Source organism: Gymnodraco acuticeps, unplaced genomic scaffold (assembly GCF_902827175.1).
Source record: "Gymnodraco acuticeps unplaced genomic scaffold, fGymAcu1.1, whole genome shotgun sequence".
Classification (NCBI taxonomy): domain Eukaryota; kingdom Metazoa; phylum Chordata; class Actinopteri; order Perciformes; family Bathydraconidae; genus Gymnodraco; species Gymnodraco acuticeps.
This window is the reverse complement of record NW_022989982.1, coordinates 1,554,423-1,626,511: the sequence shown is the minus strand read 5'-3', so window position 1 is coordinate 1,626,511 and position 72,089 is coordinate 1,554,423. Positions and strand designations below refer to the sequence as shown.

General features: G+C 41.0%; 1 protein-coding gene across 2 annotated transcripts; it reads right to left on the bottom strand.

The window, feature by feature from the left end:
• Positions 1-14,370: 14,370 nt before the first annotated feature.
• Positions 14,371-70,095, bottom strand: LOC117543653 (matrix metalloproteinase-16-like). 2 transcript variants are annotated; one of them, XM_034212064.1, is made up of 11 exons: positions 69,603-69,728; positions 57,188-57,336; positions 56,134-56,148; positions 55,653-55,775; positions 50,143-50,447; positions 35,512-35,673; positions 32,260-32,477; positions 24,265-24,403; positions 20,452-20,602; positions 19,670-19,785; positions 14,371-16,451 (listed from the first exon to the last, which is right to left on the bottom strand). In XM_034212064.1, exons 1-11 carry the CDS (start codon positions 69,726-69,728, stop codon positions 16,117-16,119), a joined length of 1,839 nt encoding a protein of 612 aa, XP_034067955.1. In that variant the 3' UTR covers positions 14,371-16,116. The 2 variants fall into 2 exon arrangements, with proteins under 2 accessions (XP_034067955.1, XP_034067956.1); XM_034212065.1 differs by lacking the exon at positions 56,134-56,148 and having other exon boundaries at positions 16,117-16,451; positions 69,603-70,095.
• Positions 70,096-72,089: the final 1,994 nt, after the last annotated feature.

Sequence of the window (72,089 nt, the reverse complement as noted above, 5' to 3'; positions counted from 1 at the left end):
TAGTTACTAGTCACTATCTTCACTTTGGCTGTGAATATGTACATTTTCACTCTGTGGGGGAATACAATTTTTCTGATTCTGACTTTACAGATCACGTTTACTTGTATACAATATACTTATAAATGGTAATATATAAGATAAATTCCCAGTGGGAAATTCTCAAGCGACCCAGTAGTTTAACCCTTGTGTTATGTTCACATTTCGCACCCTTTGGTAATGTTCGGGTCAAATTGACCCGGGACATATTTCAGGGTTTTAAAAAAAATACAGAACTAAATTCAACATGCACAATTCCTTATATATATTGTCTTTAACTCATTCCCCAACAATATAAATGAAATATATGATTAGTTTTTGAAAATACTCTTTGCTAGATCAAATTTAACAATGGAAGTGTCCATCGTTTTTTGTGATAAAAATGTAATTTATGTTAAAAAAAATATACTGTAATAAAAACTAGGTTTACATTTTGCTCATGCTTTTCTAGGACAAATGTAAATGAACATTTTTTTCATTAATGTTTATTATTTTTAATCTGTCATATAATAATCAAAGCCCTGAAGGAAATAAAGCAATTTATCAGCAATTGGAACACAAGAACCACACAGCCAAAAGTATTTGGCTGTGAATAGAGAGAATGAAACATCCATATAAATGACATAGAACAGATATAAACACAAAGCAAATAAAAACAATTAACAGTCACTATTCATAAAATACAGTATATCCGAAAAATATATTGAGGAAGTGACGCTGCAGAACATCATGTGAGTCAATGGGCAGGTCCGTTTAGGAAACACATGATGTACAGAACTTCTTCGTGTGTATAGCACAGATGTACTTGTTGCAGTTGCTGCATGTAGTCTGTGTCTTTGAGTCCTTTGAGGGTCCACAGACCTCACAGCTGGCTGTGGGGGTCTTCCAGCAGCTGGCTCTGAGTCAAGTTCATCTTCCAATTTGCTGTCAAATTCTGAGTTTACCTCCACATTATCCTCATCTTCAGAAATGTCTTCCTGTCCCACTTCACCGTGTTCCTCTAATGCAGGGGTTCTCAAAGTGCGGCCCGCGGGCCAATGGCGGCTCTCGGAAATGTTTCTGGCGGCCCGCGATAGTTAATGTGACACGCTGAAATGCATGCGTTATATTTGAATCCTCCATGGTTGTATCTAGTAAGAATTAGAATGAGTAGCTTTCCAGCGGTATCTCCTGTGAGACTGTAACCAGGGCACAGCAGCCAATATGGCCGCTCAAAGCAGCTTGACTTTACACTATGTGGGATTGGTGGATTTGTGTGTCCGTCAAGGAAATCTCGGCCGGCAGCCATCATGGTCTGAAATGACCAATGGACATCGAGAAATCACTAAGGGCCACCCACCAAGTAAACAAAACATAAACCACGTGTCTCCCATCAGTTTACGTCTTTGGCTGCTTCTCAGGTCGACTATTTTCATTTCCTCACTCCTCGGTCCTCGGTCTCACCGGAAGTTGATTTGCCTGCGCCATCTTGAGTACCGTCCCATGGCTCTTATTTCTGCCGGAGGACCGAGGATCGAGGAGCGAGGAGCGATAATGGAGGAGCGATAATCGAGGAACCACCAGACCATCCTCCGATGAAATCCTCAGATACTCGCCCCGCCCCCTTACTGTGTATCGCTCACTGATTGGACGATGCAGTGCATGCACTGATCTCATGCTTCTTGACATGAGAGCAGAGTGAAGAAAATACATGAACCTCACGGGAGTCACTCCTCAGTTTATACCGTGTTTTGTTTCAATTCATGTATCATTTAGTTACAAATATGTGATATATCTGAACAACAAAGTGGTCAAAAATCATTTTATTCATTTGTTGGAAACATTTTCATGATCGCTTTTTTCGTTTTACATTTTTATTTATTGTCATTTCCATTCAGTCAGTCATTAAGTGCTATTAAAATGTTAATGTGCTACATATCCAAACAAACAAACAAACAAACAAACAAACAAACAAAGTGTCTAATGAATGTTAATCTAACTGGGTTTTGATAGATAACATATCTCTTTTTCTTCTCTCAATTATTTTATTTCTTTTGTGCACTCTAATCAATATTAATCAAACTATTGTTCGTTTATACATTTTAAGAATAGCGTTTATCTTTTTTGAGAATGAGTTCTTATTTTATTTTATTTATTGGAATCTACAACAGATGATACAAATGTTTGTGTCAGTAAATGTGTACTAACAGAGGCGGGGGGGGGGTGTGTGGAAATAACGGGGACAGAGCTGGCTGCTGTCAGACGATCAGCTGTGCAGCGTCATCACAAACGGACGTCGCTTCACGTGACGCTCCGGAGGAAAGGACGTCCCATGGCTCTTAAAACTCATTTCCCTGCTTCTCGTGGTTTCCTTGCGTCCCTCCATGCTTCCCTGGTGGGAGGGACTAAACGCAGGGAAACGACGCAAGTGAGGGAAGCAAGGATTTCATTTAATCGACCTGAGAAGCAGCCTTTGAGGGGGAGAGAGAGAGAGAGACAGATAAAATGGCTAAAACAAACTTTACAGTTGCCGACTTTGCTAGAGATTTTTTTCGCTAGCAGCAGTGAAGATAGAGCCTCAGAACCTGAATTCTTCGACTCTTCTGAAGAAGAAGAACACAAAGACAACAACAAGGATCCATTTGGACATGGGTAAGTGTAAATATTACAGTAATAGTGTACTGGCAAAAGGGCCGCCCCTCCCTACAGGCCAATCACGCAGGCTGCATGGGGCCCCGCCTTGCGCAGGGGGCCCCGCCCAGAGGGCCTCAGCTGCTGTGCGCAGTTCTCCGCTCAGTTCCCCGCTCAGATCTCCGCTCAGTTCTCCGCTCAGTTCTCCGCGCACCCCCCGCGAGAGTGAGAGTGAGAGTGAGAGATGACAAGGGGAGCATGTCTGTAACCCGACACCGTTGTAATGTATCGACATCTGACCAATCACGGCTTTGATACGGCCACTAGTGCAGGTAAAGAGATGTCGGTGAAAAGATAGTTTCAGTCCGGCGCAAAAAACAAAACATGAAGAAACTAGAGCATCACTCGAAGGTGGGTTATTGTATGAGTCAAATGTACAACTTGCGAATGTTGTATAAGTCAAATTGCCATATTAAAACATCAGCTGCAATTCACGACATGAAGAAGGCAGTCTCTGCATAGCATATATTATAGGCTAATGGAGATGCAGTTATTTCCAGCATTCTTTATTTACCATTCATTCAAGTATGTTATGCCTTTTATCTGCTAATTTACAGGAGGAAGAGTGATACACTGTCTGTCTAATTGGCTTACATAACAGTTCAAGTTTACAGCCTAAAAAACATGGAGCATTGTTTCCCTTTGATTTATTTTTATGTCAATTTGCACATTTCATGGTGACGCTCAGCCTCTCCCCTTAACTCCTAACAGTCATCATCATGTCAACCACAACACAGAGAAACACTGATAGAAATGTGTGTGTAGTTGTTGATGCATTGCTGACAGAGGGAACTAGAATACAGATTTAAGAAATATCAGTTTTTGAGCATGTCATAAACATGTTTTGTCTTGACTATATTATAATAAAACAATATAGTATTTTTATTATTGAATTGATTATGATTATCATTATTAGTAGAAGTAGTTTATTTGCATTAATTGTATTTTAATCTTTTTGAGGCTAGTATTTGGCAGAAAATGCAGACGTGTTCACCTGTAAACGCATACTGAACGACATACATGCACATTTACCATTTACCTCACTGTATAAAAAAGTAACTGTTGATAATAATAATAAACAGGAATTATATTTGCAAACATTTTTTCACTCCTGTCGGTTGGGGGGGGGGCCTCATCTCACAATGTTGCTTGGGGCCCCAAGTTGGCAAGGGGCGGCCCTGACTGGCAATGTGTGGGGAATACCGCGAAAATGAACAATAGGTTTATTGATATATATTTTGTATCGATAGTCATGAACTTTTTATTGGACAAAATAGACTCTCCATTAGCAAACGTTTACTCTGTGTTAACGTTATTTTGGTGTGTAAAAGTGAGATTACATGTGTAGAGGGTTAAATTAATCATGTATTCGTCCCACAACGGAGACATTTACAGTGACATGTTTTTGCCATCGATTATTTTATCATACTGTTCTGTACAGATGAGACTTTGTCATAGATTTATTTATATGTGTGCCTGTTATTATTTTACCGTCCTGTACAGATGAAACTTTGTAATCAGATGTAGCCTATGTATATGTGTTTCTGTGATTTTATACTGAATGTAAAGTAACTGGAAATACGTGTGTGTGTGTCGTCCCAAACTTTATTTTTATGTGTGCATTGTTATTTGTGCTTGAGCAACATTTTACTTGAACTTTATTTCAATGAAATGAGTTGTAATTATTGTCCTACACAGGCGGCGTTTATCCAGCAGCCACAACATCCATCTGTGCAGGCGCCCAGGTCAAGATCTACTGTGGCTCAAGCAGGACCAGCAGACCAGCATCACTACAGCTGCCTCCATCTGCGGCTGCCACCAGGTCAAGATACACCTCAGCACAAAGGCTCCACCACAGCCATCACCTTCAACCCAGCCAGAAAAGAGGTCTCGTATAGCACTTGTACACCCCACAGCAGCCCATGCACCATCACCCCCATCTTCACAGCAGCCAGACCCACTGTCTTGGAAGACAGACAAAGACCTTGACACTGTCTTGACATTTATAATGAATAGTTGGTTGAAAGTTCTGATGTTCAATATTGTAAATAGTGAGATTTTCCAGTTTCTTATATTTATATAAATAGTTGGTTGAAAAAAACATATTTATAATAAATTGTTGGTTGAAAAAAAAAAGGTTGAATGCTCAATTTGTATTTGTACACATCACATGAACCTTGGTATGTAATATGAAGTCATTATTCAGTCCTGATGTATCTCAGTCCCTGCTGTGGTGAAAGTAGAGTGATAAACACCTGTTTTACTCAAAATTTGAATTGAATGTTTTTCATTTTAGACATGAATAACACATTTATATACAGTGTAATTCAAATATTTCACTGCTTTTGTGATCCTAGGACTTTGGTAACCAAATCTAAAACACCAAAACAATTCGATCACATCATTTGTGTTTTCACAAGAGTTTTGAAGATTTTCCAAAAATCGGATTTCACATTTTAAGCTTTTGAGCTACTTATCTCATCAAACAGTGCTCTCAGGTGAGCAATATGCATATATAACAAGACCAGAGATTGTCCTGAACATTTTGATATTTAACACATGGGGTGCCATGTTAGAAGAAATACATTTAAAAGGTGATTTAAGAAAACATCTAAAAATCGAGAAAATACCCTTAGACTCCAGAGGGTTCAGAATGGTAAAACTGCGCCCCCTGGGTTGTCATTCCTAAATTATGAATGACAGCTTGTGGAAAGTTTGCTAGACTACTGGTTGCATGGCAACTAGGCATCTCGCGAGTTGCGGTAATTGGTACAATAAAGAAAGGATTTGTTTTGGAATTATTTTGTGTTCCGTTTTTTCTTGGGCGGCCCTCAATCCAATATTGGGTACCTAAATTGGCCCTCACTCATCAAAACTTTGAGAACCCCTGCTCTAATGCATTCCACTTACTCTCATCCATTATTAGCTCCAAGGCTCTGAGCAGAATATATTTTGGCCATTTTGTGGTAGATAATTGTAGTTCTGCACTACTACACTGTAATGTGAGGTTATGTCTCTGTTTAGTCCCTCCTCCGGCATGCAGGTGCGAGGGGGGACAGTGCGAGAAAATTTAAAATGTTTATACATTTCTGGAAGATCTAAAATGTTTATAATGTTCTAGGATAGTTTTGTGTACACACTACAAAGGGTAAAGATCAAGGGAAAACAGGATCAAACAGCTTCTCTATGCATACGATTGTGTGTGAGTGTGAGTGTGTGAGTGTGTGTGTGTGTGTGTGTGTGTGTGTGTGTGTGTGTGTGTGTGTGTGTGTGTGTGTGTGTGTGTGTGTGTGTGTGTGTGTGTCTTTAGTTTGTGTGTTTCTGTGTGTGTGTGTGTCTTTAGTTTGTGTGTTTATGTGTGTTGTTCTCTGTCTCTCTGTCCTGGTATTGTATCCGGGTCAGATTGACCCGAACCTCTTATGAAGGACATAAATGCGGGTGGGCATTTTTTCATAAGTGGAAAAAAATAAAAACAATTCCACATGTCCTTCACAATAAATAAGCCCCGGCCATTGAGTTTCAGGTTGAACGAAAATATCCTTATATATTTTTTTATTCATTGAAAATGGAAATCGGGTCAATTTGACCCGAACACCACACAAGGGAGTATTTCAAATGTCCGCCACCTTTTATAACTGGAACAATAAAGTAGCCTATACATAAAGTGACACAAAGTAAAGTGTCAATACATATAATCAAATACAAATATATAAATTTGGATGCTCATACATTTACTCAAGAAACATTTTTGTTTTTTTGCAACAAAATATTTATCATATTGTTATTTCTTCTTAAAGGTAGGGTAGGTAAGAATGGAGAAACCAGCTTGTGTAAGCTAGAATTTGAAAGTACAAATTATCTGCCCCTTCCTTCAGACTTCCTTACAGAGCCCCTCCTCCAACACACACGAACGTGCACATGACCAATGAGGGCACGAGATAAGTTTGTGCACGAGATGGAAGGCTGAAAGGCAGGTAGGCCATCCAGTTATCTGCTGCAGGCTGAGGCAGATCATTGGACTTGCTTTTTGCAGCGCCACGGCTTCCACAGATGAAATATTTGTATATATTTATTGTCAAAGCATTTAATTGATTCATTACCTTCGGGATGTTAAGAGCATTCCAGGGAATATAACAAAAAGTGTTTCTGAAGTGAATTAACTACCCTACCTTTAAGGTTTCTTGCACCAGTACATTTTCTTTACTCCCCAAGAGACTAAAAATGGCACACACATCCATCATAAATCTTCTTTCCCCATATTTCACACACCATGTAACCTTCCAAGGGTTTGTTGACGAAACATGTGATCTGCCGTCTGTAAATTGACCTGATGGAGATGATGGGCCATATATCTTATGAACAGCCTGAAGGCCTTTAGTAAGCTGAGTGTGACCCAGCTGAACAAAACATAGACTCTCACACACACACACACACCATGATGCCCATGAGTCATACTGAAAGCACATCCATGCACACGGATTCATACCCACATGGCCTACAGAAACATACTTCAGGCTATGCGGGCCACTGACCATACATCCTGTAAGTAGAACACCATGCGGCTATACCCTTCAGTGACCTTAGTCTTTTCTTTTGTGATCACAAAGAAAAGCATACATAACATGCACTTTACGTTACAAGGCCAAATCCATTTACATCACATCCTCTGCTTTACGCACCCCGCTCTTTCCCACAGTCATTTGTCTCACACGGCCTGCTGTCATCCTACTTTAACCCCCATTTCCTTGCTTCACATATTCCTCAGAGACCTAATCCATGTTGAAGCCTTCTTATAGGAGTAAAATGTTTGATTTTATAGTGAAGATGTAGATGTGTTAGAGGCTAATAACGTCCCATAGATGTTATCCTAATTGCCTAAAATTAGAAATTCTGCTGAGCACAGACAGAAACAGGGGTCCGTCATGGCTACAGTACCAAAATAGTCAGACCTGTCATATTATCTTCACATCGAGGTTTGAGACACAGTAAAAGGAAAGCAAATAAGATGGAGTGCCAGCGGGGTAGCCGTGTAGCCGGCCTCTCTGGACTGTTTGAAATGCATAACACTTCCTGAGCCTGAGTTTCCACTCACTGAAAATAATCACCAACGAGGAAAGAAATGTCTGGGGTGTGTTGATTTAGCAGATTTTGCTGAGGTCCTCAGAAATGGTACAGTTCAACATGAAGCGATTGTATCCCATGTCTCCTGCTGATAAAACGTTATCACTGTCGCAGGAAGTGATATTTATGCTCTTCTGATGTTCTCACGCTCATGTAACCACTCCTAAAGAGATCGGGGAAAAAATTAAATGGGCAATGCACCAACTTCAGTTCAGTCTACTCAATATGACTTTGGTTTAAGTATTACCATTTAAATGGGAAGCTTGTGTTACAAACTGGGGCAGGTTTTTTGAAAGACACAGGCATTAACCAGGCAAAACACAAGCTATTTTTCTGATGTTGGTTCAAAGAATTCAGCCTTTGAAAAACTGACATACCACATGGCTTTCTTCTCTTTGTTTCCACCAAACCTCAATATTAGGTTTGTCTGTCTGATTTACACAAATGTTGCTTCAAAGACCCGTACAGGCGGAGGAATAGTGTGTGTGGAGAAGATCTGTTTTTAGCTGTTTTATTTCTAGCTGTGGGTGAGAAGGAAATAAACTCAACAATGAACAGTAGAACTGTGGGTGCACTTGTTTCATGGCTCCGTGTTTAGCCTAGCGGGGGCATGTCAGCCGGGTGTGCAGCATTTTAATACAGGCCTTCCAGGTTCTGGACTATAAATTACCAATGAAAATGTGCAGAAACCCAAAAGAAACTCTGCAGTTTAAAAGTAAAATATGCAGATAAAGAGGTCTTTATTTGAAGGCTTTTCTGATTGAAGGTATTCTTGGCATTGCATAAGCGGCTGAAAAAATAACATATAGAAGTTGGAGAAAGAAAAAGGTAAAGAAAGAAAATTGCACTGTAAAATGAGACGGACCTACATTTCTCCAATTGTATTTATACAGTGAAGCGGTAGAAATCTAGGTCTGGAAAATAACAACAGGGTTCCTTTGACATTTCCAGGTATTTGGCGGTTGATGCATAGTAATGGCCTCTCCATTTTGAAATCTCATACATCTTTCTGAAAGGCTGATATCAATCAAAGAGAAAGCCTTCTCGCTCCCGCTCTGGAATATGGCCACTATCAAATGAAAACAGTTCATAATGTGTGGGTCAGGAAGCCGAGAGAAAATCTATCGGAGGCAGGAAGGAGGAAGGACAAAGGTAGTGATGCAGAAAGTGAGATTTAAAAAGTTTTCCGGCAAATCGCTGTTAAGTCTCTCTGAATGAGCCTAAGATGGAGGAAGTTTTTCAGCCCAATTCTTCTTAATCTGCAAGGTGACAGGTATTGATTGTTACTCCAAAGACTGGAAAACACAAACAGCACGAGAAAAGAGCCTCGGGATAAATAAAGACGTTTCAGCAAAGACTATTCCCCCACAATCAAAACATATTATTAAAAGTGAACCATGGAGCTATGCCCATTTTTGCTTTTTGTGAAAAGGACAGTGAAGGGGCCTTGCATTCTGCAGCTGACCGATCAATGGTGTGATTAATGGAGCTAATTTTACCTGGACACTACGGATCATTACTTCCTGCTCTCCATCCCCTCCTTCCTGTTGTCTATATGGAAGTCAGTGTGGATAATGTGTTTGCTTCACTAATGAGAGTCCTGCTGAGAGACAGAGGACAGCGGAGGGTAGAGCCACGGACGACAGGTCTTCAGGGACTGCAGCCTGCCGCCTCTGAATGCACCGCGGCAGCTCACAGTCGTGACCTTCTCCGTAGTGTCCACCCCTGACAGTGTGTTGACTTGAAATGTTACCCAGCATACCTGTTTCATAACAACATTGTTGTTTCAGGGAATTTTCCATCATTACAAGAACACAATTGTAAGAGAAAAACGACATCAACACCTGTACTTCCAACCCAGTCTCACGGCATTTCGTGTTATAGTCACGTTACTAATTCCAAATTAATCTGTTGATTCGTGTTCACCAACACAATTTCCCCATTTTTTTCGTGTCACACAGAACGATTTTAAAAGCAATGTAAATAATAACAAATTAGCAAATATTTAATAAAATACAGATTTCAGTATTCTGACACAGAACGATTTTAGAAGCAATGTATTTCTATTGGTAGTATGTTTCGTGCCTGCACCAAATAATAACAAATTAGAAGGAAAAAAAGATAACAAAAAATACAGATTTCAGTATTCTGAGGCTCTGAGCCCCATTTATTTTCCTCGCGGACGGCAAAAAAACTCCGATATTATAGAATTTAAAAATAAAAGGGATAGGGTTAGGCTCAGGGTAAGGTATTGAGTAAGAAAATGTTTTTATGAACCACACAGCTTCTGGTCTTCCAAGACCCGACTGGACAAAAAGACGTGGTGCAGGCACGAAACATACTATCAATAGAAATACCTTACTTTTAAAATCGTTCTGTGTAACATGACATTTTTTTGAAAATCGTGTTGGTGAACACGAATCAATAGATTAAATTAATTTTGTGACTATAACACAAAATGCCGTGAGTCTGGGTTGGTACTTCAGACAAATTGGTCTCGTCCTTAGTCGAAGTAATACTTAATCAAACAATGTATCTTTTAAAAGAACTAGACAAAAGCAAGTTTCTCATTTGTACCCAGCTACCATCTGTTTTTGTAGCTAGCTGATTGTAGTAGCTGTAGCTAGCAAGCAAGCTAACATTAGCCCCATACATTTGGCCTCTTATAAACACATCCTGTAACCCCAGAAAAACAGCTTTAAATATATTATATGCCTTGGCCGATACATTAACACTGGGTTATGCTATTATTATTGTAGGTGGTAAACTAATGCTAGAACAGACAAGCACATAATCCATTTTCCAAGCCATAACCGGTCAGGCTGTTTAAGCTAAGCTAGTCTGGACATCAACCGTTTGGGTTCGAGTTTACAGTCAATGTGAGTGTAAGATTCCACCTCAGTTTTGTGTAAAAAGCTTGACAGTTGGTGTTTTTTACTCTTCTTTTTATGACTGTGAAGCCCTTTCCAAATGGAAAATGCTTTGTGGTGAAGATAAGGTCAGCATAAGGTCAAGGCGGGTTAGTTGACATTTTAATCCCACAGCAACAATAGGCAAAGCATCTCTCGTTGACATTAACCTTGAGCTCAGTTTCAGGGTCGCATGTGTGATGCCCTTCTCTGTGAATGTAGCTGCAAAGGCCACCTGAGACCACTGTTTGAGATACGACTGAAAACAAGGAGCCTCCTGGGGCCGGTATCTCAGGACGACCCCTACAAAATATGAACTTGTGACCCGTGCAGGGGAGAGGGAGAAAATAGGCCCACAGGGGCTTGTACAAGGCTGACAACATGAGTCAGCTCTGTGACTCCATTACTCACTGGATTGTGTAACCTCATGAAGCGTTTACTGTAGTACTATATTGTTTATCTTAATAACTTTAAAAAAGGGTTAGTTTGCTGAAAAAACATCAATATTTTACATTTAAAAATAATACATATTTATGGGATACTGTGAAAATGAGGGCCCCCACATTATTAAAATGAACATTTATTTTAAAAAAATGAAGTTGATTTAGAAGTGTAAAGCAGGTAGCCAATGTAAATGTCATCTTCCTTTACTGAAATGTATCATTATTATAGTAGTGTATGAAGTAAGCAAGTTTATTTTGTATAACTGGAAACCTCAGAGGCAGAAGTGTATATTACCTAATCTACATAGTAAAATGATCCCCAGTTCTGCCATACACTACCCTCAGTAGGCTACCCTAATGTAGGAAAAGAAAATGTATGCTACAGGGAGCAAATGAGAGTACAGGAAAGAAGTATTTACTTACTTCATTTAGGTGTGTTCAGCATTAAACCTCTTTCCTTTGAGTCTCATTCCATCAGCCCCATACCGCTGAAGCTAATGATGTGAACACACACTAACAGCGAGCCAGGGACAGATGGAGAATCACAAACTAAGAAAATTCTCAGTCAAAACATGGTGGGAAATCTAAACAAAATGTCTGCAAATGGGGAAAAAAAGGAATCTAATATTGTTACAACAGTGCAGTTATACTTTCAACAAAAGCATAATGTGCCTCATTTTGAGTGTCTGGAATGTACAATGTGCCCTGGCTATGTTTTCATATGCATGTAGGTGTTATTCCAACAGATTTCAGAGCGAAGGTGCAGGGAGGAAAAACCATTTGGAACCAATGATGGGAATGATAGACATTGGAAACAGATTACGAGCCCATCTGGTCCGTGCAGCTTGTTCAAAGCCAGCAGACACAGCAATGGGTGTTTCTTCGGAGGTGTATTGCAGCAGAGAGATGTCATTGATTTGTATTTCCAATATAATGCTACATGTTGCTGCGTTACAAACGTTATCCTCCATCTGAACTACAGAGTGGGTTTATCGATGCAGAAATATGAAGACGTTTTGTGCTATAAGGGAAAAAGGCTCTCTGCCTCTGAATAGACCTGAGGGAGATTGGAAGATGGCTGTCATCTGTAACAGTCCACATAATGACTATTCTATTCGTCTGCAATAAAGAGAAACAAATTATGCCACGGCTCCATTCCTCTCTTTGAAGGAATGACAGAGGATCCCTGAATGGGTGAGGGAGGAATGACATGAGAGGCGGACATTTGACCAAGCTGTGGATATAAAAAATTGGGGAGTAAAGTAAAAAAAAAAAGATTTTAGATGCATGGCTCTTTCATATGCAAATAGACTTATTTAAGAAAAATGCATCAAAAAAACCTGCCGCGTGTAGATCATTGTACATTTTTACATGTCAAAGCATCGCGTCACAAAAATGCAACCTTATGAATAGTCATTTTTGAATCAGCTGGTATTTGATTAAATACAGAAGTAAGAAAACATTAATCTGTGTGTGTCTCCTTTATATCCTTTAACCTTTTTCTTGTGGGCCAAAGCAACAGCTTGACCCTGCTGACCTTCAACAAGCTCCTTTAAGCTGCTTCGCTGTGCTGCGCTAACCAGCACTGGGATATATGGTTCTTAAACGAGTAGGGCCATTAAGCTGGGCGAAGTAACGACCTGGGTAAATTAAAATGAATTACTTCGGTTGCTGTTGTAATCACTCAAGCTTTGAGCAAATATGACGGGAGGAGAAGGAGGAGGAGGAGGAGGGCTGCCAAAAATAGCGCCCTAAAAAATAACCCTGGCCAGTGCAGGTCAGTTTAGCACCAATATTTTAGCCTGGCAGTTGTATAACAGGCTGCTGGGCACATATGGATTGTAATGTCTCTGAATCTGAGGTTGCAAAAACACTCAAATAAAAGACCAAGAAGCAGGAAGAGATTGACTTATTGTAAGCCAGACAGAGACTCAAATACACCGAGGCGGGCAACATGGGGTTTGTGGGCCAACTTATTACTTCTCTAACACCCACACTGCATTCTGCTCAGAGCACGCACACGCACACGCGCACACACACCCACACACCCAAGTAGAGGTAAGTCAAATACTGCTGACTGACTTTTAAACAACTGCTTGTGTTACTGCTATCAGGTGCGTACAGAAAACACATCAGGGAGAACAGAAATAGGCACATGGACACACTCAGCCTCTACTTTACAGGGACGGAGGGAGAATAGACAATAAAGAGCCTCAGGAAAAAGCAGCGATCTAAACATAGCTGAGCATATAATGCTTTTGTTCAAAAGCAGAGGCAATTTCACCAGCGAACAGGCCTGTGATGAGACCCGATGAAGTGTTATCCCTGAGTGTAATTTACACACACACACACACACACACACACACACACACACACACACACACACACACACACACACACACACACACACACACACACACACACACACACACACACACACACACACACACACACACACACACACACACACACACACACAACACACACACACACACACACACACACACACACACACACACACACAGACCGCAGTCAGTAAACTGGCTTGACCTCAGCTTCTTTGTTGTAAGAACATAAACTGTAAGTTAAATGTGTTCAGGCAAAGATAGAATAAACAGTAAACTGCTCCTGTTTCACTTTTGCAATAAATGCCCACGCTGCACTGCTGGGATCCTACATCTAAAGCACTGATTTGTATCACACCGCCCGAAAATACAGAAGCATAAAATAGGACTGCTGGACTCTCAGGCCTGGATCAGAACACATACAGTTTTTGTTTCTTTTATCATATTCTTATTTTTCTTTCCTGCTAATGGCTAGTTTATCTCTGGAATTCAGGGTTCACCGAAGTTCTTTCTGCAATGTTTGCATAAAGCTGGTTCCAGCCAAGTTGCTTAAAGACCAACTGAAATCCCATGTTTTGTAGTAAAACAGGGAGAGAAACTCCCTCTGGAGGGAACACAGGGATTTTAGCCTTTGCAGACCATTTACATGCACAGAAACCTATAGAACACACTACAGGAAAGGGAAACCCCTAAAGGCATAATGTGGCCCCTTTAACCGTAGGGTTAACATAATCTAAGGGTTTCAGAAACACTCAGTAGAATCAGTTGTGGGGAACACATACAGAGACAGCATGGACCCGCATTGAACACATGTGCACATTAAAAGATGAGCAAAGAGTCCAAAGGCAGCTCTTAATCATATATTGATCAATTTATTCATTCTGTCAGGACACGTTTCTCCGGTGTCCCAAAGTCTTACACAAAGAAGTCATTGTGAGATGTCCAATTTGTTTTATACCAGAAAACAGGAAAATAAAGAAAAACTAGTATGTGATCATGAAAACAGACACACATTCAAAGACTGCGCCATGACAGCGAGGACACTTAAAGTTTGCTGAAGCCAATTTGATTAGCCAATTCCCCAGATGTACCACTTTCATCTTTTAAAGGTTTTTCTCTGATTTAATTGTACCTGGAAGTAAGGGGAGGGGATGTTGGGGTACACTTAAAATGTACAAAAATAAATTCAAACAATATTTTCAAGACAAACCTCCTCCTCGGGTTTTGAGGGGTTCTGAAGCCACGTTGAGCAGAACTGGTTGGATGTACAGTAAATGCTTGCATGCACGTTGACACAGGCACTGATCATGACTTGGTGTCTCACTTTGTGGGTCCTCAGTCAGGAGACAAAGAGCATTCTGGGAACTGTAAGCTCTCTCAACAAGGCAGTCAACAGGATTACAAAAAAAATGGTCTGTCCATTCACAAATAACCATTCAGAGTGACCATTTTGGATGCACACTTCTTTAAACTGAGGGGAATATGGGCCGAGGACAAAAGAAAATCCAGTAACAAGCTCTCAGGCTCATGATGCGCCTGATTTCTGTTGTATGGAAATGATTAACAAATATTTTAACACATAAAAAATAGTGGCTTTACTCCAGAACCTTCCGACATCTTTTTTTACGATACAATACATTACTCTCAATACAGGCTGAGCTACTGTATATCTGTCCAGAATGGCTCAGCAAGCCAGTGCTGAGAACTCTGGGTAATGTAATAAAAAACATAAAATACCAATCACAAGAAGCGCTCAATTAAGTTCTTTTACAAACAAACAAAAGCGGTATACAAAATAAAAAAAATAAAACAGCAAAACCGATCACAAGTATTATGATGTATAATTAAGGCGAGTTAAAATATTGCAGAATAATTTGGCCCCTGTGTCTCAAACAAACTGCCACAACAGTCAGAGCTCCCCGACTCTTAATCGCTGCAAAGATCCAGAGAACGGAAGGGAGGATGAGCTGAAATGGAAAAAAGAAAGTGATCCTCTTTGGAGAGAATTTGATTATTTGGTTTCGTTTGGTCTCTTTCTCAGGAGCGTGTTAAAGGGAACAGTGAGGACCTCATTTTGCAAATGAATTGAACAAAGTAAAAGATGTAAGATTGGTAACGTGATTAACTCGTGTGTATCCGAGACAGTTTATCTTTTGAGTACAGTATGAAGCGAAGGGGGCACCGAGATCAGAAAATATAAAACTGCTGTTTCATCAACAGCCTGATATGACAGATGACAATGCAGTGCCCTGTGGGAAGAGTGCGTCCTCGTTCTGGTTAAGAGCAGTCAGGCAAAGAAATACAGAGTTATGGGATAGGAAGTCAAGTTTCTGAGATACAAAGTGATACCGCCCCTCTTTTTTTACTGCCATTCCAAGCAAAGAAGATCCCCACAAGCTGTCCCCTCTGTTTGTTAAAAAGGCGGAGGTGAGCGGAGTCAGCTTTCAGTCCTGGGGTCACCTTATGCACGAGGGGCCGCCTGTTTCTGAACAAAAGTATCAGATCAGCCGAAAGGAGGAGGCGTGGCTGTCACTAAAGAAGTCCAAAGTCCACTGTCCTCCTTAGTGAAAGGTGGGGCTGTCCTCCCTCGGCCTACACCCACTCCTGCATGGAGCGCTTGCAGTACAGTATGTGGCGCGGCGTGCCCTTCCTCTTGAACTGCACCACGGTGTAGACCAGCACCAGCAGGCAGAGGGCCAGCACGCAGGGGATGACGATGGCGATGGCCTTCACCGTGTTGGCCTCGTTGTCCAGCTCGATCACCACGTCCGAGGTGCCGTCGTCAGCCGGCGGCCGGGCGGGGTCGACGGGCATCAGGTCGCAGCCCATGAAGTCTTTGAGGATGGAGCGCGGGTAGCCCGGCTCCACCCGCAGGAAGTGGTTGTTGAACTTCCAGTACTCCTTACCCTTGTAGAAGTAGGTGTAACCTGGAGGAAGCAAAGAGAGGACATGTGAGAACATTGTTATCTAGAGTTAGCTAACACACTGGCTTCCATTGTTTAATGTCAGTTTCTCCTTAAGCGTCAAAGTGTACTGGAACAACTTGGTGAACACTTTTAAAATCAGCAACAAGCTTTACAGGGTGTGTTTATTGCTGCTCTTTAAACACATATTTAAATATATTAAATTCAAGCGATAACTGGACAACAAGCCATCCCATCTCTTTGAAATAAACTGGATAAAGTGATGGAAAGATTAACAGTTGAATTTGTCTTATTGGCGGAAGATAAATATCTATGCAAGTTGGATTTGTTCTCCGTAAAAGTACATATATCCATGTTTTAAAACTTCATTTCAAAAGTACATACTACACTTTACTAAAGTAAAAGGGCATCATTTGTGTTAGCAAAATGTACTTGCTACAGAATTGACATTTAAAAGGCTTATACCTTATATGATTTGAGCCCGATTACGGCTACAGTAACATTAAAGCAACATTTCAATGATGTGGCAAATGATTGTATCTAAAATAGCTATTCTTTATATATATATTATAATATAGTTCAGTAGTTTCACCTGTGACAAAGCATCCTATAAGATAATGTGTACAAATAAACTAGTGCCAAGTATATCCCACCAGTGTTGACAAAAACACAATGAAATTATTCCTAGAATCTTTTTATATAATGTGTTTCTGTGTAGAAGGTTGTTTGTACACTATGTGTGCCATGCAGGACAAAGTTCAGCTCACTTTCGATCCAAGAGGAGCATCTTCTTTGTAATGACAATACCGAACAGAAAAAATAGAGATGGAACTGAAACCTAAGTGACAATAACCTGCCTGTGCTGTGAGAGAGAGCACCTCAGACAATTGTTTTTTGTAGTGTTCCATTTCAGCTCCATTATTCAGCTGAGGTGTCTCTGCCTGTCCCTCGGGACTCATTATATCTGGTCATAAAGGAGGAGACACACCCAGCCAGGAGCCAGAGCCCACAGCTCATATCACACAACAACAACAAGTCATCCAGAGCCATGACTGGTGCTTTCTCCAAAGAGCGAGCATTTTTTTGGGGCGGCAATTGTCCCGATGTCACACAAGTTCATTAGTTCACTTACACAGTGAGTCAGTGTTTATTTTGCATGCTCTCCCCTAGAGGAGAAAATACTTTGTTTGTGTCGAGAGAAATTCAAATGACGACAAATATTATTCACAAACCCATTCCGGCAGACATTGTGACACAAAATAAATTGTGATACAACAAAATCAAGAATAGCATTATATTTAAACACCTTGACATGACGACTCCTACTTTGCCAAATGTTAAATGTGTCCCTGGTTGTGAGAATATATTCGGTGTAAAATTGAGCATGACAGCCTGGCAGGTTTTCAAGCTCTCCTCCTCCTGGCTGGCCCCTTTAACACCGTGTTCTCACTATTTATTATTAATGCACAGGCTTCTTCTCTGGGAAAAATAGGCTAGGTATTGTCTTCTTTAAATCACTTGTGAGGGGATGAGGCGAGGGAGCCCAGAACGAAGCTGTAAAAGATTCATCTGGAAGGGGAGGACATGATCAAACAGCATGAAGGAAGAGGAAGAGGATGTGCTCAAATACGTCCTCATACGATCAAACAGCATGAAGGAAGAGGAAGAGGATGTGCTCAAATACGTCCTCTTGTCTGAGTTTGTGAGAACGACTGAATGCCTATACAACAGACATCTTTCAGCTGATTATGAGCAGTAGGAAACCTCTCATATCATTTTGGGAAAAACACATACTAGCTTTCCTGCCAAAAGTAGTTTGAGCCAGGAATCGATCAGCTACGCCAATAGCAAAATTAGCGTAGCTTAAAGACTGGAAGCATGGGGAAACTCTTATACACCGTGGCATTGTCTATAGAAAACTCACAAATGTAAGTATTTTATCTTTTAAATTGTGTCTTGTGGTGACTTTTGAGTAACACGCGTTAACTGTTAGTTTCTCCTAAAAGTAAGCAATAAGTATTTCCTGGAGTCCTGTTCTTCAAATAGTTACTCATTGCTTTTACATTTCTGTTTTTGTACAAATGTGGCTTCATGACATGCTAAGCTATATACTTAGCATTCAGACATAAAGTGGTACAACTCTTGTACACAACCCACTTCAAAACCTCATTTGAAGTTCAGATGAGTATTGTGATTTGTATTTGTTCTCCAATCTGGCCTCAGCTACTGCAACACTTTTCTCCTACATTGAACTCAAATGAAGTGCAGTTATTGAGAGACTGAGAGATCCAGATGAAGCAACCACCACATGTTGAGCATGAATATTAGGAGAGGGAGAGAGAAGGGAGGGGGGGTGAGAGGTGAGGCAGCCTGAGCTCTGTGGGTCAGAGACAGGTCTTCATTGCCTCGGGGGCCGCTGCTCGGCAACATGTTCACACACCATCGTCATCAAACTCAATTACGCCTGTTATCTGGGTCAAAGTCATGAGCGTGCCACTTGACACACTGTCTGCAAACAGATAGCCCGCCAAACAACACCAGGCAGAACCATTCTTATATATATGAGATGCACACATCCTCCCCACCCTTCATGCTTCGCTTGATGCCCGCTCCACCTGGACACGCCCGGCCACTGATCTGGCATCAGATCCACAGCACAGATGGCCGAGCCTCAGCACCACCTGCCCTGCTTTTTCCAACCCAGGCGATGCCAAGACCAGGCCCGAGCCCACCTGGCATTAGCATCCAATGGAAAAGGCTTTTCACGTCTTCACACTGTCAGGCTGGCCTATGGGAGAGGTGTTTGAGATTTTTAAATCCCGCCTCCCCCACCCTTGGCGAGGACCAACTGGCTGAAACCGGAATGAGGGCCCAGCGGTGGTCTTGTCCTTTCTGCTTTCCACAATCCTGCTCCAACTGGGTCTCATGGAGCAGGATGGACTGATTTTGGAACATTGTGCTCGTGAAACAATAAAAACGGACCTCTTTTCATCTTTCATTTGCTGTACACAAGCACTATCGGTCTGTTTGCTCCTGATATGGCGTGTATGGAAGCGTGCCACCCACTAAACCTCAGTATAATAACTGGGGCAAATTTCAATCAATGCTACCCTGGATTACGTCCCATGCAGCGTGTGCCAGTGACCGTCTGAAATCAATGCTGCTGGCACACGTAGCGCGCTGTTATGCCAAAGCAGAGTATCAGGCAGGACAACTCGTACCATTGGCTTTGTCCACGAAGGCCCCCTGTGGCGAATCAGGCACACCTCTCCACACTGTCACAGACTTTGGGTAGCCGGGGTCCATGGTTCTCATTTCCTCATTGTAACGCCAGTACCTAAAGGGGAACAAATGATGAGCAGCGGGAAGACAAAGCAGGCAGTATCTCTATGCAGGCAGAGGGGAATAGCTGACAACAGATGGTCCTTTATTTCATGTGTTGTATCGTAACACCATATGTCAAACTGTTCTTTTTTTCCGCCTTCCAACTTCATAATGCAATGCTAATTATCAATCACATGCAGCGACCTTTACTAACACTACATGTAAGATCTCCACTCCCATTATCAAATCTCCAAATTATCCATTTATTTTCTGAAAAAAGTGAATCCGCTTCGATAGAAAGTGTTTTTTTCTAACTTAAAGAGGCCCTATTATGCTTTTTGTGGTTTTTCCTTTCCTGTAGTGTGCTATATAGGTTTGTGCAAAGGCTACAATCTAAAATTCCGAGTTTCTCTTGGAATGGAAATTGCAATAAGCGCAATATTTGCTAAAGATAAAATATGTAAAAAAATGTATATTAATTCATTAGGCATCGCAGAGAAGTCCCGGCCTACAAACACTATTCTACAGATTCAATACAAATGTGTAAAGATCAGAAAAAACCCGCCATGATAACTTTGATATACTTATCTCGTAAATAATGTTTAAAAAAAGATCATTCCCTCTAATGTCCAGAATCATCTCGCAGTATTACATTAAAGCACTTCCTCGTTGCACCCACCTGTCCCCTTTGAAGAAGTAGGTCTTGGCCACGTCCTCCCACCACACGGCCGTCTCGATGCTCTGGGCCGGCATGCCGTGTCCGAACTGGGCGATGTCCTTGGGGTATCCAGCCTGCAACACTGTGTCCTTAAACACCCAGAACTGCTTCCCTGCACACCGAGGAAGAGGAAGGGGGAAAGAAATGAGATGAAGAAGGACAAGAAAACAGCTGTGATTACCCTCCAGGAGCAAAACACGGAGAAGGGTAGATTTACAAGGACAGATACAAGCCTTGTAACAAATGGCAGGCAATAACCTGTTGCCTTGTATTACTCTTTTTGAAGTTGATGTTCTGCTAATTTAAAATAGGACACACGTCGTGACAAGCTCTCCTTGCCCTTGCCTCAAGGAACTCTGGGAACTTTTGAGCATTAGCGAACTGAGCTGTTAACACCCAGCTGAGAATGGCAACGACCCTCATGGGAAAATGTGCGACCAGAGACAGATTAAAATATTTAAAAGAATGTTTCCGAGCCCCAAGCATCAAAACAAATGCATGAACTTAAAGAAGATTGTGGAGGATTTTCTGCTAAAAAATCCGAAAAACATGTCACGCGTTTCTATTTTTCAGATCACATTATGCAATTTTTAGTTTGACCCTCTTTCTCTTCCGGAAAGTGTTTAGGGTTAAACAGACCAATTCTGACACAGTGTGACCCCAGGAAGTGCTTTTTTGCGTCACTAGTGGAGGCGTAGGGTGTTCCGACAGGAAGTGGGTGGGGGGTTATGGGAAGAGAAGTGTGTCGCAAGAGAGGAGGAAGTTGAAGAGGTGGAATGACGAAGTTAGAGCAGATCAACTAAGAATGTCGTATAAAGAGTCGAATCGTGTCACAAAGACTCGACTTTAAATCATTATCCTTTCAGACTATTCCATTTAATTAATCAATGAAATGAGGCTTCAGCCTGTCAGCATTCATTATTCCATAGAGTGGAAACAATATTCATCACAAAGACTATGGATTTGATCAAATCTGTAAAAACGTTCTCAGCTATGACAAAATATAAATCTGGCCCTTTCTCTTTTATGTAAACTTTGTTGAAGTAAAGATGAGCAGAGAAAACATAAAACGTCTGAAAAATATGTGTATGTTTTCAATTACCAACTATTTAATAAATCAGGTTTTACATTACATTTTCCTCTACATGAATGGCAGATAGATTATGATATACTTTTGCAAAGTCAGCTGTAAAATGACCGGCACAATTGCAGGAAAAGAGTGTGAAATAAAGCCCCCTTAATCCCGGCACTCATGCTTTAGCCTCATAAAGACCACAAATCTGACATTTAGCCTTCAGAAAGTATTTACTCTATAAGGCTAAGTGGAAGAAGGGAGATTTATAGATGGAGAGATACTGTAGGACGGCTAAATGTAAGTGGAGAGGAGAGACCTGCAGTGGCCTCTTGTTGGAGAGGAAATTCCTGTCATTTCACCTCTCTCCTTCACAGTACTCATTCTGGGTCACACTTCCTCTGACACACACACACACACACACACACACACACACACACACACACACACACACACACACACACACACACACACACACACACACACACACACACACACACACACACACACACACACACACACACACACACACACACACACACACACACACACACACACACACACACACACACACACACACACACACACACACACACACACACACACACACACACACACACACACACACACACACACACACACACACACACACACACACACACACACACACACACACACACACACACACACACACAATATCCCATCCACAAAAGTTCGACTTGATTCAGAAAAAACTAAAAAAGCTCTCCAAACTTTATCTTCTTGTTTTAAAATAGAAAAATTGGAGTTGACTCTTTTTGCCCTCCACATAAAAGTCTGGCTTCATCTTCAGAGCAGTGAGGGCAGCTTTGATGTAGTGGCAGCGTCTGCTTCAGTGAACCACTAATCCCCCGCCTGCCCTCAACACTGTATGAAGGGGGATATATATTGTAGGATGAAGGTCTGATCCAAAAAGAGACCCCTCCTCCATAAACAGGCCACACACAAACATACAGCCAAATGAAACACACGTGTGTGCAGTGAAACTATTATGTAAAATCAATGTGACATTAAATGTGATCTAAAATATCACTGATATTTTTGTGGAAGCGTCAATGGTCAAGAAATAGTCAGTATTGTTGATAGCAATGTATTTGGCGACGTTATTATTATAGAATGAATCTGTTCTTGATATAAGCTTGATAGTTCTCTGTCCGCCATTTCTGCATTTTAAGTTCAAAATATAGAATACTTATAAATGTGCAATAAGCATATGTCTGCAGACGTTTGGGACCTGCTGATGAATCGTCTAGCTCTAATCCTAAAGAACACGCTCTCAGACATGTCTGCAGGAGGTAAATTAAACTGTCTGTTCTTCGACACGAAAAGGCAGCAATCAGACTCCGATTGGATCCTGCCTCCCGAGGGGAAATACATTAAGACATATAGATCTTACTGCATGTGTAGGGTGCTGTTAAGAAACCTTGATAGAAAAATGTTGTTCGATTAACTTGATTGTAGTTCGAAATGCAACCTCTTACTTTGCGATGTAGGATAATGGAATATCTTGATGCTATGGTTTTTAAAAGTCAACTACACCTTCTTACTTTAAGATCTGGAAACAGGCAACACAGCCTCAAAATGGGCAGAAGTCCGGACTGTAGGAATGAAGAACACATGCTGAATCTATTTCTAATGAAAACCAGTGGTGTCTGTTCACTGACCTGCTCTGTGATGGCTGAACATCGCTAAGCTAATCAGTGTCTCAGCCATGACTCTGAAAGTACACTCTGAAGCCTCCATCTGTGCATTTGACTTCAGGAGAATTCATCAGACGAGGCGCTATTAGACGAGGACCTGCATTAGTATCCTGACCGAGTTTCTTACTAATGTTTTCTTCCAAATGGGGACAGACAGACAGAATAAGGCCTTCTGGGAAATCAGCTGTGCGTGTTCAAATGAAAAATAGCATTCTGTTAGTAGAAGTTTTCTAAATCTGCGCGCAATCCTGTTGCTACCCACCAAAGGGGAAGAGAGCAGGTTGTTGGAGGATAAAGCTCCGCATTCAAACGTGGAGAGATTGCGGCGCACGCGAGACCAGCAGGGCTTCCAGGAAATGTTTGTTGTTGAAAATAGAAACATGTCGGAGAGGAGATTTGTCGTTTTATCTCAGCTGACCTTCATCGCTAACCTCTCCTTTCATCAACACACTCGCCTTCTGTTTCTTTCTCTGGACTGTTTGGAAATAGTGGTGGCTTTTGGATTTAGACATAGTTAGTGTAGATTTGAATATGTTGACAAATCTCTTCAGAGGTTAAAAATGAACTGTAGACTATATCAGACAGTGAGTATTGAAGCTCTTTGACCCTGACAGTGATTTCCATGTATTTTAATCATGTTTAGCTACAGTTGGAGATTTAACCTAAAACATATATCTAGCAGCAGATTATGGTGGATTAAGTGGGCAAAACATTGCATTCATCTTCTACAGATTTATGTTGAACTCTCACACGGATAAGATCAAGGCACTTCTTTGAGTGAACATACAGCAGCGATTAAAGATTTAAAAAGTGTGTTCCTTTGTACGGACACGCCTGAATATTAAAGACATGCGCATACTTTTGTACAAAATGTGTTTTTGGGCTGAAATGAATGAAATCAAAGATCAAAGCTTGACAAAGAGCTTTACACAGACGCACTATGACAACAGCGATGATGGTTACCTTTGAAGAAGACGAACCTTCCCTCGCTGTTCTCGTAAACGGCGTCTATCTTAGCCGGCAGGCCCCTCCAGAAAACACTGATGAGCATGGGGTACCCCGGCATCACCGAGTTATCTCTCACCCGCCAAAACCAGTGATCCTGAAAGAGACGAAAGGACGCTGTTAACAAGCACGATCAAACTCAACAACAAACGGCCCTGAACCAAGTAAAAGTGTATAATACATTCTGCACTTGGTATCATGTTTTATAGGTGGAACAGTGTTTTGCCAGGAGGGGAAAAGCATTCCATAATTTGGTACCCCAAAACCTGAATTGAAATTTAGAATTGACTTCTGCGAGCGATACACTTAAGGGGATGAAGATCTGATTAACAGAATGAAACTGTGATTTCACTATAAAGTAGGCAAGTGCTCTGGAATATTCCAATTACCTGAAAGTATCTTTTAGTAACATATTTGAGAGAAGTCGATGTCATGAGTGAGAATCTTGAGTTTCTGAGAGGAGCAGATGAGATGTGTGATCTAGTGGCCATCCTAACAGACTGTTTCTGTAGGGACGCGACATTCTGTGAATTAGAACATCTGATGGAGGTGAGTTGAGGCCAGCTCCTCACTTTCACGGCTGCTGGCGACGATCACTTCAAGCTGCTGCTGTGATATCTCCGACGGCTTTAAGATCCGCGTTTACTTTCTCAGGTTGCTGAGGAAAGCCCACGAGGCTGCCGCTACGCACACAGAACGTACTGGGAAATCCATCAAGGAAAGGGGGCAGAGTGATCGCCAGGAGCTTCATGAGAAGCCAAGGGTCTCTGATTTCCTTCAGAGGGAGTGTGGGGAAGGGGAGACGTGAGCGCAGCCAAGTGGAAGGTGTGTCTTTTTGATGTTGGATGAAACTTGATGACAGAAGGGAGGCGAGGGGAGGCCCAGCTGTGAAAGCCATTAGAAAGCAGAGATGTCCCACCCTTTGGCAATAAACAGCCAATTGGGTATTGGATGGCCAGAAAGCCTGACTTCATAGCGAGGGATGCAGAGACAGAGAGAGGGGAGACAACACATCATCCCTACCCGCCTCACTCACAGTGAAAGCTGAATAAACAGGCCATTTATCAAACCTAGGTTCTCTCCTTCTCTCTCTCTCTCTGTGTCTAATCCAATTGTTTCTCCGGGACTCTCCTCTCTCCCTGGACTCTTCCTCCTCTTTCTTTTCATTTCCCCTTGTCCCTCATTCCAATTCCTCCTCTTCCTTTCCGTCTTTATACCTACTGCCTCCATGGATTTCAATTGTTCATTTCCACTGTACATGGCCCGGCCAGTAATTGGAAACAGATACAACTGTGAAATTGGATCCATTAGAATTCATTTTGAATTTATAAAGCAAGAATGTTCCTTCTTCCACCTGAATGCCCGACCAGCCCGGGCTCCACCTTTAGGAGATTTCAGCTTTGCAATAACACAAATGTCTAGAATAATTACAAATGTAGGTTTATGACATTTAGGTCATGGATTACTTGTTGAAAGTCAATCAAATGACTGAAAGAAACTCCAAATCACTACAGAGAGTCCATAATGACCACAAAAGATGGAAATTGACTACAAGAGAAACACATTGAGATAACATTTTAGAAATTAAAGAGATGTTTTTGCCAAAAGAGAAGAATACCTTTTTCAGATACTCATTAGAAGTATACTTAAAGAGCCACTACCAATTGTTCACATTATTAATCACAATAATGTTCAGAGAGGAAGAGCCAATCAGACGCAAGGATTTACCTGACTTCTAAACATTGACTACTGTTCATTTCTTTCTCAAAAATCCTTGCTTTTTCTCATTTTATTTTATAACCTCAAACCAGGCGCAATTCAGGTTAGTCCCCGGTGAGCATCTGCGGCCGCCATGTGTGTGTTCGTGTGAGTGAAGAGGCGAGAATATGACAGGCAGCGGTGTTACGATCACCGTCTCGCTCACCCCTCACTCGGCTAATGTGACGCACACACATGGTTGACTGAGAGCAGACAGCAGGTGTAAATAATTCAGAGGATTGAGGTTGAAGCCTGAGAACACATCAACCATCAGTATTGCTTTACACAATCACCTTTTACTGAGGAAAAGGACTGCAGAGGAGTTGTTGTTGTTGTGTTTTCTCAACTCGAAGCTACTATATAGACTCTTCAAGCTTAAGCTATAAGCTAGGGATGCTCCGATCGCCAATTTTGGGGCCGATCGCCGGAATCAGTATCGGCCGATACCGATCGCCGATCCAATCGAGTGGGCGGGGCCTATGGGGATCTTCCATTTAAAGTGATGTTTAAAACTCAGTTAATGGGGCTCATTCACTGGCGCTTCCACAAACAACAACCAACATAATTATTACATTCAAATGAAGTACATTATTCAAGTTTACGTTAACTTTGGATAATAACAAGGGAGAAATGAGCGGAAGCACTTTCTCTCCCCCTCTCTCCCCCTCTCTCTCCCTCTCCTGACAGCCTGTCAGTATCGTCTCATGCAGCTCACTGACCCAGTAATGAGTGACCCGACAGTGAAGAATAAATATATGTATAACTAGTTTAGCTTGTTCCAGAGGTAGATAAAATAGCTAAGTGGGTTAGGTCTAACTCTTAGACCGCTCACCGGTCCGTCACAGCGGGCGGAGCAGCAGGATTTCTGCTTCACACACGTTGCATACCGCTATTTTATTGTCATTTTCGGACACCTTAAAATACTGCCAGACTGGTGAAGCCATTTTTGCGAGCTTGTTTTGCCGCGCACAGAGAAAAGTCTCATGTATTTTACGTCATGTGATCGGCTCTCCTGATCGGCCTTTATAGAGAGCACCGATCGATCGGCAGAGAGTGAATATCGGCCGATCGATCGGAGCATCCCTACTATAAGCAATTGTTCGGCTTTTAACCCGCAGTTTTGATCCTTATATGGCAGCTTAAGAAGTTTAAACAACATTCTTTCCTCCTAGTTATACAAAGAGCAGAGACACTGATAAGAGGGGACAGCTCAGTGCCCCGTTGGACAAAATGTTCTCATTAATGGACGTCGGCATCAAAGCTTGTCTCCAACATTAACGACCAAGTGGCCAATCCAGAAACGAAAGGCAACCTCTGGGGTCCAAGAATCCCCTGCTCTAAATCTGTCCACATCAAGGAAGCAAGGTCTCCCAGTGGCTGGTAAGAGGGTGGAGCTGGACTGATAAGGATGTGTTATTTTATACCTGACTGTAGGCAGTGCAGGGGGCTTTGATTGTAGGTCTGCTAAAAACAACATGCATCATATTAAATGAGAGCAGAGGTTGAAACCATTACTAAAACAATGCTTTCCAGAATTTTTATTTCATCTACGCTTTAATGTAAAGGTTGCACTGAACAGTGGGTATCTCACTAGCTTCAAATGGCAGTTAGGTATATGGATGTAAACTCTCTGGAACACCTTGTATTGATTTCCAGAATGATGGTTCCATTAAGAAAATACTAGACTATAAAAGGAGTATGTTCTTAAGGAATGTCTGGCTTGAAAGCCTGGTTTGGATTTTCTTGCTTAACAAACTGACAAGATGGCAACGAGCCACAAATTCAAATCCAGACTTCTAAACGTCGGCTGGTCGAAGATTGTATGTACATATTTTACTCCACTCCAAGCCTGATGGGAAATGAACATCCTCTTGGTGTCTTGCTGTCTGGTTCGCTGTCTGACGGTACAAGTGAGGTCACAGTCTAGTACCATTTTAGTACGGCAGTGAAAATGAGCCTGAGAAAAGCATATACATGAAAGAGTTATTCTCTGTCTCATACAGTTTGAGGGTTCACAGAGAGTTGAACCTGAAGTGCCTCCAGCCATAAAAGTGGTAGCTGTGTAATTTCACTGAGGCATTTACTGGTGACACTGGATCTACACGCCGTGAACCTCAAGCGACCCTCTGTCACCCCACCGGAGAGGAAGATGATCGATCGTAAACTACCACCTTAAGAAGCATGACGCTAACCTGCCTTTGTAGATTAACGTGCCTGGAATAAATCAGGCCTTTCAGCTTTGTGGGGAACAAAACCTTTTAAACCCACTGGTCACCTGAAATAGTTCCTCCAGCTGTGAAAGCACTTGTGATGTTCCTTTCTCTCATATAATCCAAGTAGTCTGAGTTACAACCATGATGCTTGAAAGGCAGAACAAAAACAATTAACCTTTTACCTCCATCTGTAACTGCAACATTATCACTGAAGTAAAAGGGGCACTAAACCGATTTTACAGTTCAGTTTAGACGTAATAGCTAAATAATGTCTTCTGTGGCTTTTGAAGCAGCTTCCCCAAGTTGAATAATAACCCTGATGATGTCATTAGAGTCATACCATCTTGGGCTTTGAGGAGTGACGTTGAAAAAGAAGGCGTTTTAAAAAAAATAAGTTTTAGGGTTGCATTATGGGAAGTGTAGGATCAAACATTTCCCAAGCTTGACCCATACTTAGGGCTAAAAGTTAGGATATCTCTGCCTCTTCCTGTGTGTCCGCCAACGTGACAGAAGAGCAATACTTAATGTGTGATTTTCTCCATTATTAGTTGTATTACCTGATAATTACATGTATTAATACCTGCTGTATTAGGAATACATTTATACAATTGCTTTGGGTTTCTTAAGTGAGATGCGTAAATTCAGCATGGATTGGATAGTCTAGCATAGTTTGTTAAAACCTTACATTGTATAGAGTACAGAAGTAGATCTAGACGAATGTTGAATCCTAGTACAGAAAGTGTACAAATCTGTAGACTTGAATACACTTTTGTCAGAGGTAGAGGTGTGGCATTAATGAGGTGAATATCCTTAGGTCCCCTTTTGGAAATCAACAGGCTCCACTCTTGTTCTCAAACATGGGGAGTTTGGATGTTTACTTTTGGTTCTTTTTCGTAAATAAGATTAATCAAAACCACATGAGAAATCACTCTCAGTCAAAGTAATACGTTCAAACAGCATCTATGCAACCTTTCCTTGGGAAACTTCAGTGCTCTCAGTGTATTTCACAAGATAAAGTCTTGTTAAGTCTTCCCTCTAAACCCCTACCTACTTTACAATCCGGACCACCTGTGGACTTCAGGGCCAGTGGGACTGCTGAGATCTCTGCTATAATGACTTGGCATCGACTTGACTCTGCTCTTCCAAAACAATCAAGTAGGGATGGTGAGTATAGTCCTGCTGTTTAGGACATGGACCTACATCATGAAGTAAGTAAGAAGATAATCAATCGTATAATCGAAAGAAAGACGGAAAAAATCACCTATTTAAATGCCAGCAACAAGAGACGCTGCTTGAAATAAAACTAGAAGTAAGCCAGAGCTTTACATCATTCCTATTCTGTCAGCCATCATTTGAATCAGTCTTTAGTCTAATACGTAGACCTTGGCACGCTCTTAAGGGAATATATCAAGCTCTGGAGTAACACAACCCTCTCCAATTAGGATTGCAGATCAACTGTTTTACAGTCGGGCAGCTTCATCTGCCAGGAGGAAGCAAGGCATTAACGTGATACCTCGGAGTTCTTGGAGAAAATTGGCCAAACTATCACTGAGAATCAAGAAATATTAGGACCACCTGCTCCTCCTGTGAAACACGCTTCCAAACCAGTGATCCCTTATTGATTTAACCCCCCTAAACACATTTGATTCACTGGCTAAGCCGCTGATTATAGCCAGCAAATCATTTATGAGTCATAATGTTACTGGTGGTCCTAATGATGGTGGATTTAAAACTTCATTTACATGTGTTCTGTAACAAATCATCACCCTCTGTCAGCCCCTTCACTAATCTACACCTTTGAAGATGTGTGAGCTGGTGCTACTTCCAAAGGCCAGGAAGGAGAAACATACATCAAAGCCCTTTACTCATCAGTGGTATCGCACACATTTTTTATTTATATTTTTGTTTCATATCATACATAATTCAAAAACCCAGCATTTCATTTGGATTAAAGACGTGTCTTTTGCACGTGGGTTGCTTAAAAAGTTCCATTTCAACACATCTTTCAAGATACATACTGTATAACTCATTTCCCCATAACTTAAGATAATTATATACATTTCATTACAAGTATTATTGGAAAGCTGGCTGTAACAAGCAGAACGTTTAATTTACGTGGGTGGCCCCTGTGGATCACATGCTCATTCGACACATGAGCCTCAGGACTGTGGGTTTTAGTATGATCTTTGATACAGTTACATAAGAATTTAAGGAGAAGGTTCCCGAAAACCTTCAGGCAAGAATACAGGTACAGTGCCAATGAAACAATAGTGATTGTATCTATTAAGCTGTTGCATTAGCACATTAAAAAGCTGCTTGCTGGACACAAACGAGAACAAAAGAGATGCCTCTTAACATCAGGAAAGTATTTAGTGTCGGACAAATTCCCTGGATTACTATTCATATAAAGAGAAGAGACAGTTTTATTTTCTTAATGTGAAAGAAAGCCTTGGATCACAGGTAGAACAACTTCAAAGCCATGTGGGATCAGTTGTGGTCATTTCAAGTTAAAGGACTGGCATGTTTATAATAATAGCAATACTACAGAAATTATTCTTTAAAGTATTCCCAACTAAATTTGTTGTTCCGCCAATGCACGCAAATTCTATATTATACCCAGAGACACAAGAGTGTTGTATTTAGAGCCAAACTGTATCATTCTCTTCCTAAAATTATTAAAATGTTGGCTGAGTGATAAACGTCCTTCATGTTTCTAAGCACCTTTGAGCTATGCACAAATCCCATGATCCTCATCACTCGGTCAGATCAGGCCCTTTATCCAAGGGTGAGAGCATCCACTGCAGGCAACATGTGAGAGACATAGGGGCTGTGTTTGTACTATTGTCACAAGCACATTTTATTTCCATTCAAATAAATATATCAGAGACAGTGTAAATATTGGGTACAATTTTGGTGAAATTCCTTCACAAGTTGGAGCTCTGTGTCCGAGCTGGGTTTATTATTTTTGTATTTAAAGAACACACTCTGAGACGGGGTAGAAAGGGGGTTTCCCCAGGCTCCACAGGCCCCTTGTTTAACCGTTGAAATCTATCTATATATATCCAGAGAAAATACAGTCACTCTCACATAAAGAATGAGAAGCACTCTCTCTCCTTTCGGTGGAGAACACAGCACATCTCTGTGTTGCCTCAAGGTTTTTCTCCATTCCTCACCGCATGTATCCATTTTCTCACAAGCTTAGACCACGGATAAAGATGCATTAAGGGACATGTGCACATTTGCCTTTCGCACAGGAATGAAAACATGGCTGAATATGTTGGGAGATAACTGTGCTACACTGTGCATTGTATTATATTCTTGTTAAAATACCAATGATGTTCAGATTCCTGCTCAACTGGCACAAAGTAATCTGGTCATAGCTCATAGCTGCTTTAATTATGCACTGAAATGGCAATAGTTTTCAGATAATTGAGGAGAGTCCACCAAACTTCTACATGCATAACCACAGTTTCAAACGTCTCTCCTCTAACAAATCTACTCACTATACTACTCACGTGTAGAAAACTCCACTTACATCCAAGTGGGCCGTTTCCACATTATGCACACCATGCACATACAAAACATGAAGCAGCTTATCAGAAAAGCTCCCACCCTCTGTATATTAGGTAATCCTCGCAGCTCTCCGGCCAGCTCTCTAACCAGCTCTCACTCGACGGGGGGTTTCAAACCTGCAGGCCATTTCAATGTGTCTGAATCAATGGATGAGTTATTTTCTGTTGCATTTACTAGCTACCTAGTTTATAAAAAGAAAGGCATATGGTGTTGGTTTGCAAACATCACATGATTCTATCCTTCAACCATGGTGTCACAAGTTGGTTTGTCCCGTAAAGACTGATTGCTGTGCTTTTGGAGAGCTAAGAGATCCAAGTTTGGGGTAAAACAGCTCCAGGGTTAAAAATGACTCTTCAGTACAAACAGAAAGTGAAAATGCCTCAGGTTTTTTCACAGGCTCTTCTCTTACCTTGAAGACGAACATCTCTCTCCTCAGTATGCCCAGGGTGTTGAAGCCCCCATCGCAGATGTTGGGTTTGGCATTGGGGTGGGATGGCCTGTCTCCTGGGGGCAGCCTCGGAGGTCGCGTCTGCCTGTCTGGCTTGCGGGGGTCTGATGGAGGATGGGAGCGGGGAGGGGGTGCTGTCGGCAAAGGCATGGTGGGCTGGGGAAGTTTATCAGGAGGCCCTGTAGGAAGCCAAGACAAATATCTCAATTGTTTGATAAAAAACACACATATTCAAGTTTGAATTTCACGAGGGTGGGAAGATGTATTTAGACCAAACCTTTACATACCCTAAGAACAACATATTGGAAAACCAAAATCAACCAATTTAAGACAGTTAGAAATTGGAGACCAATTCAGGATCTGATCAGGGTATGATGAAGTGAACGGGAAAACTAGTTTATACAAGACTTAGATAGTTAACGATGTAAACAATAACATGCATGAAAGGTTATTGTGATCCATTTTCATTATACAGTAGCTTTGCCATTTATAGCTAAGCAGCCACCTGAGCATGCAAAACTATTTGTTTCACATGTAATTCAACTGACAATGATGGTGATAGAGGAAGTTAGAAGTGAGTTTGAAGACAAAAACACATGAGAGATAAAGGAGAAGATGGAAAAACAAGAAGAGGTCATGCGAAAAACAAACCGTGGGTAGGATACAACACTGCCAAGTTCAGGGACTCATCTCTCCAAAGCGTAATATGATATGTTAAGATGAATAAAACAGAAACAAAGCGCATATGGGACATCAATGTATAAAGGCTACTGTGGTGATAAAAATAAAAATCTGCTCCCAAATGGAGGCCAAGACGAGCCTCGGCGTCATTCCACATTCATGATTTACATGAGAGAGAGTGGGAAACATAGAGAGGAAAAAGGAGGGCGAGGAGAGAGGTAGAGGGAGGCCAAGCGAGTGGGTTGTTAGTCTGAATATTTGAGCACATGACAACACATGAATAACAGTGTAACTGTGAAAACCAGGATATGAGTTGCCATGTGTTGATTGGGGCCAGCAGATGCAGGAATAGATCAGTGCAACATGAAACATGGAAATGTGACGAGCAACCCCCCCCCCCCCTCATGCACAGTATCGATGTTGGCTTGTATTAATAATAACCTTGAAAGCTACAGTACATATTCAGAAGTTATGAATGAATGATTAAATTAGTTGACAAATCATTTAAAAGTAAAATTATAAGAGGATTAAAAGTAACTGAACGAGCAATCGTTGAACTAAAGGAGTAAAACTAAAGTGAACCATCAAACAAAGAAATAACCATCTAACTGGTGAACACACCCGTGTGTTTGAGAGATTACGAGAGGACTCTGCTCTGTTAGACACCAGCCAGTTCGCACAACTGATCAGCGAGTCTACACGAGAGATCCCATTCACGGACTGAATTAAATCCCCTGAAATACACCCCAGATTAGCGGAGCATAAGCGCTCTGCTGTTATGTAAGCATCGGGAAGACTCGCAGTCAGATGGACATGTAGACAAACATACAAATGTGTACACACAGCACAGTATTATAGGAAAACCATGGCAAGGAAAATGGAACATGGTATCAGGCAGATTTAGGATCTTTGAGTTAATTTGAGCCACAACATTTTTTTTCCCCAACAATTGGGAGTTGCCCTACATGTCGGAGCTCAGCTGGTGTGGTGATTGGCTGTGGTGAAACCCTCCAAACTCCTTTGCCTTGATGAAATGTAGTCATTAGTCTAGACTGAAGGTCTGAAGAGCGTCTGAGTGTCAACACATGGTTACACAGCGTTTGACTTTCATCAAATCAAGGAGCACACAACAGTTGCATAATAAAAACACAATACATCAGAGAAAGCCTACGTTTTAATCCCTATTATGGTATCCTACATTTCCCATGATGCAGTTCGATACATGTATAGCCCCTGCATATGTTGTAGTAAATATTATGTTAGTATTATATATGTTGATTTTTATGTATACTTGACTAAAACAACGTACTTTAGTTTAGTTAGAAATACTTATGGGTTTTAGTAAGAGAATCTGAAGGATCAATGCATCCATCATGTATTTCTGATTCTACTATTAGCACTCTGGTGAGAAACAGAATGAGTACAGATAGATGTCCAAAAGTGTACTTGTGAATCGAACCTCCACATCCTTTGCCTTTCTGACCTTTTTATTCCCACAATTCACTGTGATTCCTCTTGGCTTCCACTACCTGCAACTCAAAGTCCTACATGAAAAGTCTCCGTATATATCCATTGCCCCTCCTACACCCGTCATTCTCATAAAATCTCAATATATCTTTATTCAAACAACCAATTCATCCAAATGTACAGATCATACCAATGTCCCATTTAAACCTTTACATCATTGCCATGAGGAAGAAAAGGAGGCCAACTGCTGCTGGAAATAAAAAAAGGAGACCGATAGTGGAGATGCCATCACTCGTCCTGCCCTTCAACTCTTGGTGCGACTGAGGGGGGCGGGAGATGAAGAGAGATTTGATCACTTGCCCAGGTCTGTCACTCCCTGAGGGACGTGCCCTGACCATGTAAGCAGATGGCAGGTTATTTTGTATGTATGTGTGTGTGTGTGTGTGTGTATGTGCAGCCATTCATATGACAGACCCGAGTCATCTCAGCGGAGTGTGACTGGTTTACATTCATGGCAGCTGTACGGGACAATACTGTCACTTCCAACCAAGTTGTTTCTGAACTTTGACGTCAAACTGAGGTAAACATGAACATAAGAATTCCTGAATCTCAAAATGATGGGTTCCTCCACAACAAATGACATGTAAAAAAATGTTTAAATTAAAGTCAAAGCAAAATCCTTCCCTTTGAGCCACTAGTTCAACTCTGAGAGAGTAGAAATGAAGACTACGCTGATGATTACATAAATATGTGACAGTCAAATTTAATTTCACACTTTGGATACACCCGCCCCAGAGCTACATCAGCTTTATGAGCAGACATAGCAATGCAATCAGCTTTTGACAACTCCAAATGTGTGTCAATGAGAGGTGCTTTGATGATGAAACGCTCGCCTCCTGTGATCGATTAGACAGATCCAGCTGATTTCGTAAGCTGCCGCTCGAGACTCACACCAGGAATGTGGATCAGATCCCTTTATTTCTCATTCTTTTACACACATCATTTAAATGTTCTACTATTTTGTAACGTACATTTCTACATCTAAATGAAGCCAGGAAGCCTTACCATAAATCTTCTGGATGCCCAGCAGGTCGTCCATGGGCAGTTTGAAGTTGTCGGTGTCCATGTACTGGTAGAAAGGAGCCATGATGGCCGTGGGGTCGTTGGAGTGCTCGAGGCCCAGCGCGTGGCCGAGCTCGTGGACCGCCACCAGGAACAAATCGTTACCTAGAAACAGAAAGAAAGAGAGCAGTCCGTCATCGCTATGCTCACATTTAAAATGTCTTTGTAGCAATTTATATCTCACATAAGCTACTCCTTTTATAGTTGGCGCTGGGAGTGTGTTTCCCTCAAAATAAAGCCAAGATTAAAGCCAAACAGACTTTAGAGGGAAACGTTTCAGTTGATGGTTAGCCAACAAAATTAGCCCATGTCGATGCAACAATACGTAGCCAAATACATGTGTATGAGCATAGATAATCCACTATGTATGTACCTCATGAGTGGATTACGTAGCAGGCTGCAGCCCCTGATGGGATACATTACACAACCCCTATATATGAACACATTCATATTGTATACACACACATCCCCCCCCACACTGTGTAATTAGTCTCCGGGCGGTGGTAAGCCGATGACTACACTGGGTTGACCTTTTGACTCAGAAGCCCACTGTGGCCAACAGCAAAGCCCTAACCCAATCCCAACTGTATTAGGTTTGGATGTTTGGGATTTAAAGCCGCCCCTCTGTGTCCCATTTAAGTTATTGGACTTACGTCACAGGCAACCAAAACAACAACAAAAACATTCCTCCTCTCTGATGTTGCGCAAATATGTCAAATCTAACCCATAAGGAAACTCATCATTGTTGGGAAACTCGTGATTGTACAATAAGGGTTGCTACAGTATGTCTTATGTATAATTTATAGTACACTGGCTGTCTGTGGGAAGCTATTTATGTGAGTCAAAGGAGACATCTAATGTTTTAAAATACAGTACTTCATGCAGATGTCTTTCTAACCATTCATGAATGCAATGTGAGAGCAAACTGTGACCTTTGGGTATTTGAATCACTCCTTTAAGTCAACACACTTTGGGAGACACAGAGCTGCTTTTTTGATAGAAATTGGGAAATGGACTGATCAAATGCACAAGATCTAAAATTCTTTGATCCAGGTTGTCTTTAACGATGCTGACCCCGCTGCCATCTTTCCTCAGTTTTTCCCTTTCTCTCTTTTTTTGTTATCACGCTGAGAGACTCGACAGGCATGAAAAATAGCATCACTTATTCATTGCATTTCCTACGAAAATGAGGCACTTATCTGCTGCAAATCTGCTACATGAATAACGCATCATCAGATACAGACAGTGATTCAGAACACTTGCTAGCAGGTTCAGTACAATGCTTGAATTTACGCATCAGACTTCTTAAAAGAGATGGCCTGATTGGAACCTGGTTGATGATATTTGACTGTAGAATTGTCCGTGAGTCTACATTTGTGTGATATTAAGGCCTCCATTGCACAAGTGTTAAAGTTCAGACATTGCTATCCAAGGTTTTGCTGAAAAAGCTCAAGCTTGTGAAACTTTTTTAGAGAATGGTCTGTGGCACTAGTAGGTTTCCTTAAGGTCGATGTATTTTTGGTGTAAACCCATTCAACTACTAAAGCACTTCTTGAAGGAAATGCGTGTGTTTGCTGTGTGCACTGAGGCAGTGGGGAATCATTTTTGAATGACCCTTTGAATATTAAATGCATAGGGAGTGAATGGAGGCTTTTAAATTAAGCTTCAATACATCTAACAAAAAAGGGAAGGAGACTTGTTTTGCATGTATGTTTATCTTAGTTCAACTATAGTGCATCCTATTGAATTGACCCTCGGTTGGTGTACTGCTGGGGACCCAAGGGAGCGCAGTGTTGAGTGACAAGTTGTCTGGATGAGTGGTTCTTGCCAAAGCTGCAAGAAGCAACTCTTAGGCCTAGTGATCTATGTATGTAACTCATAAGATACAGGACAGCTCCTAGTGATCTATGTATGTAACTCATAAGATACAGGACAGCTCCTAGTGATCTATGTATGTAACTCATAAGATACAGGACAGCTCCTAGTGATCTATGTATGTAACTCATAAGATACAGGACAGCTCCTAGTGATCTATGTATGTAACTCATAAGATACAGGACAGCTCCTAGTGATCTATGTATGTAACTCATAAGATACAAGACAGCTCCTAGTGATCTATGTATGTAACTCATAAGATACAGGACAGCTCCTAGTGATCTATGTATGTAACTCATAAGATACAGGACAGCTCCTAGTGATCTATGTATGTAACTCATAAGATACAGGACAGCTCCTAGTGATCTATGTATGTAACTCATAAGATACAGGACAGCTCCTAGTGATCTATGTATGTAACTCATAAGATACAGGACAGCTCCTAGTGATCTATGTATGTAACTCATAAGATATAGGACAGCATGCTAAATGGGCCTCCATAGACTGAAATACACTATACAAATCACAACAATAATTACTGTGCATGTCATCACAGCAAGCCATTGCACAGTTAGTCAGTGTATTTGAAAGATTGTACCAATGTATTATATCCTGCAATTACATTGGGACTGAATGGAATTGCCATGAAATATAATGCATACAAAATAATCAATAAGAGTTTAAATCATAACACCCATCTACAAAAAAAACATTTGATATATCAATCGTTATGGTATTATTAAAAACTTACAGCAATTATTTAGTAGGAAAAACAGGCAAAGTTAAAAATGATATTGTTAATAATAATGCGTAATTCTAGAAGTGCGTCATTTCAAAACAAATGCAGTATTGATAAATGAGAGCTGTACCAATGCAGGTCCTATAACTAAAGATGCTGTGCGAGTAAAAGGAAAGACTGTCTGTCTTTTTACATCTCCATCTTGTTCTATCCCTCAAATTGAGTCAGCCTTTCTGCCTCCCGGGGCCATTTGAGGCCAGCGCTGTCACTTTGTTTCGGCTGCTTATATAAGTCGCTGTGGTGGATAGGGATGTCCTGTTGGCCCCGGGGCCACAAACAAAGCCGAGCATGGTTGTACTAATTATCAGCTGGACAGTATACACAGAGGAAGGTAGAGAGGGTATGAGGCAAAGGATGGGAGAAACAAAGAGGTAACAAGGGGAGAAAGGAAGAAAGATGAAGGAAAAAGTTAGGGAAGGGAGGAAGAGACTAGTAGATGCATAAAGAGATCAAAAGGTCAGGTAAAAAGAGGAGAAAGGGCGTTTGGAGCGATAACTGCTTAAGAATGTCCCCTGCAATCACAAAAGATGGAGATGATGAATTATATAACCGTAACTTTTGACCTTGGAGTTTGAATCATCATCCTCATGTCCGTGGCTGTTTCTCAGCCAAAGCAAAATAAAGCAAAAATATAGCGAGGGCTTCCACAGCGGGATACATTTGAAGAAAACAATGCTGAGAGATGAAATACATAAAGCTGTGCAGGGCTTGTGTGATAAACCCTGAGGGCAACAACTTTTGAGTTTGTCGGGGGAAAAGAAGAGACATTTTTACCACGCAGTGATTCATCTGTGCCATCCGTTGGTTTGGGCAAGAATTTAGCAGGAAAACAAGGCAGTCCAAGCTACTATTTAAATCATAAAAGCCACATTTGATGCAACAAAACACTAAAATTAAATGTGTGCGTGTGCAATGGTCTTAATGGCAGCCCGCGTTGGCAGCAGACTCCCCATGGGTAGGTCAATGTTGCTTTAATTAGATAGTGTTTTAAAAAACTCCCCAGCAACACTACTGAGGGACGATAAAGTGGAAGAGATGGAGGAGGAGAGTCACCGGAGATTTATGTCCAGAAGTACCTCTCTCCGTCTCTCCCCTCAGGGTTGCAGTAAAGTAAACAGCGGTTGTGATTAGAAACCAGAAACTTCTACCTGCTCCTTTCACCATAATTTACTCCCTGCACATGCTGCCGCTGCTACATCCCATCTGCTGGCTGATGTGACATGGGAAAAGTGGCTTTCAGACATAAACACGCATGGACAAACACACACCGGCCCACAAATCAGACACGGGGCCCTGGACACTACTGTTCAATTGCAATAATAACTCAAGTTGTCAGCGCAGGACTCCAGAGGCTTGTATCCCTTTCTGCTGCCTTACTGTTTAACTAAGAGCCCAATACATTCACTCAATACATGACATCTGACGTCAGATACAAGCTGGGGACTAGTAGGCTGTCCACTTGTTGGTTTTTCTATTCTTCAATCCCTTTTGCTCAGTATTTATTATCACTCTTGTTTGAGTTCATCGAGAGACCCATTATTTCTCTCCAGGCAGGAAAGCTTTTTCGGAGAACATAACAGCCCCTGCAATGTTAAAACCATATGAACAACAAGCGATCGGCCGCAAAACAAAGCTATAACAAAATGTAATTGTACAGACGCCCAGCCGAGACCGGCCATTTGTACCTCCTCCACCCTTTCTTTAGAAAGCACAGCAGCGATTGTTACTGCTGTGTACTGCATCTCATTGCTGTTGTTATGCCGTCCAAGTCCAAGCAAGCACTGTGTTTGTCCCGGAGGACCTCAAATGTTTCCCATTGTTCAGCGCCCACAGTTCCCTGGGTGGATGACACTGCACTTTCAGAACTGGTCTGGGAAAAACTTGTTTTGCGGGGGGAAGGAAATGCAAAAAGTGGTTAAATAAAAATATTTTCTGGGAGTGAGGCAGTGGGAACAAACCTTTTATTTTTTAACCACAATAATGTTCCAATTGTGCTTACTGTAAATGATTGGATGGTGCTAAACACTATTTATTTACGTGGAGATTGTTTTAAGAACATTTTCATACAATTGAACTGTCCAATTGGGTTGGTGAAGTGTATATAACAAAATATCTGAAAATATCTGGAACACGTCTTGTGGAGCTGCAGAGAAATCCTGGTTATAAAGACATTAAAAAAAAGGCTTATAAGTTACAGATCCTCCTAAAGATATATCATGTCATATTTGCTATATCAGTCAAATGTATTATTATTCCGATGGTGAAGCCCTCATGGTGATCCCTGAGACTGACAGAGCTCAACAGTAGAGAGCAGTAACAGGAAAAGGAAGGAAATCAGCTGTTATCTACCAGCAGAAGAGCAGTTCACAATATTGAAACTGAATATTGTTTATTTTAGTCGGTACGTCATCAGAAATCAGGACAACCTTCACACTGAGGGAGCTGGAGCTATGTGAAGTGAGAGGGAAGCGTGCAGAGAGGCAGCAGTGAGCTCACTGTGCTGACAGGCTGCCAGAGCATCTCACCCAGTGGTTCAGTGCCTGGCTCAGAGGCCTGGGGCACACAGAGCTCTGCTGGCTGTCAAAACAGAGCCCGACGTGACAGAGTGACCATTGTGCAGAATGCAGCCAAATAACAATGGCTGCCTTCTGCTTGCTTCAATTTCACACACTCTGCTTCCAACATACAGGATGAAACAGAAGCATGCAGACCTCAATCTGGTGTATTTCACCAAATTAACTTACATTACCACAAGTGTGATACCATGGTGTTCACATGTGGTATGCTACAGTATGTCGGAGCAACATTTTCATAAAGCTGGAAATCAGTATGTCATGTGATACAAAAATGATACCATAAGTTCACACAAGAGCTGTCACATTATTTGAATTTGGAATATGTTGAATGTCTGAAAAATAAATACTGGCAGTGTTAGTGTCACTATCCTCTCAGAAAATAGTCTGTTGTTCCACTAGCTCTTCTTCTATCCCTTACCTGCCCTCACTCTTTCTCAGTCTCTCTCGGGGCTGTTGACATTGGTAGAGCACACTTTGTGCTGTTGAATCCATTACACTTAATTCTCACCAGCTTGTCAGAGAACAAAACCCCGGCTGAATGGAGCAACATATGTACACTGGAGTAATTATTTATTTACAGAGACTGCTACATTCTGTGTGGAACATTGCCAGGGATCCAAATATTGGCCGTTCCTGTGGACTCGAGGTAAATAAACAAGCAGCTAGGAGGAAAAATAAATGCTGCCAAGGAAAGGACATCCTTAATTCTTGTCATGTTTATCTCTGTGCAGCACCTGGGAAAGAGACAGGGACGTGTGGACGCTTCAGTTGTGATCATTAATCATTAATAATGTATTCGCAAGCACACTTCTGCAGCTGTGTCCATGGTCGCAAACAAGCGATGACCCACAAACCAATAAATCCTAAACTTTTAGAAACGTCAGAGCTTTTACTTATTTTCTATCTTTGGGGAGGAAGACTTTGTTTGAATGTTTGCCAAAGACGTTTCAAAGTGTCAGCTTCTTTCAGTCCTTCCACTGCAGCTTAACATTTGACAATTTCGATTCATCTCTTTTCCTTCAACTGTAACAATCCTTTCTACATTTTTACTAAGAAACCGTTTTTGGTTGTTTCTAACTTTTGGTGTAGTAATAAAAAAGTTTACACTAAACCAAGAAATCCAGTAAGTGCACATGGAGTTGAAGCACATTTTGTATGGTGGTACTACAACGTCAGTCGGAGACGTTATTTGACCCAAAAATACTTTCCCCATTGAATTACATTATGTAAGAGAGGGTATTAGCAGATCATTAGTTTTTTAGCTAAATAAAGTACCCAGTACAAACATCAGAAAAGCCTTTATTTAAATATTTAGTCCTAAAAGGTGTAACGTGCACTAAAAGCCAAATCTAGCATTGTTATGTATATTAGAAGCTGACTCTCATGAGTTGTAGCGAACACATTGTCATGATTTAAATAGTTACCATGGTGAGATTTTTATTACAGTATTAGCAACCCAAGCATATTTTAGGATTTCCAAAGTGTTTCCGTAACCATTGCTATTACTAAATGATCCTTTAAATACAAAAACAGACCCCACATCACTGAAGACATGTGATATTTCTTAAAGAGTGATACAATGTGTCCTCAGAGCGAGGCAGGGCTCTTCACACTTTGTTTGCTAAGGATTATGGGTACGAGGTTATGAAACCATCTGACAGACTAGTGGGAGGGCAAGCATCCCTAGGTGTATGATTTTCGTGCCCTTCTGAGAGTGTAAGTGTGCGTGTGTGTGTATCCATGTGCAGGGGCGGAAGAGAGTACTGCCGCCCACGTGGAAGTTGAAGCTGCTGTCAGTAGGTGGCCGTCTATTTCTAGTGGAGGCATGGTGGGCTGGAATGCATGCTGATATCTCTGCTTTCTTTCTCTTCATTGCTTTTTGAGATTTTGTGAAAGCAATTTGAATCCCTTATCCTTCCCAAAGGTGGTATTCGTATTTGGAATTTGAAAACAGGGTGTAACCACAAAATACATTTTCGCACACAATAAAAGGAAATATTATAGCTGTGTAGCAAATTCAAACATTCATATAGTGAGATGCAAGAAACCTAGTAGCTATGTTCTCACATTACATTACATGTAATTTGTTAGACGCTTTTATCCAAAGCGAGTTACATACATTCGGTACTGTGGACAATCCCCACAGGAGCAATTTGGGGTGAAGTGTCTTGCCCAGGGACACAACGACATGCTGACTGCAGTGGGACTCAAACTTGCTATCCCCTGATTCGAAGTCCAGCACACAATCCACTGAGCCACAGCCTCCCTCACACGTGTGCTATTGTGTTAACATTACATTGATATTGATATATGCTATGTATGAAGCTTCAAAACAGCTAGGTTTGGATTTAGACGTTGAGGTCACTACATTAAGTCAAAGGGAATTTGACCTTGTTACTTAAAAATACACAGTTTTATTTTCTTCATATCTCCCAGATTTATGATATTGAGATGGTAAAACATATATTGTGGTATGTTCATCATGTTCCTGGACTGCATCATGGAGGATTCTATACATTATATTACACTGGAATCATATCAGAGTGTTATATCATTTGATGTCAACTGTCATATAACACACAGATACACTGCCTACAAGGTAGTTCTTCAAGCACCCTTGAAATGTGTGTGTGTGGCTTACTTTGCTGTTTTACCGGCATCTTCCTTTCACAAATTCTTGAACTTACTAACCATAAATACCATCATTTCTGCTTTCCCAAATGGAGCCATGTTGGATTCAATGCTAGATACGCACACAGACACATGCTTCCAGTAAAAGATACAGATCTGCTCCTCCGGTAAGAAGAAAGCATCTTATTTATTTTCTCTAGGAGATAGAGCCAGGCAGCGGCAGAGTGGAGGAGATAGAGGGACAAAGATAGAAACAGAAGGACATCGGAGAGATTGAAGAGCTTTGTAGAACATGAAGGTTTTCTGAGAAGCTGAATAACCTTGAAAGAATGAGGAACTTTGTTCTATTATTGAGCAAGAGCAGGGAGGCAATACCCAAGATAGATATCAGTTTCTATCTTCTTTTCTTTGTCAAGTCGATGGGTTTGTGAGGTTAAAACAACAATTAGGAATAGCTAGTCTAATTACAGACAGGAAAAAGATTAAGAAGGCCAATTATCCTTTATGCAGATGATGATATATTAACTGAAGAAAGACAAATAAGATAAGAAAATATATAGACTTAATGATCGTCTTCTGACATCAAATAGATGGACCTCACTCTCCAGACAAAACTTCCCCAAACTTCTCCGACAAACATGAAGAGACATTCTTTCCAACATTTGGAAAAATACACTGTAATTTCAATGTCTGGACTACAGGGAGAAATGACTCTCTGGGGTAGGGCTGGCTGTTAAATACATTACTGCCTGCCACATAAAAACTAGAGAGAACGCAGGAACTGCTTCTTTTTCATCACCCAGTAGGAGTAGCAACCTAAAAATAAACCTGCAAGGACACCATATGCTCCTCAAGATCTGCTCCTTTTTCCTCTCTTGTACACTACATTCTCTAATGTCTCTGATTAGATCCTCTCTTATCGCACGGTCAACTGCTAAGAAGCAGAAGATTGATGTCCTTTCATTGTATGCTGGTCAAAACACCCAAAATGATGTCCGCTTTGAATGTACCAGATTGGACGTCAATGATAAACCGTTCTGCCAATCGATGCCAGGGATCCAAGCGTTCTCCTGCGACCATCAATCAATCAGCTGATCAATGCTGAGCCTGAGACCATCGCGACATCCCCTCCCTCAGCCAATCATCTCCCTGTTATCGACCGCCCCAGCAAATCAGCCAACGTTATCTTATCCTGATACCTGGAGACATACATTCTTGGTGTATTATCCTCATGTGTTTTTCTAACCTCTTCGGCTGATTTTGGGGGCAAGGGTGAAGAAAATAATAAAGCCCTGGAATCTCTCATTTCCTGTGTGTAGGTCTAGCCTGCATGCTGTGTTATGTTAAATAGAATTCACTGATATTACTGGAGGCTGGAGGTCCTTCAGGGCATACCAAGCCTTATAAGTCACCCTTGGGTGGGACTGGGTGTTTGTGTTCACCCGTGGTATGCAGTGGCAGTGATGAAATGCCTTTTTTTCTGTTGCCAAGCTGTTTTTTTGTAAAATCCAATCAGCCCCAGTGTGACTGAAAGTCACAATGAAATCTGTCTTATCTGTTCCAGTGCGCATCGCTTTGATTTTTCACAAAGAAAAACACAGCAGCCTCGGCCCACAAAGATGACCTTGTGATAAAGCACGGATGAGCTTATACTTGTTCGCCTTTTTCTGGCACAAATGAAAAACTGTCAAATCAAAACGCCTCCTATGAATTTGCACCCCTTCATAAGTGGTCGTGGCACGTTGAGCTCTGATGAAAAGACAATCTAATCATCTCTATTTCTATCTCCAGCTCCAGTTTCTTTATCCCGTGTTCACACTAAATCCCCTCTCAATCCTCTTTGTATGCCCTCCAGCGCTCTGCATCCAAATTGTACCTTTGTTGAAATATTTTCTCCGATGTTTCATCCAATCATATTTCATCTTCTTAACCTCGTTTGATAATTTTCCAATCCAACCCCTGCCCTCCTTCGTCGAAACCTGTTGTGTCTTTAGTTTATTTTCCCATGCGTCTATCTGTCCCTCCATCTATTGATCCCTCACAGCCATTCATCCATCACTCTCTAAAGCCTAGACATGTAGGGCAGCCACAGTAAAGGAGCTCCAGGACCAATTCTCTTTGTTTTGCCCCCAGGCATGTTACAATCTCAATGGGGATATTGGCTTATCACCCACTCCTTCCCTGTTGTCTTACACTTGGCTAAAATATGCTTGCAGCTAAAATTACGCAATCCGTAACACAAATATTATGTGTGAATTCCAACAGTGTAAGATCAAATGATACTGTATTTACAGAGAGAGGGATGTACAAAATAGAAAAGATCACATTTCTTTTAAATATTGGAACTGATCCGTCTGGTGCCAAAAGCCCTATGATTACACAACGGTGTTTATCTCTAAATCTCACAAGGATACCTAAATCACAGAGTCCACAAATCATCAGGGATGTTGCTCAATTTTCTAAAATCACCAAGAATGTTGATCTTTCTTGTGTAGAGTATCTTTGTACATGTACAACATCACATTTGCTAACTGCCAGGTGGTACAAAGCCAATTTACTTTTTCTGTCGCTCTCAGATGTGTTCCACTTCGTTAACAAGACCGATCTGATGCGACCAGAGTTTGATAATGATGGAATAAAACCAGCAAATTCTCCAAGCCAAAAGTGCTTCTCTAATCCACTGTTGGAAACATTGTTCATTTACACATTGCTTAAACAAATCCTTTCCTAGAATGCAAGCTCCATTGTATAATCGCTGCCAAATGCTGACACACGGTGTAACTGTAGAGGAGGGAGAGAGGGAGAGAGGGAGAGAGGGAGGAAATGTGTAAATGCAAAAGTATACTTTGTAAAAAGAGGATACAAATTGAGGTTTAGAGGGAAAATTAGGCATTTAGATTAATCCAACTCTGTGTTGTAAAAAAATACTGTCATTAAAATATGCAACATATTGAGTAGCAAGTGTACTTAGTTCCATCAGGAATCAACATTTAGCAACCAAATCCTCAGATCAGTCACACTTTCTGGATGCTTATCTGCATTTTATAGGGTTAGCTTTTGCTGACATCACACTCCTCTTTGATAAAAACAACAAATCACACTTATATAAAGCAGATGCTACAGACTGTGTTTCCAACTCTCTGCTACCATTAGCTAATCCTAATAAGAACCTCGTTCTGCTGTGTGTGCTAAAGATCCCACCGAATGTAACTTCTGAGTAATCCTCTCTTCTCAGAGTTGCAGCACGGGCTGAGGGGCAAACAAAACTGTGCAGATGCATAAGTGTGTGTGAGAGCGAGGGTGGGAGTATGTGTGAGTACTTCAAAGCGTGTTTGAGAGTGTTTATCACCATGCAGCTGGGAAGTAATCCTCCAATGTGCAGCCGTGATGTCATCATCCAAAACAACAACAGAAAACATCTCTGGCGACGATCGCTAGGGCAACTGATCCTTCCCGACAACAGCGCGGAGGATTAAGGTACAGGGCAGTTTACTGGACAGCAGCTCATCTCCAGAGTGTGTGTAGTTGTAACTTTTAAAAATCAATAAAAGGAGGGAGAGGAGACTCAAAGAAAGAGCGATGAGGAATAGGAAAAGCCTGACACAGACGTAATGTGCTGCTCCGAGCTAAAATTACATCATTCCCAGCTGTCGACCAAGCGTGGATACAGGAGGAGATGGATGACAGATGGATTACAAATCCTAGGAGCTAGTTTCATTGGAAATATAGGGAATTATCTACCTCTGCCAGAAGAGATTTGGAGACAATACTTAGATTAAAAGGAACATCTATCATCTATGCATTTGCTATTAAAACAAATATTTGGTTGAATACATTGTCTGATTTTTAGTAGTAATGGCCTCAAAGATCCAGTATTGCTAACTGTTTTACAAAACAGGAATCAAGTCTATAATGTATTTTGTATTGCATTGTGAAAAGCTTTCTGTTTTACAAGATGAAACAGTGTGTACCAAAATGTACAAATACACCCACACACCACTTCTCAATGCCAAAGAGCTACAAAGGCATTTCAGGGTTTGGATGTGATCACTAAAAGAAAAGAAAGCACTGCTGGCTCAGAAATACTGCAGCCAGATTATCGATATCATATCAGAGGAGATTGACATATAAAGCTGGTAAATGGAGCACTGATTTCACATACTGATACATGGCAATTATAAGTCGTAACATTAGTACATGCAGTACTATTATCATACAGGTTTTGAGTTTTGGTCGGCCAAAATCTACGCATTGGCTCAGAAAATGTTGCTTTTAGCCCCGACATAAAATAATACCAGTACCTGATATGTGTACTGTCAGTGGGCTAACGTCAAGCTGTAAGAGCCTTTAGATATTCATTCAAGTCATCATGCAGGAATAAGAGCACCCCCCCCATTGCGAGCGCCAGGATTCAACCAGTGCATGTTCCTATTTGGCAGGAAAGCCAGCTGGAGTGTGCATATTAGAACCACATGCATTATGGGATGCATTATGGGTGGTCCTTAGTGCCATGTACATTTTTAGAAGTGTGGGCCCACAGCAGGGCTGTATTAATATTTCACGGAGGGGTAGAGGGAAAAAGTGTGTCTGTATGCGAGTGTTGAAGGGGTGAATCATAGCCTTCACTGACAGCTGCTTCTCCTTCCTGCAAGGGACAACAGCCCTGTGTGTGTGTGTGTGTGTGTGTGTGTGTGTGTGTGTGTGTGTGTGTGTGTGTGTGTGTGTGTGTGTGTGTGTGTGTGTGTGTGTGTGTGTGTGTGTGGACTGGATTTTCACCTGCACATTAGGGTGGTCCTTACAATGTAAAGTCGGAAAGTCTAAGCTCCAACCCCCAGAAGTCATTCTATTAGTCAAGATAGTTTGACTGTTTTCCTCAATCTGACAACATTTACCCCTCCCTCATCAACCTTGAAGTTTAGCCTCAGTTGCAGCACCGTGGCTGCTGGTGTGGCAGCCCAGGTCGATGAGGGGGGGGGGGGGTACATTTTGTCAGATTGAGGAAAGAATTCACCAGGAGAGTCTTTTTGACTAATAGAATGAATTCAAGGTTGATGAGGGAGGGGCAAATGTTGTTGGAATTTGAATAAAATTCACCAGGAGAGTTTTCTTGACTATCATACCAAATTCCGGTGGTTGGAGCTTAAAATAAATGAATTTGAAAATGTACATGGCACTAAGGACCGCCCTACTGCACATGTGTACATGTGTATGATTGATATGAGTTTTGTCTAAGCATATCATGTGGGTGAAAAGCAGACATCTCAAAACGTTTTTGTGTTGATAGCATTGATTTTTGTCCGTTTCATTAATCTAGGCATTATCAAATGCCTTAAACACAGCCATTCGCAACCTATTATCTATTCCTCTAAACCCCCCCCGCCCGCTCCTGCTTAATATTCAGTCTTCCACACTTCTCTTTCGACGCTCAACAGCTCCCACTCATCTCCTCTCCTCTTCAAATGTTTTCTTTACTTGTCACTATATGGTTTTCTCGGTCTTTCCCTCTTCATCTATCTCTCTTGTGAGCTCTTGAACCTCCAATATTTGTCTAGAGATACTTTGCCATTCTCTCTTATCCCCTCGTTCACTCTTATCTCCGCTGCCTTCCTGCTAGTAACTGGACTTTTTTAAACCTTCTCATTTGTGTCCTTGTTGTTTTAAGAGTGTGTCCTTGTCCCCTGCTCAGTCATTGTTTTCACTCGTGACTCAGTAACAGGCATGACTCCTCTTTGAGTTGTCTCAATGGACCATGAGGCAGGTTTTGCCCCTTAGATTAAATGAGGAATTAAAAAAAAAGAAAGCTGAAAACACATTTTAAATTCTGAGACACAAATATTTCGCTGCTTTCACAATCCCCGAGTAAAGAATATTAATAAGGAATCCATTTAACTTTCCGTACTTGGTTGGATTTACTGCTTCGTTTAACCTTACTTGGATTATGTCTATTTCTCAGTATTTTCTTCCATTCTTTCCTCCATCCACTCCTGCACCTTTCATCATTACACAGAATGCTGCAGAGGGGTCAGAGGCCAACCCTGGAGCTTAGTTGCATGGCTGCTGGCTGCCACACACACCAGAAGAGATGTGTTGGGCCTCAACGCAATGCTACATGTAAACAGCACCAAAGCTGCTCAACATGCAACCCACACAATAAAAATGCCTCTTGGACCCGGCTAAAGGCTTACATACAGCCTGACAAGCAGTAAAGCTCCGGGGCAAGTACTCAGCGAGGGCAGGAGGTGGAGGTCGAAGTGGAGTGAAAGGTGGAGTGAGAGGTGCTGTGATTACTGCGGCTCACCAGGGGAGATATCTGCTGGCAGGCTGGGATGTTTACAAAGAGACGAGACTGTGCGAGCCACAAGACTTAAATCACACCAGATCAGACTGGAAATCTACAGCACGCCACCAGCAAAACCAATAACATGCTAGCAGAACATCAAAATCTGTGGTTCAGTGAGAGAACATGGTCTGTTTACTGAATAAGCATCCAGAGCAGAGATAAGGGGCATATTAAGAATGGATGATGCCATAAATCTGCTGTAGGTTTGGTGATTCAAAAAAAGAGACAAGTTGAGTGCAGCCGGGTCGTAACAGGCAGTGGAAATCGGCACATCCGCACAAAATGGGAATTTAGCTTCCTTTTTTTTTTGGCAGCCATGATTCAAATCCCTAAGCACATTAACCACCGCTTACCGTCATGGTTGGGGTTGCCCAGAGTCCACGGTTCATCCGAGTCAAAGTGTGTGTCGCCTCCTATTCCCGGCCCTGGGAAGTAGGCGTGGGCCAGAAAGCCACCCTCGCCGTCAAAGGGTGAGCTGTCGCCATGGAAACCTGAAGCGAAGATGATGGTGATGTCCACGTCTTTCTTGGTCCTCTCCAGCTCGCTGTAGGGAACGGCCTCGAAGCGCAGCGGCGTCACGTTTTGCCAAACGTCAAAAGCTCGCCGAATTGCGTCGTGGGTCTCCTCCGCCCCAACTTTGGGTGTAACGTTCTTTATGCTGCAGAGACACGGGATACAGAAAGTTAGACTGTGGGAACACTAGAAGTCATGTAAATGTTAAAACTAACAGGATGAGCAAATATATTGTAAATGGGTCTCAAAAGACTATTGGGTAGGGCTGCTCAATTAATCGTATTTTAATCGCGATTACGATTATGGCTTGCAACGATTACGAAAACAACGTAATCGAAGTAAAACGATTTTTTATTTTTTTTTATATTATTTTTTTGGTTTTTCAGTTGAATTATACTTAAAGTTCAGGGTAATAACATACTGTTCAAAAATGTTTTTTTCAATAAATGGATGTTTTCAAAGTCAATGAATAATCGCATTTAATAATCGCAATTACAATTATTATTATTTAGAACCCAAGAAAGCATTCAATACCTGTAAAGCATGAGAAATTGTGGGATACAAAACGATGTATTCAATTATAATACCTGCAGGGTCGAAATATGCCCAAAAAATTAAAAGATCCATCCCTATTACCGTTTCCCTGCATGCTGCCATTTCACGCTCATGGAGAGCTAAATGGAGCGATTTGGGGGAGAAAACAGCTGAGTCCTCCCCCGTCGGCTTTGAGTTGCTGCAGGTGTGGAGAGGCCGGGACAATTTCCTGCCACTGGAATTTATTTTCTAATTAAGGATTATCAACAGCCCACTGCCTGCTGAGAGCCCCCGCCTGGTTTGGGCAATCAGGAAAAACCTCACTCCACTTCATTTGAAAATATCACAGTGTCACGCTCTATTAAAATGTGGTTTCTCTCCCAGGATAGATGGATAGTGTAGTTTACATCACTCAACTGAGACGCTTGTAAACACACAACACTCTGTATCCTCTAAGCGCACTGTCTGAGTTTAGAGGAAAGCTAGTCTGATGCTCATGTGATAAGTGCCGAGTGGAATTAAAGTGACAATTTCTTTGTCTTTTTTCTTTCTCCTTGATTCGATGTTTCAAGTAGTTTAAGGAATCCCCTTTTCTCCTCCCATCCAGCCTGTTTCCTGGATGTGTCACCTACTGTCCTTTGTTCCCTCGTCTTTGTTGTTCCATCTCTGTTTGGCTGTCATGCTGTCACTTTCCATAATAGAAATACATGTTATCAGAGCGTTTATTATCCTTGAATCTTGCTCATCTTCTTCTGCATGGTGGGTAAGGAACATTGATATACTGCAAATGTATATTGTATGTTAGCTAAGAGATTAATTGTTGAATCAAACTCAGTGAAAATGGAAGCATACAGACTGGTTATGAGATATAAATAGAGTGCCACTGAAGATGTTCAATGTTCATTAAAAAAATTCAGATCCAGATTACTTGACACAAACCACAAATTACTTTGACTTCTCATTACTCTTTCAAGACAGACATGCTGACAGATGACTAACTCTTTGGCGAAGTTGTGTTGGCTTTGATTATAGTCTTGCAGAGTTTTGGTGAAAATGTCCCTTGCAGCTAATGTTTTTCTATTTTGACAGAAACACAGGACACATGCATGAATGAATTTAATTGATGGTATTCTTAAAGATAAAGCTACAAAAAAGCCATCCGAAATGTATTGGTAGAAAAAGTTGTTCTGGACAGATATTACGTTAGCTTTTTTAATTAGTCACTAGTTATTAAACTGTGGAACGACCTGCCCTTGCTCATCTGACAGGCTCCCACACTGACTGCTTTTAAATCCCGTCTTAAAACCCACCTCTTCTCCTTGGCATTCAGAAACAAGTAGATTGTTGCTTTTATTTGCTTTCAGTGGTCTATTGTTTTTATTATATGGCTGTTATTTATTTTTTAATTATTAGGTTTATTCTGGTTTGTTTTGTGTTTGTATCTTGTATTTTAAATGTATTTATATGATGTTGTGTGAGCTTATCTCTCTGTACAGCACTTTGGTCTGAAGGTTTTTAAAGTGCTATATAAATAAAGTTGGATTGGATTGGATTATGGAGCGGCTTTATCTACAAAGATGGGAGTTTATTCAAAAAAGTTTGAAGTTAATATGTTACATGTCCAATAATCACTCCTATTTTTGGTCTCCACTCTTAAGAGCTAAATAAGTTCCTAAACTGCTAAAAGTTAAACCTGGCTCAAAAGCTAGTTGCTAACTGTGTTTGCCTGCCATGCTAGTAAGGTAGCATACTGAGGGCTTAAAGTGCTTTACAGCAGAACATTGCTGAGGGTTGTTATTGGTAAATTGTATCAAATTAAAGCTTGAAATTGGTTATGTTTCCTCAACTGTACTTAAACAAATGTGAGTAATAAATGCTTCCATCTCAAGAACTGCCAGTTCTCTTGAATTACAGAAACAATCTTGAACAATTGAAGTGTTGTTAGTGCGATGGTGGCTGGAGAGTGAGCTAACAGTCTGTCTGATTGGGGCCACTTATGGAGGAAACACAAAATGGCTCTTGTCTTTTGAAATGCTTATGTAGAGCAGATAGAGATTCGCGAGAATTACAAATCAAATCACTTAAAATCCATATCATCTGACCCAGAGAGAGTCTGCAGAGGTACAAATGTTTTCTCTGAGATTCAAATGAAAAAGAAATATTCTAGCACCTCAAGGGTTCTCCATGAAAACATGTCCTTGTCTTGCTCTGTCTGGGGTTACAATGAGAGGCTTTAGCACCAACTGTGTCCTCTAGAGGAATACAAAGACACGTTTATTTGATTCTATTACTCATCTCACTGTACAGTTTGTGTGTCCTATTTTAAGAGCAATGCAGGTAGATGCTGAAAAAGGAGAAGAATCTCCAACCTGCTCTGAGGACATATAAAATATGACACACCGTGATGTGATAATGATTCTGGATACAATACATGTGCTTTAATAGTCGCTGCATGCAGGGCTAACTGTAGGATGCCAAAGCTAATTAGTGCATTCCTACAGTAAATACTGGATGTGGTTACATAAAAAGCAGCATACATCAGGGGAGCCATGCATTCGTTATATCTTCTAGATGCCAGAGTGCCAGAGTTGTTTTTCAACATTTCGCTTATAATTTGTTGTAGCCGTGTCACCATTCACAGATCTCAGCAACTTCACTTGGACCGGACAAAAACAAAACTGAAAAATATATAATGTTTTTTTTACATTTTGGTACATGTCGGAATGGTAAAGATGAATCATTGTGTGACACATAGAACTGCTAAAGATAACCGGTTATGGATGTCTTTAGAGAGAATATGTTACATACTCTTCCTCCATCTAAAAAATGGACAGAGTCTCCTTCTGTATGTCTATCCTTTGTTTAATTTTTACAACAACTGTTTATTAGGTGTATTACTAAGGACCAGAGGAAGTACAATTTAAAGTCTGAGGTTTTAATATCCAAGGGATATTTTATAAGTAGTGTGTTGTATACACATTATGTACTGATTTAGAGAGGACTATTAAGCATGAAGGGTACAATTCTCCGTAGTTTGCTAGAGTAAATTCAAGCACATGGAAGAGCAAAATCTACCGGATGTATTTATCTGTGATTTTCTCAACAATTGTTAATCTAATCAATCTCACACTTGGCGGGTGTGTTGATGAGGAAGTGCATTGTGGAGTGTGAAGTTGCTTGGATGATAAGTTCTCCAGCAATACCGGATGCCAAGGAATCTGCCTGCTTCCGAAAAGTCACGTTGCGAACAGGCAGTGCACTAGTTGCATCAATTTGAGTTAAAAGGAGCAGCTGCTGGCCAATCTGACTGAAGGCCACACACACACACACACACACACACACACACACACACACACACACACACACACACACACACACACACACACACTACACACACACACACACACACACACACACACACACACACACACACACACACACACACACACACACACACACACACACACACACACACACACACACACACACACACACACACACACACACACACACACACACACACACACACACACACACACCACACACACACACACACACACACACACACAACACACACACACACACACACACACAAAATGCTCCCTCCCTATTACATAACCCTAATCTGTCCGAAAGCACCCTCTGCTTTCCACTGGGGTTTCCTCCTCAGCTCTCCTTCCCTCTCAGCTCATCTCTTTCTCTCTGCAGCTGCTTCTCCTCCAACTCCCTCCACCTCCTCCCATTTACTTCTTCACTCTCCATCAAGTCTGCTCATTTTCTTCTTTTCAAATCCATGCCCTCACAAATGATCCAAATCCCAGTGTGAAAATGCATAGACATTCATCTGTTCAGTTCTGTCATCAGTGATATACTGCGCTTCTTCAGCTGTAGATCGCTGATCCACTAGATTAAATCCTGCATGTAATACTGTTTATACATTTATCCTCTGGGCAGAGCAAAATAATAAAAACCAAGCCCACTTCTTGAGGATTATCCTATAAAACATGGAGCTGCGGGCAAGCTATGGCATAGTATGTATAAAACAGAATACGGGCTACTGACCTCACTAAATCAAGAGGGCAATATGATATAACACGTTGTTCTATACATTACTCATGTAGCCGAATGCCAGGAAATGCGCTTAAGAATTGTGAAATTAATGATGAGTTCCCTGGTGCATGCACGGCTCTTTCATGTACACTCTTTTCCCATTGATGCTACATGTTAAGAGGATACATCTGGTTCATGTTCAGTACTGTTTTTGAAGAGCAAGAACTGTGTGTAATGTTTGCCGTTTGGCTTAAAGCAATGGTAAACGTTGGTTTATTCTATGGCTTGTAGCTTTCTGTACAATCCAAATATTGTGTGCAGTATGTGCTTATGTGATCCACAAAAGGGAATTGGGAAATGTTTAAGCCCAAAAGCCTATAAAAGGAGCAACACAGTCCAATAATTGTTTAAAATGAATACAAAGAGCATGACTAAGAGCAAGAACTCCGTGAAAAAAATGCAGTTTCTCGTTCTGCCCTTTTAAAGGAATGTGTTTTCTTAATTAAAAGGTCAATAGCCCTGTTTGTGTACACATGCCTGTGTGTGTGCACGTGCTATTTATTTGTGGCTGTAGGCACATGCTGGGTTAATATTATTCCCTGGTTGTCTTCACAACTTGACAGAAGCCCCGTTGATGGGTAGAGTCAGTGTGTGTGGATGGGTTGGTTATGGGGATTGTAGGGAAATTGGATTATTCTAAAACGCTGTAATGACAGCACTTCTTTATTAAACTTGACGTAATCTTCATATATTTAAAATCACCCACCTGTATGTGATATGTTTGTGTTGCCACTTCTGTCCTGTGAGGGCGTACCGCCGTTTCCGGACACTGAATCTGGACGCTCCTCCTACCTGGTCAGGAACCCCACATCTGGGCTTCTTCATCCACCTGCAGGGAGACGAGAGGAGGCCATTCAACACGGAGTAGACAGTTCATTCTGCTGTGAGTGCAGATTCTGAATGACGTGATAATGATGGTTGAAATTACTTGTTTTTTCTAAATCATGCAGCTATCGTGACTACAAACCAATTTTGATTCAATGTTTCTCTTGATATTTATAAACTTAAGTAATGAGAAATAATTCATATGAAGCTCTATATGCATTTGTATGTAAAATACATTCTAACATGATATGAAGTATTAGATAAACATACAAAACAGACACATAAAAATGCATAAACGCACCAGACATAAAGGTGTTTTTGAAATCTTAACACAGCACATGCACATTTTTCTTAATCCTCACCTTATTGTGTTATCGCTACAACGACACAGCGAAGCAGAGGAGGAGAGAGAAACAGGCACACTGTTAGATTATCACATTTCTCTCCGTTTCAGCCCGGTGGTTGGACAGCTGTTCGTGTGCATTCACACCGCTGGCCACCACATCGCCACGTTACAGTTCAGCGGTCAATTTGAGCTCTGTGCTATTTGTAGCAGAGATGGCATTTCAGTGTTGGTGGGGACAAATGTCAGTGAACACTGGTTTCAGTGATTTGCAGGTAAAACGATGTCCCAAGGGTTAAAACGAGGTATAATCTGAGCGACAGTAGGTTTAAAAACACAGACATTAAACCGTAATAACCTTACATAACTTATATAGCTTTAACTCTGAATGTAAAGTACAATTTGCTGAGACATCTTATGTAAACCTCAGAAATATTATTGTTGTTGTAGTAAAAATAAGCTCTTACTCTAAACCCACGACACACTTGTCTGATGCATTCAGGTTTGACAGATCAGACAAAAAGAGACCAAACGCTGTCACTGTTCTTCCCGCTCTTAATGTAAGAGTTATAACACTCGGGCTTTTTGCAGCCTTTGATCTGACAACATAGGTGCACTCTCAGTAAAAGGCCCCTTTGATCAAATTACAACTTCCCACTTAATCCATGTTGGAGTAAAGTCAAGTCTGGCAAAACGACTGCATGCAAAACAGGGGAGGAATCTACCATTTGGCCCCATTTAGAAGATGTGTACTTGAATTTATGTAAATCTGTTACCAGAACCGGTTGGTTTACTGCACGTTTACTTAAATGTGGTTGTTGACTAAAATGTTGTAAATAATAGATGTATTTTTGTTGATTTAATTCCAGCTTGTAGTGTTTATCAAATCATAAAAATCAAGCACAAATAACACCAACACACCAGGAATAATATCTTAAAAGGATGTTCAATGGATTCCATCAACAACCGGCCATGACTAATAATCCTTTTATATTTTATAACTCCCAGTCTCCCACCCATGTTTCCAAAATCCATGTCCCACATTGTGGCATCCTTAAAGCAGCGTGACTCACCCTGCAGTGCTGCTGTCCAGGGACCCTGTGACATTGAGGCCGTAGCGGCGCTGCATGGCAGCGATAGCGGACTGCATGACTCGAGCAGAACGCAGCACCGACATTCTGGGGTCTGCAGGGGGGAGGTAGCCGTACCTCTGGAGCCATGACTGTGGACAAAAACATGCACATAGGGAATGGTAAATATCACAGTACAAGGGATCTCCAGGTGAAAACAGAACGAAAAGGATCAGAGAATATAAATCTAAAGGCACTTTCCCAAGACTTTTGGTTAGGATAGGGCATATGTAATAAAAAAGAAATCTATATACAAGTTTATAGTGCAAAAGTTCATCTATTTTCAAGGTATTTGGGTTGTCAGAGGAAGACTGTTGTGTAATAGCTTTCAGCATCCCATCAAATCCTGCCAGAGGGAATCACTGCTGAGATCTTTGCAACCAGGGAGAAGACGAGGGCATCGGTCGAGCCTTCCCACAGAAGAGGCTTTAGGGATTGAAATAGTGCCAGCCTCTGTGTATTCTCTCCGTCTTCATCATTGCAATGGCAAACAGATTTGTTGCATTTGGCAAAAAAACTAAGCCAAGCAACCAATAAAAAGAAATTGAACCAATTAGAACAATTAAAAGATTGAAGTGTCAAGCAACAAATGGAAAACTGAAGAACCTTTTCATTCTTTATTCTGCAACTCTGAGCTGTGAAACCTGAGTGTTTTTCTGCTACACAATGTAGTCAAAGCTGCTGTCATTCGGTCGGCCTGCTGCTCAGGTTAGCATACACACTGAGAGGGGACTCACGAAACAGGAAGCGAAGCATGGTGGGAGCGGGCGAGGAGAAAGCAATAAAAGGAAAACCATTATTCAACAATGTGAGTCTACAGCCTCAGTTACAGTGTCAGGCTCCAAGCAGCAACAAAAGGCTCTTAAGATACTCAGTGGACGGGTTGCTGGTAGATTTTATAAAGTGCTATAAACTGGGACAGGAAAAAAACAGTTTTAATGGAAATCTGACTGGGAATGTTTAAATATACCAAAAGGACCCTGAACACTGTAAATATGTAAACCAACATCAACAGAAAGAACCAACATGCACTGATAGATGAAGGTTGTTGTTTTTAAAGGGATAAACAGTGTCAAAGCTAGATAGTGTTTCTTTTGATTGGTAGACTGACAAATCCATGCCTGCCTACTTCCTGTCTCCTTACGACTGGCCCATGTACAGATTCACACTCTGCAATAATGACCTACAGTATCATGTCCAACATCTGTCAGTATGGCAGATGTCAAAATGTTATGTCACGGTTCAAATGTTTTCCACGTTTCCGCACCTACAGTTTGCCTCCTTTCACTTTTCATTTTCATAACATTATCATCATTCTCTGCTCTCTGTTTCTCCATCTTCTCTCCTCCCGCTAACACTCAGTGGGTGGGTGAACACATTATGATGTGTGTCAGGTTCCTGCACTCTCAACGCACCTCAGGGGGAAGCAGTGCATGGTGGACATTTCCTATTTGGATGCTCGGGTACTGACAATACAGATCTGTAATCACACACACACACACACACACACACACACACACACACACACACACACACACACACACACACACACACACACACACACACACACACACACACACACACACACACACACACACACACACACACACACACACACCACACACACACACACACACACACACACACACACACACACACACACACACACACACACACACACACACACACACACACACACACACACACACACACACACACCTTCTCTCGTTGAGTCACTCTCTACAGCCGCTCCTTTTCCTCCTAATTTCTACTTTCCATGTTCCTGTCTGTAATCATCCCTGTCCCTCCCTCACATGTCCTCTTTCATTGTAACCACGCTTGGCTCTGTACTAACCTATAACCACTGCCTCTGTGAATTCCCAGCTGCTTTTCCGATTGACAAAAAAAGATATTGATTTCGACGTGGCACTGCATATTTTCCTAAAATCCAAACGCTATAAAGAAACCAAATGTACAACTGGTAGATTGAGTTAGAGGAGAAGACATCATGGTTTTGAAACAGTAGGACTACGTTTTCTCATTTTTGGACATTGTGAATGACTTTGCATTTAACATTGCTGTCATCGATGTGAAATTATTAAGATGTTTTGAAATCCTCCTTGTTGTTTATCAAATGTATCCGCAGTATGAGCAACACCACTTTTATGTAAATGAGAAGCAGCAACCAAAACAACATGAGGGATTGTTTTTTTCAGGAGGTATTGGCAGTATGTATTAAAGTGAGGTGTTTGGGCTTCCAGACAATGCAGCCATTATCAGAGGCTGCTGTTAGATATGTCTGTCACTCAGACATTGACAGGATATTGGATGGTGTGTGTGTGTGTGTGTGTGTGTGTGTGTGTGTGTGTGTGTGTGTGTGTGTGTGTGTGTGTGTGTGTGTGTGTGTGTGTGTGTGTGTGTGCAGGAGACGAGGGGGGTGTTCAGAGATTAAGATGGAGAGACAGACAGGACATGGAGGGTGTAGCTGTCACACCGGATGCCTCTTATCTGTTGTAACAGTAAGGCAGCAGAACATTGGGTGCAGCAGGGATGGATATACAAATACAGATATATATTTAAATTAAATAATTTATTTTACATTTCACATATTGGAAAGAATATTGCCTGGTAGGTGTCCACATCTTTCAAACCACACACCTCCAGTTTGCATTTCTGTTATCACTTACTATTTGCAATTCCATGGTCAAACAGAAATCAAAAATTAACCCTTCGACTTTCGAAGACAGAGGTTCAAAGCTCAAATAAATGAATACTGCAAACATTTTCAAAGATTCAATCCAAGTCTCTGATCTTTGATTCCATCATTACGCCAAAGTACGGCTGCACCCAATGTCCTTGATTTTAACTTTCAGGTTTTCAAATGAAACTTGAAATATCTGTCTTCATATTATTTTATGTAGCCTATCTATTAGAATGCTGATAGACAACTCCTTTAATACAGGTGCATGAACATGTAATGAAATTCTGAAACACCAAAAAAAATTGATTAAGGACAAATATTTTTGATAGATACAAAATATGTGGAGAATTTTAAACGATTATCAGTTTTGAATCAGTGTTTTGGATTTATTATACTCTGGAGTTATTGGATATTTTGTTTTGAGTATCGCCAAAGTGTATATATTATGAAAAGTTAAACGGAGCGTGAATTAAAACATATTAGACTAAATAGATATACAGCAGGTATTGACTACTGCCTACTTCACAGCACACCTCTAGCTGCTAGGGCCCATCTTGTTATAATCCTAGAGGAGAGACATCCTCAAACTGCTTAATCATCAGCGAGGCCTTTGCTTTTTCCTACCGTTCACTCTCCTATCTGTCCTTATCTCCGTCTGTTTTCTTCCCCTATCCTCCCGCTCGGCTGCCTGCTTCTCCTTCTTATTGATCCGCTCTTTGTCTTCATGATCTATGGTTCCCGGTGTTCTGCCAATGTAAGGATTCCTGAGAGCGGGAGGCTGCAGCTTGACAGCCCTCCTTATTCAATAAGACAGAAAGCTCTCCCCCCCACCCCTCCCCCCATTCTCTCTCTCTGTAAATGGATAACAAGGGAGCGTGTAAGCACAAGGTTGTGTTTCAATAGATCTGCAATTTGTAGAAGTTGTAATATAAATTATACAAAATGGTAACCATGCTTAAACTAAAAGAAGTCTTTCATCTCATAATACTTTGGTTAAAAAAAGAGTGGCCTGCTTTAATGAGGTTAAACTTCTCCAGAAATCAAGGCTCTCTTGAAATGGAAAGATAAGGAGTCCACTAGTGTGCCTCAATGAAGGCTAAAATGCATTAGCGCCTATTTTTGGGTTCTCCACACTTGATTTCACTCGCCTTTGAAGTACATTTCTCTCTTGCTCCTGATGGTGGAAAAACCCGGCTTCACCTAACTTCTTCACACACAGTGCTTTTCATTTTTTACCTTTGCTACACTAAGAGAAAAACAAGTTGTGGTTTCAAATCCTAGCTGCCCTAATAGGATACTTTTAACTGTATATAATATATAACATGCAATATGCTGGTTCTCTGAGGCTCTTATCCAGGCAGCTATATAAGACCAATGAGGTACAGAACAGTCTCCAACAATGACACAATCACACTACAAACGTCATCTCAGGTGAAATCCATATAGTTCTCACCCACAGACATCACACATGAGGAAATGGAGGGCAGAGAGGTGGAGTGACTCAGAAGCCAGATGCCTCACACGAGCACTGAACTGAGGTGAACTTGGAGCGCTCGTGTCCCCGGAGCACCTCCCAACCACCTGACGAGCAGAAGGAGGGCCAATTAGTCAATAGGTGCCATCAAAAGGCCAACCTGCGAGGGGATGGGATCACTCTATTATGAATGAGATGTGCCTCAGGAAGCAGGGTTGGCATGGGAACGTGCTGATGGCGTGTGGTGGCTGGCTGCTGATGTTGATGTTTGCCAGCGATCAGCTGATAGTAGCTCCGTCCCCTCAGGTTACAGGGACGCCATGCGACTCACATGTGCATTAATAATGTATTCAGTTAGACTTTTGACAGTGAAGACAGTTGGCATGGCAATGGTTATGGTACCATCAATTATTTTTTCAATTATCATTTTTTTGATGTATTTTTTTTCTTTCTATTTATAGTTTGAGGATATAGCTTTAGGACAATTGAAAATAAACAGGATGCAAAAGTGTAAAGATGCTTGTTAAAGTTTCTGAAGGTAAAATAAAAACGATGTGACCAAAGCTGGTGTTATTATCAGGCTTTTCACCAACTTGAAGTCCTTTTTGTAATACGATACGATCATTAATGATTTCTTGCTTAATTAGGCGCAGGCTGTTTTATAAAATGATGCTTGTGATTAGAGTGTTTTTGTCAGTGACACTAAAACCATTTTTCAGAAAGTAGGATTTGTTTCAAAGCCTGGGCTACTCAGAGAAGGTTTATAGGTAGAATGGGTCAAAGGAGATGAACTGTTCCTCGTTAGAAAGCAGTTTTACCTTCATGTTAATAACAGTTATATATGTACGGTAATACACCCACATGCATCAGCAATAGTAACTGCATTCTGCATTCGGCCTTTACTTTAGCTGTTTCAGAGATTTTTGTCTCTAAATCTGTCACCAAAAGTTAACATATTACTTATTCGTTTTGTAGTTATGAGATAATTATCTTAAAATGCCTAATATGGTATTATTATCAGACACCCAATAATGCTGTTTTTTTATCTAATCCTCTAATATATTCTTCATAATTAGAGAATCCGTCTGTTAAACCGAGAATGGTAACCCCCACACACCAGGATAATATTTCACAATAATTTAGCAGGACATGTTGAGCCATTTGCCACTTTCACAAACACAGTGTGACAGGTTTAGGGTTCTTGCTGCTAAAGGTCAATAAGTTCCTGTGCTGTGGCTGACTTCCTGTCAGTACTTGCCTCAGAGCCTTTTGCTCTTCAGTCCACTCATCTAATCAGAGAAGGATTTACACCCAGGGATGCTGAGTGAATACAATTAGCTCCCTGCTGAGGCAGAAAATCAGCGGGAGAAAAAAACCTTGCCCGAGTCTTTTTTCATACCGCAAGTTAGGTCTACCAATTATTAAAAAGTTCAGAAAGTTGAAGAAGAAATCTGATTTTGGCTTCATTGTGTGAAAAGTAAAAGGGCTGCACGACTGGGAGAAAATGACTAATTGCGTCTGATATTGCAAATGGAATATGATTCATGATATTGGAGGAATTTCTTTTCTTTTTGCTTAATAATTCTCATTATTGTGGAAAAAGATATGTTTTTTAAAAGATCTGTACCAAACAAATATGTTTCTGTATAGTCAATTTCCATGCAATAATATCTCTTCAGCTTTAACAAATATTGTTCCTGCAATTTCAATTGCACTACTCGATATCAAGATTTCAATAGAATATCAACTAATGTCCGTCCCTGATAAGTAGGTCCATTGTTAGTGGTAAGAAAGCAGACAATAGAGAAGAATCCACTGTAAACTCACACTCATTTCCCAACTTTTTCTTTAATTTAATTCCCTATTGCTACATTTCTTAGTATTTAGCAAAGCAAAGAAGAGGCATTACAACATCCAGTGGGTGTGCAATGCATCTCCGTACTCTAAATATGTGGGCGATGGGTAACATTGGTTCTGTGTGTCCAGTAACAGTCGGAGGTGACCATGCACAGGTGACTCGTGGGCACATGATCTCCACCTCCAGGGAAAGCCTGCCGCCGCTGACCACCCTGAATTATTCAAGAGTTACGCTGAACCGCTGGCGAATGTGCCAGGGTCGTCAAGGCAACCGCAGCCTTTCCTGCCCACACCAGTAACCACAAACCCACACACATAATTTAACTGCTGTGCGACTGTAAAGTTTGCATTTACTCAACATGACTTTTAATGATAGAAAAACTCTCATGACCCCACAGTGCAATGTGATTATAGCAGAGGGTGAACGGGGCCTTGCTTCATATTTAGCCCTTTCACACACACACGGAAAAAATACTTCATGCACACCATGTTCACCATCCTCGTGGCACCATTAGGACAAATGTCACAAAAATGTCACGCTATAAATGTCAGGGTCTGATCATACATACTGATCAGAACAGAGCCTGTTCTACTGGATATTCTTTAGGGGGTTATTCCAAGGCATTCAGATGTCTAAATCATGATATCTGACACTAGCTGATGTCTCATAAACTCACTTTGTAGACATTTCTCAATCCTACAAGACAGAATCTCCATATGGCTTTTTGTTCATTTTTTGATCAACTGTAATAACCTGCTGCGAAAAGATGATATCACTGTGCAGTGCGCACAGAAACAGATTGCAACAGTTTCTCACAAATTGATGCTGTGTAAGAAATACGAACACAAATTCACACACAACCGTCAAAGTGTTTCTGTCAACAGCTTAATTGACAGCCTTACATGTGATGCCCCATTGGCACCATCTAATGTTGCAGTTGTCAGTCACATTAAAGATTTAGCAGCTCAGTAAGCCGTGACCAGAGATACATCTCAGACAGAGACGCTTTGTTGACAATACAGCGAGTAAGATTGGGAACAACACATAACAATAACAAGTGAGGAAAACCAAGTGTGTTTCAGCGTCTGTGTGTGTGACTATGAATCATTTAGGTCAGTGCAGGTGTTGTGTATTCTCTGGAACTGGGTAACAGACTGACACAGACACCCCGGTGGCTCTGAAATCTGCTCTCTTAACAAAGCCAAATGACGTCAAGAATGCCATGTGTGCCTGTTTGTGTACTTGCCATCCATATGATTGCTCAGTGAGAAACGAGGGCAAAGCACACAAGTACAAATACACTCAAAAGTACACCTGCATGCACTTACACAAAGAAGGTAAGCTTGTTCTGTATGTAGGAGGAAAGTATGGCTGCATAGAAACCAAAGCAACAATTTAAAAAGTGTTTTGTTAAATATAAGGATAAAAACATGTGAGAAACAAAGGACTATATTTTCATGCTAAATGTTTTCAATTTGAGACTATATTGAATAGTTGGGTTAACGTGGTTAATAGAACCATGGCACAAGAAAGTAAAGAAAAAGACTAAAGTACTGCCACGCTATTTTTAGAAATGCGGGGGGGGGGAAACACATGCCAGTGAAGTAAATATGAGGTGTGAATATGAGCATATGAGTTGTATTCAGTTATATTTAAGCCTCAGTTTAGTCCAGCACACACATCATACACACACACACACACACCGTACACACCAGTTGCTTTCCATTATTTAGATGCCACTCTGAGGCTGAGCATGCCGACTGGAAACATGAGCAGTGACAGGAATGAAGCTCTATCCCCCCTCCCCCGACCCTTCACAAAGTGACAACAGCGCTAAGTAGTTTGCATTGGACTGAGCTTTGCTTAGCATTAGCCAAGTGCTGAAAACTGCAATAGCCCTTTCAATGTCAGTGGTATAATGTGACTAATATTTTTGTAATAGTGATGTGCAAATTTGGGCTTAAATTGACAATATGAGAATAATTTGAAAGGTAATATGGTAACGATTTGTATAGTTATTTATAATGGATATTTTCCATAAATGTGATTAAAATAACAACCACACAAATTCTGCCATCGTTTTTATATTTCGTAATCACAAGTACTTGTTTCAAATCGGTTTCATGTGATCTGTCTGAAAGTCAATAACAGACGAATGTTAGATCCCGACCAAAATCTAATCCATTTGGTTTTGTTTTACTGTCTACCAGATTTCATAGGAATCCGATCATGGACTGTGGAGATACTTTGCTGACAGAGAGACGAACAGAGGGAACAGATAAAATCCTTGATGGAGTTATTACAACTGACAGTCGGCGGAGTCTAGCCAAACCAGCTTTTATTAATTCATTCCTCCATCTGAGACAGGATGTGTTAACAGATACACTGGAACAACTTTGCGCTCTCTTTCTTGTACAGCAGATTATCTCTGACTCGGCAACTTGTCTTTGTCTCTGGTGAGTGTAGTGGCATAGTTAAAACACTCAATGTAACACCTGATGTAACACCTGATGTAACACCTGATGTATCTGTGAAATATTAAGTCCAACCAATGTGATGCTCATGAGGATTTGGCACTTGTTTATGCTTTTGTGTTCCCAGAGAAGCTACTGTGGTGAGAAAAATCGTCCCAACATCATTAAAGGAGGGGACATTATTGAGTGGTTCAGGAATGAGTCCTAACACCTGGAAAATGAGTTAGCATTTACCCACATCTGGTTCCCTCGTCTCTAACCAACATGTTTGGTTAAAGCCTGACATAAGGTCTGTGGTGACACACGCTTAAGACATGTCCATGTTTAGTCCTACGACATGAAATATGTCAGGAAATGCGTTATAAAGCTGAACATTAGCCGCCTTTAGCTCAGAAACAGTGACGGGCAGCTATGCAATCGTGATGTAGTTTACAGCCCAACATAAGCTTTTTAGTTTTGGCGATAGCATTTACGCTTCAAAATCATAAAAATTGTCGAATTTCTGTTTGTCGTGGGAGCCTTTGCGATGCTAAATGACGGGTTGGCCTCCATTGTACCACTATTGAGCACAGAAATAGGTGTGACTGATACAATCTGGTGTTTCCCCTACCATTGTACCAAAAAAAGAAATTATATATATTTTTTTATAATTCTTTTTTTTAATTATATATATATATATATACTAATCTATATCTATATAGTGTTTTTCGACCCTAAGAAACACTGACAATAACAATAACCCATGGCTCCACTCTCTGCTCCAGAGGATTTAAAAAATACATATCCCAATGCCACCCCCCCCCCCCCCCCCCCCCCCCCCCCACGCTGAGACAGCACCCCGCCAAAAGCAGTAGACCTAGGGGAAACACTGCAATCACAATTCAATTTTATGTAGCCAGAAATGTTTTGACACACATGGAAAGACAAAGTTGAAAATCTTCTCAAAATTATTAAAATGAACATGTTGGTGCCTGCACTTAACGCTTTCTGGTATTATCAATCCATTTAAAGCAGCACAGGGGTAAGAGTTTGAGCAGCGCATTGGCCTCTTAACCTGGTGAATATGATGCTGTATCTTGAATTGAAAGCCTTGAATAACCAATTTAGACAAACTGAGAGAATAGTTAAACACAGCTGAGCAGGATGTGTGACTGTGGCGATGAGCGGAGGCAACTCTGATGCAATATTAAGTGAAATTTCATCCTAACTGTGTGACAGTGTCAAACACAGACAGGGAAAAGAGATTTAAAAATCCAATCTGTCTTTTAATGAATGTGTTATGTAAAAGCTAATGATGAAAATAACCCATGATAGCTTGACTGCTTACACAGCCTTCCTACTGTATGCTGCCTCGCAGAGAAATATTAAAACATGACTTCATATAAAACCAATAAGGATTGAAACAGAAAATAAAACTCACAAGGAGATAAATGAAATTAAGTCGCGCCTGTGCCATTGTTAACGACATTGTATAATTTGCAGAGAAAATTACTTCTCGAGGGAAGACAAACGGATAAACAAAAGCTGAAGAGCTTTCGGGAAATATTTCAGCATAAGCACAGACTGTAGTGTTAGACTGAAGTGAGGTGTTACAAGTGAGTATTCATTATTGTTTTATCACCCAGTGACAGCCTGTACTTTCTGTAAAAAGTCGTCCAAAGCAAAGAAAATTGGAAGAAATTGGAAAATTGGCAATACACTCAGCCATGAAGTCAAATCCAGGAAGTCAGTACTACAGCCATTTGGAAAAGCCATAACAAATGGCTCCAATGAAACACGTTTAACACTGCCCTCCACTCTTTACAAGCCCAAAACGGTTTAAAACATCACAGACCCACAGAGGGACATTAGTCATCCGGTTACTGCCTTTATAATGCTGTCTAACAGAGTATAATACTGCTGGATTGGGCTTTTGAAGCCAGAAAAAAACTATTTACAAAGCACTCACAGTAAGACAAATGTTAGACTATAGCTTTATCCTGCTTCAACTACCCCTTAGGGTCAAATAAAGTTGTATTTTGAATTACATTGTTTCCAATGCATAGCCCACTGAGTGTGTATTCTCATCTGTTACACACAGATACAATTGGCATCTTGAAATATCCTATTGTACTAACTGGGAAGCTTCCTGCGACACATACCAGTATGTCAGGAAGCTGTAAACACAGTGATCGCAGATATGAAGCGACTGTAACCACGTGTATTCATGCTTTCTGTTGGCAGGACACATGATAGGCAGAGCAGGAGATTGCCATATCTAAAACTGATCTGATAATGCTTTACTCTTGCAAATGCAGAAATGACTGTTATTTTTACATTTATTCAAAAGACAACCTATTCTTAAAGCAACGGTTTTGGGTTTTCTTATGTTTTTATTCTTAGGGCTAAGCGCAGACTTAAAAGTCAAAGGTTTTGCATTTTATAGTTTTCTCTTGCCACAGGCTTAGTTTTGTGAAATACAAGTAACACATGTAAAATAGGAAGGGTGCCTGGTTTACAGTACATTCACATGAAATGATGACAAAGAAAAGCTCTGAAAAGAAAGGGCAAGAAGCAAAGGCTGTGGGAGGATAATAACATGCAAGTCAGCGCAGAGGACGTGGGAGAAGGGAATGTGAAGCCAAGTAAGAAACCTGAAACAAATTATGAAATACTGTATGATGATTATAACAATACTAGCCTAGCTGTAATCGCTTGAAAATAATAGGTTTTGACATCTGATTGGCGGAGAGTTAAGGTTATTTTGGTCATTTTATCGGACAATGGTCTGTCATGTGAGCTTGGACATTTTAACTGAATAATAATCTGTAGCATCTGGACTAAATCGGCTCCCTGCCTCTCCAATGGGAACAGTGTGGCATGCCAAGCTTGCAAATCATGTGGATATGTGAATGCAGGACTTGATGACTTTCAGTAGACATGCCAGGATGTTCTGTGTGGTGTCTCTGTGAGCAGCCAAGTGTGAGAGACAGCGAGGGGTTGCGGTGTCACACTTTATGATAGCCGTATGCACTCTTTGGCTAAACAGAGGTGAATTGATCCGGAAACAAAAAAGGATGTAAAGAAGACAGATGTACCCTCGATAAAACCCAATGTTCTCTCTTTACCCATGGAAGAAAAGCTTCTGCAGAATATTGATGGACAAAACTATAAACACTGATTCTGCTTCAGGATGATTGAGTGTTAAAGTTAATTGCTGTTGCCTGAAGGCTTTTAACAATCCATTATGAGATGAGAATAAAAGCGCTCTTTGTAAAGAAACCTCTCAGTCAGTTAACATCTCCTCTAGCTGCCTGCATGGTTGACTGTGAACACATAAGATCTCTTTCAACAGAACTAGACCTAGAGCATGTGCTGCCTTTGTTTATAATGGTACAAGTTCAAATACATATATTAAAGTTTATGCAGAGATAACTTTTTTTAGAGATTAAACTAGTCTATATTGTCTTTTGGAGACGTTCTCTATTATTTTGTAATGTAATCCAATTACATTACTTCTTACTTTGGTACTGACATCTTTTGAAAGGTTAGCCCACTTTGGGAAAATGCACAAGTTATAACGGGGCATACATTAGGTTAGTGATACATATTTGAACTGATGGAGCATACATTTCATTCAGAGAAAATTCCAAAGTGAAAAAAGGACATGATGGAAGTACCATGCAGCTGGGCTCCTCACAAAGAGCCTGTTGTTGAAACATCAACACAGACTAAACATGGGCAACAATGTGCTTCAAATGCTTTATAATTCAAAATTAAAACAACACAAAAACACACTTATTGGATAAAGAGCTCATGTCCTGTTCTTATATGCAAATGGTATGTGAAAACATAACGGTCCCTGCTCTTACCTCTACACTGAACGGCTGCTCCTCTCCGTTCACGGCACATAAAATCCACAGCAACAACTGCAAGCATAACGTCCCCATACAGCAGCTATTAAGACATCTCCTATTGCGGAATGCCAATAAAACCATAGTGAACCCCGCTGTTATTGTCTCTGTTCAGTTGTATTTACAGTCGATACAAAGAAACGGACACCGGGGATAAATCCTACACGTTTAGCAGCAACATTGCTGATGTCTCGCTGTCTCTGTTGCGGTGCAGGAAGCGGAGGAGAAGAGGGGGGAAAGGGGAGATTCGTCGACCGTTCGCGCCGCTGCTTTGTCCGCTGGTTCAGGAGGAGGTTATTCCCGGGGAAAAGTCTCGCTGTTAACGCCTGTCAGCTAACTCCCGGTGTTGCAGTCCCCGGGTCTTTCCTCCTGTACTCCTGCCGTTGTTCCAAGCGGACGCGTCCAGCCCGTTTTCTGCACCGCGCGGCATAGCTGCCCGTTTTCAATCGTGTTTCCCACCGAATGCGCATGTGCGTACTGGCACGAGCGCCCCCATCCCACTCCTCAGCTAAACTCTATGAAAACAGTCCAGTCACAGTACTGACCGATAGTGTTTCAAATGTCTTCACTAGCAAATTTCAGTACATTATCAATCATTAGTTCATGCAAATACACTTCTCTAACACCAAATTGTAGAACTTAAAGGGGTTAACTCATCTGAAACAAATGCACCATCACCAACAATGGTTTGTCTTTTTTGAAGTGAAAATCTGCTTTTTCCCCATTGTTCTGAGTTTGAATATTTATGATTAATTTCACTATTGGACGTTACTTCAGATAAAAGCATCAGCTTATAGTCACATACCAAATTTGAGCAAAGCTTTACCCGTCTTACTTTGGGTATATTTATGATTTTAATATTGGGGTAACTGCAGAAAGGAAGGTCAGTCATTGGCGTTGAGTTGAAGCATTGCTTTAATATAGCCCAAATTACTTTTTTCCTGGCATAAATGTTCCCGTTAATTAAATAAAAACACTGAGTTATGAGAATATATAGAACATTCAAAGAACAGCTGTATTATCCTCACATCATTTCTTCACATTGGTAGGAATTCTGCCTTTTCATTACATGATTTTTGTTTTTAAATATTTCCATCTACCCATACAAACGGCATGGTCTATCATGATGTTTCAGTCTGTGTGTGGGGTTAATATACAGTACTCTGATAATATTATAAATCATTCCAGGCCACTAGAGGGCGTTAATAGGCTCAAAGCTTATTTAAATAACCACAACCCTGAGTGTATTAAAGAGTCTTGTATGGTACCCAGCCCCTTCTGTGACTCAGCGCTGTTACCAGTAGATGATAGTGATGCCATCAACTCTCATTGCAGTTGCTGTAGAGTAAATGATGTGATGTATCAAGTTCCTGCTATTACAGGGAAATCTTTCATTGAGGTGTAATCATCTATTCATGTAGATTATTTTATATCTCATATTTTAGATACTCTAAAGGTAATGTAAGTGCTGTTGAAAATAGAATATAATTGACAGTCCCATAATACACAAACTGGATTTAATGAGAAAGGCTTTCTCTAATTTCTACGGACAATAGAGAAGGGTCAGATCTAAAGAGCCCGATCAATGATTTTCCACTTAGACTGACACCAGGGGATGAGGAACAAGTCAGCCACACTGACTTGGTTTCAATTAGTGTGTGACCCATGAGTCTAATGTATATATGACTCTATATGTATATATGTCCATTTTCATTTATTTCTTACCTCAGAGTTTCTCATTATTATTTGTATCTTTGATCTTATTTTAGATTTTATTAATCTGTGTGAATCTGTGCTATCCTGTTTTTCACCCTTACCCTGTTACTGTTTGAACTACTGAATTTCCCCACGGGGATCAATAAAGGTCCATCTTATCTTATCTTGAGTATCCGTAGGACACTGTCACACTAAAACAAACATTATCACACTCACTGTAGGTCAAAGCGGGACTACTACAATGTGAATCAAATGTAGATACAATAAGTGAGAAACTTGGTCTGATACTCCGGGGTTGACATGTGACGGTGAATCGTGGTTTGGGAAACGGATAAAGGATGTGTTGTTCTCTTAGGTCTGCTGACTCACCATTACTTCCCACTGTGCATAACAGGGCACGTAGCAGACTCATGAATTGTTAATCTACCTTTCGCACAGCTGCGTCTCCGTTTAAAATTCTAGGGATTTATGTAAGACAGTGATTGTTGATTTACCTCGTAAGTGATGAGAAAATAGAGACTAGAATCGCTCTGGGACTAACGAGTAGATCAATGATTCAAATTCTTATTTCTTCTCACTGTTGAGATAACGCTTATATATTTCTCTCACAGAAAAATAGTATATGTTAAGAAAAACTTGTACAAATTCAGTTTTAGAGGTAAACCATGAGGCATTTCCAAAACTCCAAATGTCTGACAGCCGAAAAACGTAGCAACTGTAGGAGCTAAA

Bases quoted from the DNA above. Each gene is read 5' to 3' on its own strand.
- LOC117543653 (XM_034212064.1), bottom strand. From the start codon at position 69,728: ATGGTTTTATTGGCATTCCGCAATAGGAGATGTCTTAATAGCTGCTGT. The intron at 20,603-24,264 runs GTAACCATCATC...CTCGGTGTGCAG, and splicing joins AAGGTTCGTCTTCTTCAAAG to GGAAGCAGTTCTGGGTGTTT. The intron at 16,452-19,669 runs GTACGAGTTGTC...TGCTTCCTCCAG, and splicing joins CTTCGTGGACAAAGCCAATG to GTTACACCTACTTCTACAAG.